This window comes from Phyllostomus discolor, chromosome 4 (assembly GCF_004126475.2).
Source record: "Phyllostomus discolor isolate MPI-MPIP mPhyDis1 chromosome 4, mPhyDis1.pri.v3, whole genome shotgun sequence".
Lineage (NCBI taxonomy): Eukaryota > Metazoa > Chordata > Mammalia > Chiroptera > Phyllostomidae > Phyllostomus > Phyllostomus discolor.
Window position 1 is genome coordinate 91,423,609 of NC_040906.2, and position 72,089 is coordinate 91,495,697.

General features: G+C 40.5%; 1 long non-coding RNA gene and 1 pseudogene across 1 annotated transcript; both read right to left on the minus strand.

Annotated features, from left to right (window-relative positions):
• Positions 1-9,438: 9,438 nt before the first annotated feature.
• LOC114514346 lies at positions 9,439-11,315 on the minus strand (annotated as a pseudogene).
• Positions 11,316-49,206: 37,891 nt separating this feature from the next.
• LOC118500134 lies at positions 49,207-50,459 on the minus strand. The gene is made up of 2 exons (XR_004902665.1): positions 49,695-50,459; positions 49,207-49,381 (listed from the first exon to the last, which is right to left on the minus strand). It is a non-coding gene; the product is annotated as an uncharacterized LOC118500134 (long non-coding RNA).
• Between the last annotated feature and the right edge of the window lie 21,630 nt (positions 50,460-72,089).

Consider the following 72,089-nt stretch of genomic DNA (forward strand, 5'->3'; position numbering starts at 1 on the left):
CAGCCTGTCATGTCCCTGTTGCTGTGACGACCCTGTTTTTATAGAACAAGAAAGAGAAATGGGAATGATTGGCAGACCTTGCTTGCCCCCGTATGTAGCACAAAGGGCGACAAAACGAAGAGGAAGTGAGGCCCTTCTCGAGGTCTGACGCTGCTTAACCCTACAGCACCGTCCACCTGGCCCAAGGCTCCCCAGCCCTGGTGTCCTCCCAGAAGAAGGAGAGTGTCACTGATGCTCAAAGATCACTAATGACTTTTTGTTTAATTACAAGTGACACCATGTTTTTTAAAAAGCCTGGCTCATATCAACTTCTGTAGGAAAAAAAAAAAAAAAGTGAGAGGCCTGAAAGCAAGTGAAGGAGCCGCTGAGGCGTTCCCAGCCCGCGGGCCGGGCTGGCGACGTGGCGGCAGGGCACCGTGGGCCCGGCGTCGCGGGGAGCCGGGAGGGCGGGGGCAGCCGGGGCTGGAGGCGGCCAGGTCGGAGGGATCCGACCATATGGTGCTGGATTCCAACTCGCCGGCCATAAATAACCGCCTCTCTTTTCTGGTTTTCTCTCCCGGCTCCTCCGATTCCCACTAAAGTGGCGGAAAAGTGCAAAGCGCTGTTTGTGCTCCATTTCACCGCGGTCTGCGCGGCAAAAAAGAAACGCGGCCAGTTGGGGGCAGGGCAAGGCCGGGGGGCGCCCCCCCTCCCCCCGCCAGGCGCCGGGCGCCGGGCCGGGCGGCCCCGAGACCCGGCGGACGGAGGCCGTGCCCGCGCCGAGTCGCTGGCACCCTCGGGGGCGAGTGCGCTGCGAAAGTGAAACCGCGGGTCCCAGAGCCGGAGACAGCTGTCGCGGCCCCGGCCCCGTCCCCGTCTAGAGGCTGCGCGGAGGTGCCGGGACCCCCGCGCAGGTCCGGTCGCAGCCCCCGGCCCCGCACGGCCGCCTCCCCTCGGCGGGCACCTCGCCCGGCCGCCGCCTCGCCCGGGAAAGTCGGCGCGGCGCCCAGGCCCCGCGTCCCCCTGATAAGTTACACCGATTAGGAGTTAACTGTGATTTCCGGGGTTGCAGGGGAAAGCTTTGTGCGAATGCTTTTCTCCCCGACTCTGGGGGGAGGGGGGCAAGAGGGAGAAAAGAAAAAGAAAAGAAAGAAAAGTTTCTTTGGGGGGAAGCAGTGAAATAGGAAATGAAGATCCGCTCTGTAGTTTAGCTGAAAGGAAACGCTGTCTAATCCTGACAAGAATCGCATTTAAAATAAAACTCTTTTATCTTCATGCGTGCCGAGCCCCCCAAACATTGTCTGGACTCCTACGGGGGCAAGACGTCAGAAAATGAGAATTTATTTCATTGTGGGCCTCTCTGCGGACAGGAGGCTTTTAAAGGGACGCCGGACTAAGCGGGTGCCCGGAGGGGGAGCTTCCAGGTGAGCTGGGGAAGGGCTGTCGGCGCCTCCGGCCCAGGCGAACGCCCGAGAGAAAGTTGTTTAATAAAACCGACCGTCCTCCTCGTAAACACCCCTCAGCTTCCCTTCCAAGACCCCGTCTCTCTTCCAAATAAATAACTAGCGACTCTCTAACCCAAATAAGCCCCGAAGATTTTAAGAAGAGACGTTGGGGTTTGGGAATCCGGAGAGAGGGATGTGTGTGTGACCCGCCGCCGCCCTGGGTTCAATGTTGTTGGTTCTTTTCCTGCCAGGCGTGATAAAGGAAAATATTTTAACTGCAGCCTACAAGCTTGTTTTTTAATCTTTTTTCTTTTTTTTTTTTCACTTCCTCCCTACCCCTTGCAAGAAACAGATCAGGAAAAACTAATTACAAGGCACGGCCCCAAAGTTAAATGAAAATGTAATCCGGCAATACGGAGAGCAAATTAATTTTTTAAAAGATAGATTATAGTTAGGAAAAAAGTACATCGTTCCCCGTGGTAACATTTGCTAAAACTATGCTCGATTTCGAGCTGAAAAATCAGTACTCAGAACTCTGAGGTCACTTTCTGGGTGCGTTGTCTTTGAAAATTGTAATTTGAAAATGTTCAACCTTTCTTTTGGTTCTTTGTTTTGTTTTCTATATAAAAAGATTTGGGTTTTTTTGTTTTGTTTGCTTTGTTTTGGTTGTATTCAAAATCACTTCTCTGTTTAAACCAAATGATTTCAGATGGAAACAGGGAGGACTTAGGAAAGGATTTTATAAAAGTGGCCCACTTGATATTTTACTGGATGCATAACAATTTTTTTTAATTTTCTCCCATCCAGGTGGATGTCACATCTCTAAACATGCTCTGGACTCCTGGAAAAGCGGGCACCATTAGACACATCTGATAAGTTGATGTAAGTCAGGGCTTGCTTCCAGACTCTCCCCTCATGCCGAATGAAAAAGGTTTTGTTATTTTTGCTGCTGCTGATAGGTTTTTGCTTTCTTTTTTGTTTGTGTTTGTTTTAAAAATTCTTGTTGGGTCTTCTGAGCCTATAATATCTTCCTGGGGGAAGGTGTAATTTTTATTTTCAAAAAGCACAAGCTGCCACACAAAAGGGCAGTCACAATCCTTCATCTTAAAGATATTTTTAAATGTCCAAACATTAAAATACAATAATGACTATTTTTAAAGGGAAAGAAATATATGTCCCATTAATCACCTCTTTGCTGTTTGTTACAATGTCCAACAAGGTAATTTCATTAATATAGTGTTTGTCTGAAGCCATTACAAATCCCATCTTGTTAATTTTGTTATATTGAGATATCAAAAATTATCTTCCTCAAATCTTTATCCCATGTTCGTTTTGTTTTGTTTGTAAGTTTGACCCACATCAACTGAATCTGGCAAGAAACAAGTTGACAGATTTTATACGATATGAAGGGGAGTTATATTTTTTTTATAGATGAAATCTTCACTCTGCTTAAATTATTTTTAAATACGGGAGCGTTCTCCCTCCACCCACCCAGCCCCGAACCTCCCGGTGTTACTGTACTTGCAGAGCTCGGCTCCAGAAAAAGAAAGCCACATCCTTCTTTACTATATCGACGGTGAATTTGCACCACCTTCTGGTAGGTTAGAGAATGACTGGAACACCCCTGCTTCCATGAAATACATCTTTTATGCACCCTGAACCTATGAACATTGTACTATTTGTATGTGAACTCAGAGCTCCAATGAGCTTTTTTAAGAATTCACAGCAGATTTTCTACAGCCTGATTTTATAAAGATTCTTCGAACCAGGACACCTTTTATCACATCCTTGAAAGAGCTCACAAAGTCCCTAACGGACCTGTGTGTGTTAATTTACTAAAATTTTTGGCAGGAGAGCAAAGGATGGCTATAGAATACTCCTATTCTATCTTGGCTGTCCTCTGTAGAGTGCTTGAAAACAAATCGGGTCCTATAACTAGCAGTAGAGAAACAACCGATTCTCTTTCTTGGGTTCATAAGACCCTCATTACCCACAATTAATCATAATGACATGCTGTATTCAGGCTTCTTGCTGGGGTCTGGCGAGGAGCACACAGATGTGGCTTTCTGGAGATTCCAATCCCTTCTGCAGTATGGATTTCAGGGTACAAATCTCGTTAGTACCCATTACCAACTCCCTGGGTCTGCTGATTCTCTCAAAAGTGCTGATCAGCACAAGGGTACCAAGCATTTTCATGGCCTTTAGAGCATTTTTTGTGGCTTTCTTGCCTGGTAATGAGGACCATAACATCCAAAGGTTGATACTTTTCTGTCAAAGCCAAACTAGATATTTCTAAATAGAAATTCTGTGCAATATTATGCAAATATATATGTGAGTATTACATCTGTTTTCTTATGTGAAGGTCTCTTTTCCAAGGAGAAAATTAACTTGGTGATGTGCTATTTAAAGAGTGTGTGGAAAATTAAGACCGTGTTCCAGGAAAGAAGGGCTCAATGTTTTGTCTGCCTAACTGAGCTCATAGAAAGAAAGGTGTGCAATTGAGTAAGATTAGTGAAATAATTAGCCAAATTATTCATCTCATATTAACTGATAAGCATTGACCGAGCCCCTGATATGTGCCAGGTCTGCAAAGCTGAAACAGTTATGCTGGCTGTTGTGGGCCTGTTGCACAGCAGGTCAAATGTCTTCACCTGGATTAGCAGGGCTTTCCAGCAGAACTGTGTTTAAGGCAGCTACCCAGACAAGGCTCCATGGTTATGTGTGTGCTGCTAAGAAAACCCCATTAAAAAAGACAAATAATTACTTGCCATCAGCATAATCTAAGATCTTTATTACAAATTTAGGAAGATTGTGAAAGAAGTATATGGCAAAAACTATAAGCTTTCTTGAGGAACATTTCAAAATACAATAGTTGTTGGAAAAACATGCTATCCATTTGTCAAAAATGTAAGTTAATATACACCTTAACCAAAAATAAATGTCATATTGCTAAAGATATACATGTATAGATTAAAATGTAAAATGAAAATGAGCAGAAGATACAAATAGGCATTTTACAGAAGAGAAAATGCACTAAGCCAATAAATACAAGAAGAAACTAGGGACATGAAAAGTAAGGACATCATAAAATATCATTTTCTGTCCAATTCCCATAATGGTACTATTTTACATATACTATAACACTATTCAATTGGCAAAAATAAATAAATAAAATTCTAGCAACACCAAGCATTGGGGAGGATATGGCCCCACAGGACCTCTTAAACAATGCTTCTGGAAGGAAAAGATTGATAACCAGCAATTTTACTCCTGGATGTACACTGAACAGAAACCTTTTCACCTGTATGTATGAAAAATATGTGTATGTGTATTTAGACCAATGCTAAGCATAATAGTGACCTAAATGTCCATAAATGAGAGCATACAGAAAAGTACAGAGGTATATGGACACAATGAAGTCTATAGAGCAGTCAAAATAAAGTCAATTAGACACAGGCATAATGATTAGGCTGAGCAACAACATAATTTTAAATGGGGGGAAAATAGTGTCAGAAGATTACCTGCAGCATGATACTCTTTTTATGAGTAAGAACAACTTAAATACAATGTATACTTTGGAAGGCATATAGATAAGATGAAATTATACAAATAAAAATGATAAATACTGACTTCTGAATGGTTTTCTCAAGAAGAGGAAGGAGATAGGGTGAGGGCAGATCACATAGAAGAATATAAATTATTTCAAGATCCTGGTTATGGGATACTCATTACATTCTTAAAATCAAAGGAATGAATGCATATAAGAGGACCAAGCTTGAATCAATGAAGAGAGTATCTTGATCAAGCACTTTTTTATACCTAGGATTCAATAAAAATTAAAGAACATAAAATATGAAAAATAAAGGGGATAGTACAATTTTTTTATCAGGAAGGTTTTTACAGACATATCATCAATAGAAAATCCATAAAGAAATTTTGGTGAACATGACTTTCTAAGCTTTTAAAACTTTTTGTATCAAGAAACATAATTTAAAGAGTTAAAAGCCAAACAAGATAATAATATTTTCACCACATATGAGAGAGTTACTGACATTACCATGTAAAAATTCCTTCAAAGCAACAAAGAGATATCCTAATTGAAAAATGGGCAAGGAATATAAACAGACAAGATACAAAAGAATATCTATAAATGGTCAATAAATATATGAAAAGTATGTTTCCACCCATTAATAATCTAAGAAATGCAAATTAAATAATATTGAAACATGGCAAAGATGGAAATAGTTGATAATGACTGGTGTTGGCAAGGATGCGAGGCAATGGGCTTCCCCCTACAAGCTGGTAGAAATCACTGTGTCATTTCTGGACCCAGTCAGAACCATAATCACAAAGGCAACTAACGTTTATCAAGACTTTTTATGTGGCCAGTTGTTGGGAACCACCCTACTTGGTTTCAGAAGCTGTAATCCCCCATAGCTAAGGCTAAGTGAGTAACCTTCCGACCACAAGCCACTAAGGAGACAAAGTTTATCCCCCTGGCAGGAGCACTGCTTCTGCTCCTTTTACTTCACCCTGCCTGGCCCCTAGTGCTTGATCAGTCAGCCACTGACGGGTAAGATTCCTCAAGGGAGGAACAAACTAAGACAGGCATGATCATGGGGATCCCCCAGGGAAGGACTTGAGGAGCTATAGCAAAAGGGGGTGATGGACCCTTGCCCCTTGGCTTTGACATAGCCTGAGTCCTCTTTCTGTCTGCAAGAAGTCTCCTAATTTCTTGGCTGCCTTACTTCCCCTGCCTGACTTCAGCCTGAAACAATGACAGAGGGTGCTGCAGCCCTGTGCTGGAAAGGGCGGGTTCCCCAGGTGATCAGGCCTCAGAAAGAATATATAAAATCCTGTGAAACCTGCTTTGCTAAGAATGCTCTCAATTAAATGATAAGGGTCTGAGCAGGAAAAGAGTTTGTTTCCCAAAGTTTTGTAGCCCTTTAGCTAACAGACCCTGACTCGGAATAAGCCCTCATAGTTCTTTGTATGCTATCTATTGTTTGATCCTTACTGCCTGACAATGATTAATGAGCTTTACCTGTATTCCTCTGCAAATTGAAAGCCAATAGAAGCCTGTCAAGGCAAGGGCCGGGGTGCTCTCCCCTTGAGAGAGTAGCCATGCCATCCCTTTTCCTCCACAGGACTTGGTAGTTCATGTGAATGTCTCATCTCATCCATAACACTGAGGACACTGCGGGCTGGTGTCTGCATCGGCCAGTACTCTTCCAAGTACTTTCTGTGTGTTAAATTCTCACAACATTGCTAGAAGGTAGATTATAGTATCCACATTTTTCAAATGAAAAAATTTTGAAATGTGTTATCAAAAGTCATTAAAATGTGCTTATTGTACTTACTGCATTAGCAATCTCCTATGTCTTAATTGCTCAAAATAAGTACAGAGGGGACTGGCATCTTTTTAAAATTTTCTTTCTGTTCACATCTTAAATGCTCACATAACTTCAATGCCTCTAAATATCGAATCTTCCTATATTTTGGATGTGAAGGAATCCTGAAAGTGTGAGAAAAATATATAACCCTTGAACAGCAATTACATTTCTAGAGATATAGTATAAGAAAATGAGTAAGGATATGTGCCAAAATTTAGTTACAAAAGTATTCATACCAATTCTTTCCAAAATAAGAAAATTGTAATAACCTAAACATAAGACAGTAAAAATTGGCTGAATAAATTGTAATATATTCTTAGTATGCAATAATCTGCAGTCTTTTTAACCTATCAAATTGTATTTTAAATTAAGCATTTTATTTTGAGCTTATTGTAGATTCACAAGCAGTTATAAGAATAATACAGAGAGAGCCCATATATCCTCACCCACTTTCCCACAATGGTGACATCTTGCAAAACTATAGACAAATGTCACAAGACAAAGAAACTTTCCAACACCACAGGGATGTTTCAAGATGCCCTTTTATAGCCACACCTACTACCTCTCTCTCTCAGTTTCTGCCCCTTAACCTTTGGCAGTCACTAATCTCTTTCTGCATTTTTAAATATTTGTCATTTCAAAAATGTTATGTAAATCAAACTATACAGTAGAAAACCTCTTAGGATTGTTTTTTCCCTTAGTTTAATCTCTGGACATCTATCCAGGTTGCTGTATATATGAACAGTTTGTTCCTTTTTATTGCTGAATAGTATTTTATGGCACAGATGTACCACAATTTGTTTAATCATTCACCCAATGAAGAACGGCCAGGTTGCATCCACTTTGGGGCTATTACAAGTAAAACCACTATCATTGTTCCTCTACAGGGTTTTGTGTGAACATGTAGGTCTTAATTTCTCTGGGATAAATGCCCAGAGCTGTCCAATAGCTTCATGTTTAGTTTTTTTAAGAACTGCCAAACTGCTTTCCATTTTACATTCCCACCAGCAATGTATGAAACATCCATTTTCTCCATATAATTGCCAGAACTGGATGTTGTCATTCATCTTTATTTCAACTGTTCTGAGAGGAGTGTAGTGATATGTCATTGTAGTTTTAACTTACATTCTCTAGTGGCTAATCTAAATAGACTTTACTTTTCATGGACAGGGACAATAGTGTGGTGGTTGCTGGGGGGAGGCAAGGGGAGAATATGAGGACTGAATGGTAATGGAAAAATATAATAAAGATTAAATTATAAATGAACACATACATACATACATACACTTTACTTTTAAAATAGTTTTTTTAAAGATTTTATTTATTTTTAGAGAGGGGGGAAGGAGAAAAAGGAGATAAACATTAGTGTGTGGTTGCCTCTCATGTGCCCCTTACTGGGGACCTGTCCTGTAACACAGGCTTGTGCCCTGACTAGGCATCAACCCAGTGACCCTTTGGTTCACAGGCAAGCACACTATCCCCTGAGCCACACCAGCCAGGGACATTTAAAGCAGTTTAAAGTTCACAGAAAATTAAGAAGAAATTGCAGAGAGTTCTCATATACCTCCTGCCCCCACCTCCCTTAATATGCACAGCCTTACCCCTATCAACATCCTGCATCAAAGTGGAACATTTGTTTTAATCTGTGAACATGTATGGACACACCATCACCCCAAGCCCATAATTTAAATTACATAGTTTATACCCAAATCCTATAGTTCACTCTAGACATTGCACATTCTGTGTGTTTTGACAAATATCCACCATTATATTATTATACAGAGTAGTCTCATTGCCTTACAAAGTCTTTGTGCTCCCTGCCTACTCCAATTCCTCCCTCCTTCAGCCCTGGAAACTACTGATCTTTTTTACTGTTTCCAGAGTTTTGCCTTTTCCAGAAGTCATATAGTTGGAATCATAGAGTATGTAGCTCTTTCATATTGGCTCCTTTCACTTAGCAATGTGCCTTTAGAGTTCTTCAATGTCTTTTCATGGCTTAATAACTCTTTTATTTAAACATTGAATAACATTCTGTTGTCTGGATATACCACAGATTATTCATCCATTCACCTACTGAAAGACATATTGGTAGCTTCCAAATTTGGGCAATTATGAATAAAGCTGTTACAAACATATGTGCACACATTTCTTTGTGAAATAAATCTTCAGCTCATTTGGGTAAGTACCAAGGAGCTTGATTGCTGGATCATATGTAAGGCTATATTTAGTTTTATAACAAACTGCCAAATTGTCTTCCAAAGTGGCTGTATCATTTTGTATTCCCACCTGCAATGAATGAGAGTGCCTGTTGCTTCACATCTTCACCAGCATTTGGTGTTGTTAATGTTTTAGATTTGGGCCATTCTGATAGGTATGGAGATGTGAGAAGTCTTTTCAAATCTTGTACCCACTTTCCAATTGGATTGTTTAGGTTTTTATTGCTGAGTTTTATGAGTCCTTCATATATTCTACATACTAGTCATTTGTTAGATATATAGTTTGCAAATATTTTCTTATACTCTGTTGCTTTTTTTTTTCATCCTCATAATAGGATCTTTACACACAAGTTGTTTTTTTTCTTAATTTTAATGAAGTACAATTTATCCATTTTTTTTCTCTTAGGTATTATGCTTTTGGTGTTAACTCTAAGAATCCTTTACTTAGTCTTAGAATCACACAATTCTATCCTGCTTTTTTTCATTTTATTTTTACTTTAATGAGTTAGTCAGTTATCTTTTAAGGAAATATACACACATACAGACAATGTACATACAATTAATGGCTTTTAAATTTTTTTTTTAAATTTACCTAATTAGTTCTTTTTTACAGTACACTTTCTTCCAAATACCAGGGTTCTTCTGATATTATTTCCCTTTAGCCTAAATGACCTTTATTATTATTATCTTTTAAATCTTATTTTATTTTAATTGCTGTTCAAGTACAGTTTTTTAAATAAAAGTTTTATAATTTATGTTTTGCATTTAAGTTCATGATCAATTTTCTGTTAATTTTTGTAGAAGGTATGAGACCTGGTTCATTTTCTGTCAATTGTCCTAGCACTGTTTGTTGAGATGGCTGTCCTTCCTCTGTTGAATTGCTTTTTTACTTTTCTCCAATATCAGTTGAGCATATTTGTCTGGGACTATTTCAGTTCTTTTCTTTTTTTTTTTAATGTTCTTCAATAAGCTCTGAACTTTCTATTGGCCTCCTGCCCTGCCAAGGAGTGCCCCACTTCTGCTGCCTTTAATGCCTCATAACTTTGGTATCATTGACCTCAGACACCACTTTGCCATCCACAAATCTGCAGGTCGTGGTCTTTTGGATGGTTTGTAAGGAGTGGCTTTTGTCCAGGGCATCAACAAGACTGAAGTCCTCCCTTCTTCCAGTAGGCTGCAGGAGGTGGCAATCTCAGTCTCCAGCTTCACCTTGATGTTCAGTTGGGCCTCGTACTCTTGGGCCTAGCATTGCCCCTCTGCCTGGGTCTGGGCCAGCTCTCACTCCAGGTGCAGCAGGATCCCATTGAGTTGTTCTGTATGCATGGCATAGCGCATCTCCACCCCTCAGTCTGTTCTCCAAACCAACCTTTAGATTTCTCATTGAGTCCAGGTCAATCTCCAATGACTGGACCGTACATCTCATTTCTGTGAGTATCGTCTCAGCAGCACCTATCTTAGTGGTCTGAGGGGTGACTATGTGGTGCTCTCTTCAGTCTGATGGTACCCGTACTTGTCTAGCTTCTCTCAGTTCTTCCAAGCGAGCTTATCATACTGCACCTGGATGTCTGTCATGATTTTACCAAGGTCCTGAGATTTGGGGGCATCCAACTCCACAGTCAACCTAGAATTGGCAATCTGGTTTTGTAGACCATTTACTTCCTCCTTGTGGTTCTTCTTCATGAAGAGCATCTCCTCTTTGAGAGCTTCGATCTCTGTCTGCAGCTGCAGCCAAGTGATATTGGTGTTATCAATGACCTTTTGGAGCCCATTGATGTCATTCTCCACAGCCTTGTGCATGGCCAGCTCCATATCATACTTGACTCTGAAGTCATCAGCAGCAAGACAGGCATTGTCCACAGAATTTGCAAAGATCTGAGCCCTCATGTCCTGGATGGTCTTGAAATAATGCCCCCAGTCTCTGACCTGGTGTCCCTTCTCTAAGTGTTCCCAGATTTTGATCTCCAGTCTCTGATTATCAGCCTCCAGGCTTTTCACCCTCTCCAGGTAGGAGGCCAGGTAGTCATTCAGGCATTGCATAGTCTCCTTACCCTGAATACCCCCTATGCCACAATACTCTAGGCCATCTAGGCCCCCAGGCCCCCAGATCCTCAACTGCCCTGCACTCTGGTGGAACAAGACACCAAGATCCAGGATCCTGAGCATCTGGCACCTTCGTAGATGCTAGCCAAGCTGCTGGCCAGCCAAACCCGGTAGCTGGGTGACTGCACAAAGCCCAGGCACCAGTAGCTTGTAGAGAAGCTGAAATCTGTGCAGAAGCTCATGTTGTTCACAGAGGAAGGCAAGAAGTCAAGACTTGATGAAGCTGCAGTCTGGACTATTTCAGTTCTTTATTTTGTTTCATTGATCTGTGTTTATTCATCTACTAGTAGCACACTGTCTGTAGCTATATAATAAATCTTGAAAGTAGGTAGACTAATTTCTTCTTATTCTTTTTTCAAAATTGTCTTTAATTTTCTAGTTCCTATACTTTTCCACATTACTTTTAGAATAATTTTTACTATATCTACAAAAAAACCCTCACTAGGATTTAATAGGAATTGCATCAAAGCTATAAACTGATAATTTGGGGAGAATTGACTCCTTAAATATGTTGAGACTTCCAGCTCATGAATATAGTATGTTTCCCCATTTGTTTAGAATTTCTTTAATTTTTTACTTCCATTGTATAGTTTTCAAAATACAAGTTATGTGCATATTTTATTAGATTTATGCCTAAGTATTTTATTTTTTAGAATGATTGTAAATGGTATATTTTTATGTATTTATTTTTTTTCACATTTTTATTGTTGTTTAAGTATAGTTGTCTCATTTTGCCCCCCACCGTTCCCCACTACCCTAGCCATCCCAACTCCCCACCTTGATCCTACCCCTCTTTGGTTTTGTTCAAGTGTCCTTTATACATGTTCCTGACAACCCTTCCCCCTTTTCCCCCCATTATCCCATCCTACCTCCCCTTTGGTTACTGTCAGTTTGTTCTTAATTTCAATGTCTCTGGTTATATTTTGCTTGCTTCTTTGTTTTGTTGATTAGGTTCCACTTATCGGTGAGATCATATGGTATTTTTAATTTGTTTCCACAACTTTGTTGTTAATATAGAAATGCAAATGATTTTTGTCAGTTTATCTTGTATCCTGTGTCCTTGATGAACTTGTTAATTCTAGGGGATTTTTTGTTTTATACCCCTTGGGATTTTCTGATGCAGACCCGGGCTCATGGGGCCCATCACATTGTGGATGGGGCAGAGACATTCACATGGACTGTTGAGTCCTGTGGAAAAAAAGGGCAGGTGGCATCTCTCTCAAAGGGAGCAAAAGCCACAGCCACTGCCATGACAGGCCTTTATTTCTATTCTGGGCACATTACTTGATGGTCCTCATTTACTATGCACAGATTGGCTTTAGGTGGTTACCTTTTACAGAAAACAAAGGAGCCAATGTTGCTAATCACATCACAGAAGAGGGATATTTGCAAATGAAAAGGCAAAAGTGGTTGAGCCAGTTACACTTGTCCTTGGAAGCTTTAGCATGGGTTTTAGGAAGTTACTTTTCAGTAAATATTTGCTGCAGTCAGGGTGAGGGAGTTTTTTAGCAAAAGCAAGACTCAAAGCGGCCTAGGAACATTGCAGGCCTGATTCCCCATGGGAGAACCTATCCATAGGTGTGGGTCCTGTGCCTCGGTGTTACAGAACAAGGCCGGGTGGGTGGAAGCAATTATTGGCCCACCCAGGGATGCCAAAAACTGTTACTGAACACAAGGGGGCCAAGGGTGATATACTACTATCGAAAGGACCTCCTACTGGGCTCGATTGTCCCTGCCTTATAGGAGAGACATCTCTCAATGCCAGAGATTTGTGAAAAGGAAAGGAAATGTTTATTTAATGCTATAGAGACTTAAAGTACTGACCTAATGTATCATTAAAATATGAAAGTCCTTTAGGATACCCACAGATGCCCACAATGCTTCCTTCTCCCCTTGACCTACTTCGGGGTACCATAACTCCAGAAAAGAAGCAAACACCCGTGTTTCAGGCCACTGGCACCATCAGCTGTGTCACCATCCAGGCAGGATCTCCAATTAATCCAAAGCCATGTGACACCTTCTCATGGCCTACTGGCAAGAGTTCTTTCACCCTTCTATCAGGCAAAGTCTCTCCTGCTTCCCAGGCCCCGTGACCAAAGGGAGCACCCCAAATCCGAGTGGTTCTCTCCCCAATAAATGCCGAGTCTCCATTTTAAATCCCTGCACCAATCTTCCTCTGCAGCTCCATTTCCGATTCCTTCCACAATCAGCTACACTTGCCAGCACTCCCATATCCTTCCAGCTTTACTGGGCTGCCATAGTGAGTCTGGGCAGGTGTGGCCCCATGGTATGGAGCCAAAAATCTCCAAGCCCTCACGCAGGTGCTGTAAATAGGGGGAGTTGCCTCCCAGTTACATCTTGGGGGGAATTTACTTCCATCCCCCTGGCTCAGAGCATGGCCACAGCTATTTAATATATCTATGCAACCAGATAAAGGTTATAGGTACGTTAAATGACCATACCAGAGGTTAGCTGCAAAGCTGTTGCTATGCAAAACAGTTCTCAATGGCCCTGCTCCATTTGCCCCTTCCCCCAACTCACACCTGAAGCAGGGAAGGGGTGAGGACATCTTGTATGTCTTTCTAATATTTCCTGGACATCCTGAGTTCTGGGCCCCATTCCAAATCCCTATTTGAGGTCCCCCTCTTGGCTGCACCCTGTTACATCAGACCTTGCTTTCCACCAGGAGCTGGGCCCACGCCATGTAGAATAGTCTCCTACAATTTTCTGTACAGACAATCATGTCATCTCTTTCTAATTTGTATGCTTTTATTTCCTTTTCTTGCCCCACTGTCCTGCCTAAAACTCCCAGCACTATTTTGAATAAGAATGGTGAGAGCTGACACAATTATCCTATTCTTCATATTAGGGGACAAGTAGAGAGTCTTTCATGACTAAGCATAATGTTAGTTATAGTTTTTTTTTAAATATATGCAGGAGACTATAATGCCAAAATTTTAGTTTAAAAATAAAAATAAAAAGGATATAAGACAAATGTCAGGTAGGAATATTTCAAAATAGCTGCAGTTGTTTTTACTGCGATTTTTTGTCTTCTATATAGTTTATAAATCCATATTTGCATAAACATTCACATAAGAAATATATATGTTCTTAATCATGTTTAGGAAGGCTTTATTTCTCCTTTTCTAAGAGTTTTGTCATGAATGGAGGTTGAATTTTTGTCAAATGCTTTTCTGAGTCAATTAATATGATCATGTGATTTTCTTCTTTGGCTTGTCAATATGGTGAATGACTGATGATTTTAAATATTGAATGAATCTTGAATCCCTGGAACAAAGCCAACTTGACCATGGCATATAAATATTTTAATGTTTTGCTGAATTTTATTTGCCAATACATTGTCAAAGATTATTGCACCTGTATTTATGAGAATGTATTTTTCTTGTTTTGTATTGTATGTATCTGACTTTCATACCGAGGAAATGACAGTCTCATAAAACAAATTGGAAATGTTCCCTCCTCTTCTAGTTTCTGGAAAAGATTATGTAAAGGTGGTACTAATTCTTTTTTAAACATCTGATAGAATTCTCCATTGAAACCATATGGGCCTGGAGATTTTTATGGGAGTTTTAAATTATTAATTCATTTTCCGTAATTGCTACAAGACTATTTAAATGATCTCTTTCATATTGGATAAGTTGTGATGTTTGTATTTTTGAAGCATTGATCCATTTAACCTAAGTTGTCACATTTCTGTGTATAGAGTTATTCATCCTATTCTCTTATTATCCTTTAGATATCTGTAGGGTCTGTAGTGATATCTCCTGTTTCATTCTCTTTTTTTATTGTTTCATTTTTTCTGTTTTTTTTTTTATTTTAATTGTTGTTCAAGTACAGTTTTCTGCCTTTTCCCCCCATCCCAGCCCAGTCCCAGTACTCCCCACCTCCCTCCCATTTCCACCCCCCTACTTTGTTATTGTCCATGTGTCCTTTATACTTGTTCCTGTAAACCCTTCACCCTTTTCCCCTGAAATCCCTTCCCCTTTCCCCTCTGGTCACTGTCAGCCTGTTCTCTATTTCAGTGTCTTTGGTTATATTTTGCTTATTGTTTTGTTTTGTTGTCTAGGTGCCTGTTAAAGGTGAGACCATACGGTATTTGTCTTTCACTGCCTGGCTTATTATGCTTAGCATAATGCTTTCCAGTTCCATCCATGCTGTCACAAAGGGTAGGAGGTCCTCCTTTCTTTCTGCTGCATAGAATTCCATTACGTAAATATACCATAGTTCTTTGATTCATTCATTTACTGATGGGCACCTAGGTTGCTTCCAGCACTTGGCTATTGTGAATTGTGTTGCTATGAATATTAGGGTGCATAGGTTCCTTTGGATTGATGTTTCGGGGTTCTTAGGATATAATCTTAGCAGCGCAATTTCTGGGCCAAAAGGCAGATCCATTTTTAGTTTTCTGAGGAAATTTCATACTGTTTTCCATAGTGGGTGTACCAGTCTGCAATCCCACTAACAGTGTACTAGGGTTCCCTTTCCTCCACAACCTCTCCAACACTTGTTGTTTGTTGCATTGTTTATGATGGTCATTCTGACTGGTGTGAAGTGGTATCTCATTGTGGTTTTAATTTGCATCTCTCTAATAGCTAGTGACACTGAACATCTCTTCATGTGTCTCTGGACCCTCTGTATGTCTTCCTTGAAGAAGAGTCTGTTCAAGTCTTTTGCCCATTTTTTACTTGGGTTGCTTGTCTTCTTAGACTGGAGTCATGTGAGTTCTTTATATATTTTGAGATTAAACCTTTGTCTGAGGTATCATTGGCAAATATGTTTTCCCATACAGTTGGTCCTCTTTTTATTTTAATACTGTTTTCTTTAGCCATGCAGAAGCTTTTTATTTTGATGAGATCCCATTTGTTTATTTTTTTTTATGTCCTTTGCTCCAGGGGACATATTGGTGAAAATATTGCTGAGTGGAATGTCTGAGATTTTCCTGCCAATGTTCTCCTCTAGGACTTTAGTGGTGTCACGGCTTATATTTAAATCTTTTGTCCACCTTGAATTGATTTGTGTGTGTGGTGTAAGTTGGTGCTCAAGTTTTGTTTTGTTTTGTTTTTTATTATAGCTGCCTACCTCTCCCAACACCATTTGTTGAAGAGGGTATTTTTACTCCATTTTATGTTACTTCCCCTTTGTTGAAAACTAATTGACCATAGAGATTTGGGTTTATTTCTGGGCTCTCTGTTCTGTTCCATTGGTCCATGTGCCTGTTTTGATGCCAGTACCAGACTGTGTTGATTACAGTGGCTTTGTAATACAGCTTGGTGTCAGGTATTGTGATTCCTCCTACTTCGCTCTTCTTTCTCAAAATTGCAGCAGCTATCAAGGTTCATTTATGGTTCTATATAAATTTTTGAAGTGTTTGTTCTATGTCGGTGAAATATGCCATTAATACTTTAATAGATATTGCATGAATCTGTAAATTGCCTTGGGTAGTATGGACATTTTGATGATGTGAATTCTTCCAATCCGTGAACACGGTATATGTTTCCATTCATTTGTGTCTTCCTTGATTTCTTTCTTCAGTGTTGTGTAGTTTTCTGAGTACAGGTCTTTTACCTCCTTGGTTAGGTTTATTCCTAGGTATTTTATTTTTCTTTTTGCTATATCAAGTGGGATTTTTTTTCCTGATTTCTGCTTCTGATGTTTCATTGTTGGTATTAAAAAAATGCCTTTGATTTCTGGATATTGACTTTGTATCCTGCTATTTTGCCAAATTCACTTATTAGGTCAAGCAGTTTTTCAGTGGAGTCTATAGGATTTTCAATGTACACTATAATGTCATCTCTAAACAATGACAGTTTTGTTTCCTCCTTTCCAACTGGAGGCCTTTTATTTTTCTTGTCTGATTGCTGTGTCTAAAACTTCCAATATTTTCTTGAATAGAAGTGGTGAAAGTGGACAACCTTGTCTTGTTCCTGATCTTAGTGGAAAACATTTTAGTTTTTTCCCATTGAGTATGATGTTGGCTGTAGGTCTCTCATATAAGGCCTTTATTGTGTTGAGGAATGCTCCCTCTATCCCCATTTTGCTGAGTGTTTTTATCATAAATGGGTGCTGTACCTTATCAAATGCTTTTTCCACATCTATTGATATGATCATGTGATTTTTGTCTTTGCTTTTGTTTAAGTGATGTATTACATTTACTGATTTGTGAATATTGAACCATCCTTGCATCCCTGGGATGAATCCCACTTGGTCATGGTGTATGATCTTTTTAATGTATTGGTGGATGCTTTTGCTAACATTTTATTGAGAATTTTAATGTCTATGTTCATCAGTGATATTGGCCTGTAGTTTTCTTTCTTTGTTGTGTCTTTATGTTGTTTTGGGATTAGGATGAAGCTGGCTTCATACAAAGAGTTTGGGAGTCTTCCATCATTTGGGATTTTTTTGGAATAGTCTGTGAAGGATAGAGGTTAGTGTAGGGGACCAGTTTGTTTCAGTCTGGCAAATGTGACTCAGCTCTGTATAGAAAACCTACATAAGCAAAGTGGTGGGCAGGACCCAGACCTTCAAACTGAGTTTTCCCATGGGAATAAGGCCTAGAAAATACACACTGATTGTTATGGCTTGCTCTTGCTAAAACTTCATCACCCTGGTCTAAAACAACAAATGTGTATTATCTATCTTCGAGGTAATTTCCAAAGCCTGTGAGAATTCACCCAAGGACAGAGTTAATCAGCTCGCTGCTAGTCCCCTCTGCATGTTATTTTCATTTCCTTGATTGTATCTAAAATGTAGACAATATCCTATGTAATAGATAATAAATCTTTCTCTGATGTAAGCCCCCAAGAAAACAATAAAAGCCTGTCTAGGCAAGAGTCAGGGCATTCTCCTTTTGAGAGAATGGCCGAGGCACTCACAGGCTCTCCCTCTCTCCCCTTGAGAGAGTAGCTGTGCCATTCCATTCCCTTTTTCTCCACAGGATTGCTGTCGCCTGTGCATTTATTTTCTCTTTCAGCCACAAGGCGGAACTCTGCTGGCTGGAGTCTGCCACAGGTTAGCTCTTCCTTAAATGCATTGTAGAATTCTCCTGTGAAACCATCTGGTCCAGGGCTTTTGTGTGTCAGGAGCTTTTTGATTACTGCTTCAATTTCATCTGTTGTTATTGGTCTATTCAGGTTTTCTGCTTCTTCTTCATTCAGTTTTGGGAGATTTTATTTTTCTAGAACTTTGTCCATTTCATCTAGGTTTTCAAATTTCATGGCATACAGTTCTTTGTATTAATTTCTTATAATCCTTTGTATTTTTGTGGTATCAGTTGTAATCTCTCCTCTTTCATTTCTGATTGTTTATTTGGATCCTCTCTCTTTTTTTGTTGATGAGCCTGCTTAAAGGCTTGTTGATTTTGTTTTATCTTTTCAAAGAACCAGCTTCTGGATTCATTGATCCTTAGAACTGTGCTTTTAGTCTCTATGTCATTTAATTCTGCTCTGATCTTGGTTATTTCCTTCCTTCTGCTTGCTCTGGGCTGCCTTTGTTGTTGTTCCTTGTGTTCTTGCAGATGTAGGGTTAGGTTGTTTGTTTGAAATGTTTCTATCTCTTTTAGGTGGGCCTGTATCGCTATGAACTTCCCTCTCAGGACTGCCTTCACTGTGTCCCATAAGTTTTGGGTTGTTGTGAGTTCATCTTCATTTGTTTCCAGAAACTTTTTGATTTCTTCCCTGATTTCATTCTTGATCCATTCATTGTTTAATAGTATGCTATTCAATCTCCATGATTTTGAGTGTTTGGGTTTTTTTCCTTGGGGTTGGTTTCTAGTTTCAGTCCCTTGTGGTCAGAGAAAATGCTTGCTATGCTTTCAGTGTTCTTGAATTTGTTGAGGCTTGTTTTGTGTCGTATCATGTGGTCTATCTTTGAAAATGTTCCATGTGCATTTGAAAAGAATGTGTATTTAGCTTCTTTGGGATGAAGGTCTCCATACATATCAGCTAAGTTCATTTCCTCTAGGGCATTGTTCAATGCCACGATATCTTTGTTGATATTTTGTTTGGAAGATCTGTCCATTTTTGACAGTGGGGTGTTAAAGTCCCTCACTATAATTGTGTTGCTTCCAATATCTTTCTTGAAGTCCTCTAAGATTTTCTTTATGTATGTGGGTGCTCCTATGTTGGGTGCATATATATTTACAATGTTTATGTCTTTTTGATGGATTCTTCCCTTGAGTATTATGAAGTGACCCTCTGGGTCCCTCTTTATGGCGCTTTTTTGGAAGTCTATTTTGTCTGATATGAGTAGTACTACCCTGGGTCATTTTTCCTGTTCGTTTGCTTGAAAATTTGTCTCCAGCCCTTCACTTTCAGTCTGTGCAGGTCTTTTATCCTGAGGTGAGGCTCTTGTAGGCAGCATATGTGTAGGCCATACTTTCTTATCCATTCAGCTATTCTATATCTTGTGGTTGGAGCATTTAATCCATTTACGTTTAAGGTTATAGTTGATAGGTACTTATTCATTGCCATTTTTTCATACCTGTGTTTCTCTCTCTCTTTTCCTTCCTTTCCTTAGATCAGTCCCTTTAGCATCTCCTGCAGAGCTGGTTTGGTGGAGGTGTATTCTTTTAGACTTCTTTTGTCTGGGAAGCCCCTCATTTGGCCTTCTATCTTGATTGAGAGCCTTGCTGGGTAAAGTAGCCTTGATTGTAGGCCTCTGGTTCTTATTACTTGGAATATTTCTTGCCATCCTCTTCTGGCTTGGAGCATTTCCATTGAGAAGTCAGCTGCTAACCTTATCATGGCTCCCTTGTACATTACTTCCTGTTTCTCCCTTGCTGCCTTTAAGATCTCTCATTGTCTTGGAATTTTGCCATTTTAATTATGATGTATCTTGAAGTGGGTTTCTTTGGGTTCTTCTTGATTGGGACTCTCTGTGATTCCTGGATTTGTGTGGCTTTTTCTCTCATCAAATTAGGGAAGTTTTCCATCATTACTTTTTCAAGTAGGTTTTCTATCCCTTGCTCTTCTTCTTCTCCTTCTGGCACCCCTATTATATGGATATTATTGTATTTCATGTTGTCCTGCATTTCCCTTAACCCCTCTTCATTCTTTCTGAGCCTCTTTTCCTTTTCTTGCTCTTTCTGGGTGTTTTTTCTACCTTGTCCTCCAGCTTGCTGATTCAATCCTCTGCTTCATCGAACCTGCTTTTAATTCCTTCTAATGTGTTCTTCAGTTCAGAAATTGTATTCTTCATTTCCTCTTGGCCTTGTTGATAGTTTCTATTTTCTTTTTCATGTTGATATAGTTTGCAGTAAGTTCATTGTAGTTTCCCTGTAGTTTCTGGTAATTCACTGTGAGCTCATTGAGCTTCCTGATAACCATTACTTTGAGCTCAATATCTGATAGGTGAGTTGCCTCTATTTCATTTAGCATTCTTTCTGAGGCTTCTTCCTTTCTTTTCATTTGGAGATTGTTTCTTTGTCTTCTCATTGTTTGTGAGACTCTTATTGTTAGCCTATGCTTCTTAAATTAATCTGTTCTGACTTCCTGGGTTTATCATGTGAACTTCTGAGGTAGAATACCTATGAGATTCAGTGTTGCAGTTTCCTTAATCTCCTGGGCTCGCTGGTCTTGGGCTGTCATTTATGTTAATTCTCTGTATGTCTTTGGGTTTTGATTGTTGTTAGGTTTTTCTTTTGTGGGTCCTTCCCACCAGCTGTTTAACTGAGGGTCACTCCATCCACCTCATATTGTTTTCTGTTATGTAGGTGTGGACAGGTTGTGTTGAAGCTGATTCTTCTCTGTGTACAAGGTTTTGAGGCTTCTCTCTTGCTCTTGTTCATTTGTTTTTTGTGGTTAATTTCACCACCTTTTTGTTGTATTTCCAAATCGGTTTGGATTGAAGTTAGTGTGACTCCCACCCCCTCCTTCAACTTCTTTCATTCTTATCTGTTGGTGGTTCCTTTTTTGGTGGGTTTCCTCTTCCAGCAGGTGTACTGGTGTTCACCATTCCCACCTTGTAAGTTCTCTGTAGTAGCAAAGTGAAATTTGTCTGTCTCTGTTGTTGGGATGACCCTCGTTTGGGTCTAACTCTGGTCTTTTCTCCGCATCAGGTATTATTGTTTCACCTGTGGGAAATGAGAAAAAAGAGAAGGAAGGATGGGAGAAAGAATAAAAAGGAAAGGAAGGGAAGGGAAGGGAAGGGAAGGGAAGGAAGGAAGGAAGGAAGGAAGGGAGGAAAGGAAAAAGGAAAGGGAAAAGGAAGGAAAAGGAGAAAAGAAAAAAGAGAGGGAAAGGAAGAAGGAATTTTTAAAAGGGGAGGAAGAAGGAATACAAAAGATAGAAGGAAAGAAAATAAAAGGGAATTTTTTAAAAATAATAAAATTAAAAAAAAGAGTAAGGAAGAAGGAATAAAGAGAAAGGACTTAAAGGAAGAAGGAATTAGGGAAAAAAAGCTTTCTGCTGCCTTAAACTAGTCAGGCCAGTTCTGTTTGTCTTCCTGGCTATGTCAGGTTGAGGAGGGTTGGTTTTGCTTTTCTCCCTTCCTGAGCTGCACTCTTCACTGTTCAGCCTGTAGCCCAGTTCCTCAGTGCCCTTCTGTGGCCAGCCTAGGCCTTTAGACTACCAGTTGAGCTGTCCCTGAAGTGCACCAATTAGGGACAACTCACACACCACCTTCTTGCTCTTTGCTGTCCTAGATGCTAGGGACTTTCAGTGCCCCTTCAGGGTAGTTCAACCCCACACTGAGTCACATCTTTCCAGGGACTGCAGCTCCGCCCTACAGGGCTTTTCTGCCTTCCTCCTAGAGAACCAGTTGGCCCTCCAGGGCTCTGGATGCAGGGGCCAGGTGGGAGGAGTTCCATCCCTGGTGTCTCTGGTATGAGCATGGACAGGCAACTGCAGACCTTGGCCTGGGTGCATACCTTCCCCAGTGCTTCTGGAGTGAGCTCCGGCAGGCCACCCTCAGCTGAGGATGGGGTGCACACCAACCTGGACCAGTGGGAGTAGGGGTGCAGGAGGCTGGAGGCTGCTGAGGAGAATTCCCCAAACAGCTGCAGAGTGTTTCTTTTTTCTTTTTTCTTTTGGAAAAATTCCTCCTATTCAAACCGCTCCCCTCATCCAAACAAGCACCAAGCCTCTCACACAGTCCAACGTGGCTCTCTCCCAAGAATTTTGCAGCAGACCTGGTGGATGCTGGACCTGGGGCTGCAGCCACCCTGGTCCATGTGCTGGTCCCAGGGACCTTATTGTCTTTAAGCACTCTCCTTACCATCTGATTTTTCAATGTCTTCTATAATTTTTGGTCTCCAATCATTATATATATGCTGGGATACCATTGGCTGTTCACTCTGTTTCTCAGATGTTTCTCAGGTGTTTCACCTGTGCACTGGGGGAAGTGGACTCTGCTTCTGCTTCCACCTACCTCACCGCCATTGTCATCCTGTTTCATTCTTGATACTGGTCATTTGTGCCTTCTTTCTCTCTTTCTTTTTTCTTGCTACAGGTTTATCAATTTTATTGATGTTTTCAAAGAACCAATATTTTGTTTCCTTGATGTTCTCTATTTTTCATTTTCTTTTTCATTGATCTCTGATCTCATGATTATTATTGGCCTCTTTCTGTTTGCTCCTCTTGCGAGATAGGAATTTATATATTGATTTAAGACATTTCCTCATTTCTAATGCATACATTTAGTGATGTAAGTTTCCCCCAGCACTGATTTATCTGTATGCTTCAACTTTTATGTGAACTTTTTTCAGTTTTATATAGTTTTTTAATCACTCAAGACTTTCTTTGATTTACAGTTTATTTAGAATTGCTTTGTTTAGTTTCCAAGTACCTGGATATTTTCCTGTTATCTTTATGTTATTGATATCTAGCTTAATTCCATTGTGATCAGAGAACACAATTTTTAAGATTTCAATTGTTTAAAATTTGTTTTACATCCCAGAGTATGATCTATATTGGCATATTTTCCATGGGCACTTGAAAAGAATGTGTATGCTGATGTTGTTGAGTGGAGTGCTTTATAAATGCTGACTTGATCCCATTGGTTGATGGTGTTGCCTAATATTGTATATCCTAGCTAATTTTCTGTCTAGTTATTCCATCAATTCTTGATATAGGCATGTTGAAGTCTCCACCTGCTATCATAGATTTGTGTATTTCTCCTTTCATTTTTATCAGTTTTAGCTTTGGATTTTTCAGCTCTGTTTGTTACATACACATTTAGAATTATTATATCTTATTGCTAGAATAACCCGTTCATCATTAGATAATGCCCCTCTCTGTCTGGCAATTTTCTGCATTCTGAAGTCTACCTTTTCTAATATTAATATTGGCACTTCTGCTTTCTTTTTATTAATGTTTACATTATATGTCTTCTTCCACCTTTTTACTTTCAACCTGCCTATATCACTAGATTTGAAGTGAGCTTCTTTTAGGCAATAGTTAGAACATACTTTTTAAACTACTTTTAATTTCTGCCTTTTAAATGATGTTTTTAGACTATTTACATTGTATTTATGTATTCATATGCTAGTGCTTAAATCTACCATTTTAATTTTTGTTTTCCATTTGTACTTTTCTTCATTTCTCAGTTTTCTTTTTTCTGCCTCTCTCTGTTTTACTTAGACATTTTCTAAGAATTACATTTTGACTTAGCTGTATGTTTTTATTTTTTATGACTTTATGTTTTAATGTTATTCAGTTACAGTTGTTCCCATCCCGCCACCCCACTCTCCTGTTGTTCTTTTTGTATAGCTTTTGAGTGGTTGCTTTAGATATTACATTTATGTATATATAACATGTATATAATGTTTTAACTCATCTTTAGGTCCTGTGTGGAATCTATTATCCATTTAGCAAGCAATTAATACTTGTTAAATTTAACCAAGTTAATTGTAAAGTAATATAAGTTATTTCTAATTTTATATCAATTAAATACCTCAAATGATCATTTCACAAGAAAGGAAGTCATTCCAGAGCTAGTTATGAATGTAGAACAACAGAAGGAACTTATTTGAAAATGTTACGTTCTTGGAACAAAATAAAGTATTTTTAAAGGAGAAAAAGAAGGAAAGAAACAGAGAGCAGTCAAGCTGTCCATTGCACTAGACTATTTCATTTTCAGAATTGATTATTTGATTAGTCAGAGAGTAGCTTTAGACAGGAAAGTTCTCAAACTGGTGGCCTGTAAACCTAATCCAGCCATATAGTTTCACAGTAAAATTGGTATTTTCAGGCTTATTTTGTAAAACAGAATGATCTAGAAATACTAAATCCTTATTCACAAATGTCCACATTGGCTGGAGCTGAGTAGTGCTGCCATTAGATCAATAAGCATACCCTGTGCCCCAGAACCCAATGCTCCCTGCAGTCTTTCTCCACCCTCTTTGCTGAGGTTCATTTGCCACACTTACTGGCTGTTATGGATATTTAACTAGTATTTCCTAATACATAAAGCCCCAACATTTGGTTACTGTAAAAAATAAAACATGAAAATTTCAACCAAAGCCTACATTCAAGTACTTCTTGTATGCTGGGTATCAGGTCCTCAGATTAGAGAAACAGAGGTAAGTCTAATGTGGAACCTCCAATTTAGAAGGAAAAAAAGACAAGTGCTGAATCAATCTCCATAAATATTCAAAATGATCAGGGTTGCATGAGCTGCACAAAGGAAGAATCACACCCTCAAGGGGGTGATTGGTACTGCTGGTCATGGGGGTGTAGCCCAAACATTTTAATCTCTCTTGGTGACACATCAATGGGTACCCAGATATCTGTTTAAAACCCATTGCACTTGGTAAGGAGGTTCCCTTTCCCATACAGACATTTGTCAGAAGATACACTGAGCCTTCATCTCCCTTGCCAATTGATGGGCCTAAGAATAAGAATCACAAAGGAAAACAAAGACAGTTCCCCATATCCAGAATGTTATGTGGGACTATTCCCACTTTCATTACACCCCTTTGAATATTGTAAAACCAATTATTAAGCTACTTTATACATGAGTGATTAGGATAAAGTTATGAAATGCATTATTCTAAAACAGTCATAGAGGAACACACATATATACATACCCATATGCCTGTCTGTACACATGTGTGTGTATTTATATAGATGTACATATGTATGGATAATGAATCTTATTTCTCTATTCATCTATCTATCTACAGAAATTGACTAAGCCATATTGGTTTTTTAAAAGTAGATTAGAATACTTGGGTACATTCAGAGACACCATTAGAGAGGACTAGCACCTCACAGAGGTGCCTAGCTGTACCTAGCCATAGGTACATTGGGTGGTGTGTCTCATGGGACTGACAAAAATCATATCTTCCCTGGTGCTTTTTCCTAAGTTAGTTCTTGTATTTCTTTTCTGACACTGGTTCAATTTAGAAGAAAATGATTAAACCTTCTAATCCCTCTCTATGCAGAACTGAAGGGATTTGGGTCCTCTGAACATAAGGACTGTAACCTTTTTTGGATTTATTGAACTGCATGATTACAACCAAGAAAAAAAAATGTGTGGAATACTTGGGATATGAGTAGTTTGAATAGAAAGTAATACATGAATAATTAATAGGATTAGAAGAGAGGAACACCTGCATTTATTTTAAGGTGCCCCAGCAGTTCACAGGGGCTTTAAAAATTCTCAAGATTTGAAGTATACACCATCTCTGTGGAAAGTAATACAAGCTTTTCATGTATTAGTTCAACTTCATAAGCCCTGAAGACATGTTTGGCAACTGACAACATGTCTGGCTTTTAGGGTGAAAAATACAAGTACTGAATCTTTGTCTGGCATTTTAGATATCACTGCTGAGGAAACATGGCAAGAAATATGTCAGAGCCACAGGACAACTCAGAGGAGCAGCTGCTGTAGAAGTCTTAGAGGCTGAAAAGGAATCCTGGCCTTGCTCCTAAACAACGACCATGGTCAAGTCACTTTCATATGTCTATATGTTTTCACTTTCATATGTCTATAGTAAGAAGATTGGACCAGAAGAACTTCTGGTTTCTCTTAGCTCTAACGCTCCTTCTGATTCTGTTCAGCCATAGTATGGTAGACTGAAGACTGATTACCAGAGATACTCTTGTCCTAATCTAAAACCTGGGGATGTCACCTTAAATGGAAAAAATGACTTTAAAGTTATGATTAAGGATATTAAGATGGGGAGATTATCCTGTATATTTTGAGTGTTCCATAGTTGTAATCACAAGGATCTTTATAAAGAGAACTCTAAGGGACATTTGACACTGAAAAAGAGAAGTCAGTGTGACTACAGAGCCAGAGATTAGAGTGATGTGGCCACAAGCCAAGGAATACCAGTAGCTGCCAGAATCTGGAGAAGGAAAAGAACAATTCCATCCCTGTGACTACCTTGCTTGCAGTCCTGAAGACTCAGTTAGACATCTGGCCTCCATGACCATAAGAGAATAAATTTCTGTTCTTTTAAGTCATTATGTTTGTGGTGATTTGTTACAGCAGCAACAGTAAAGACACAGACATTGGCCTTTCAAGGTGTTTCATGGATGTGCCCCCCTTTTGCTTCCTGCATGACCTGCTTCATGCAATAATGTTACCTGCCTAATCCCTGAGGACCAGAGCCAGCAACCCTGGAATTCCTCACTCAGCAGGACTCTGATATTATACAGTCACTGTATATTTATTCACTCAGTTATTCAGCCAAGGTTCACTAAGATCCTGTGCATCAGGCACTTGGCAAGTACTGAGGATATAAAAATAGACAAAATTCATCCCTTCCTTCCTCATAGTCTCAGGCAACAGAGACAATAGCGTTGGTATAGTGGATGATGTAACACAGATGTGGAGAAGTAGAGTGGAAGGCCCTTTCAATTGTTGGTCATCAAAGGGGGCTCTTGGGACAGCAGGGGGAAACTGGGTGACAGACAGAATGGGAAGTGGAGATATGTCAGGGCATCCTCCCATATCACTGCTCATGGCCATGTTAGGACAACACATCTGACTCCGGGTAAAGATACCTCCTCACTGACCCCAGCCTCCACCAATTCCTACCATACCTATCTAAAAATGAACTCATGTTTGTCCACTGGCCAGTGCTTCTTCTGAGTCCTGTCTCTTGGTAGTTTCAATTAGTGTTTTTCATACTGAAGGCCATGACCCATTAGTGTGTTGTGAATCAATTTAATAGGTCACAACTAGCATTTTTAAAGCAGGAGCTGTACCTTATCAGTGGAGGTGCTGTTTTGGAAAAGCTTAGTTTCAGAGAGAAAAAAAGTATGTATATATACATACAAGATCGTGATGCAAAATATATTTGTTACTGTGGGTCTTGAATGAAAGAGTTTGAGAGCCACTAATTTAACTACTTCAAAATGAGATATGCTACTTTAACTCTTTCTGGAAAAAGGTAGGCAAGAGGTGGTAAATAAATACTTAAATGAACGAATGAGTATAAATGAACTTACATGAGCAATTGCCAACCCAGTAAGCACACACTGTGCATATTATTGTGTAGACAGCACTGTTCTTGGCATCCTGAAGGCACAATGACAAGCGAGGCCTGGAACACATCACTTCCAGCTCTCATACAAGATGAGATAGCACACTTACTACTGATTCTGGGTAAAATACAATTCAAGTACTGAACAAGTGCTTCAAAGCCTTGTGGGCCCAGAAATTATATTCTCATGGAGAAGATGGCACTTGAAGTGGCCCTTAAACTTCGGTTAGTGTTTAATCAAGTAAGGTGTGAAAAAGGCACTCAGGAGAAGGGTACAGCATGGGTAAAGGCATAGGGGCAGGATAGTACAGAGTCTCTCCAATAAGCAGGGAGTGATCTTTTTTAACTGAGTATGTTATGAGTTAACATACATAGGGTTCCTGCAAAGATAGATAGGACTTCCAGCAGGCCACTGACCCTGTTTGACCCAGTGAAGTTAATAGTACCTACTTTACTCACCTCTCTGGCAGAGAATATAAAGAGAGAAGATTAGGATGAAGCATTGAAGAATATTGCCCAATTCACCCATTCCTTCTTGCTGGGTGACCAGGATTGGTCTGGCATATGTTGGTGAATGAGCAGTGCCCAGCCCTGTGATGCATGCAGTAACTCAGAGAACAGATTATGCCTTCTGCCTAAGAAAGTGAGAAGGTGTCACCAAGGGTAGAATACTTGGGATGAGTGTGGAGGGATAAGTTGGAATTTGCAAAGAGGGAGACAGGAATCCCAGAAGGAAGGAACAGAAAATGTCAAGGTTATAGAGTTGCAAAAGGGGATAGTATGTCCAGAGGGTCCATAGGCTGTGACTCAGAAGGTATAGACAAGGCTCCCTTGCTCTGATATGCCCTGCTGAAGGCACCAAGGAAATAGAAATTCAGTCATTTGCCTTGGTTTTTCCAGTTTGCACAGAGGCACCATCTGCTGACCACACTTTTTACCTAATGGGGCATGTCACCCCAGATGAAATATCTTATATAATTTACACCAAGGCTCTATAATGTTTGCAAAAGGGAAGACTTATAGGAAAGGTAGATGAGATCCTGGAATGGGGGATGGGGGAGTCAGGACAAAATAAATTCACTTGGACAGCAAAGTGAATGTAAATAGGTTCATCACCAGTTCTCAGCATGGACTTCTCTGCATCCCAAAACTTGGTTTCCTACTGAGACTGTCAACTCTAACTCCAATACTTAATATTCTTCCTTCTTAGACCACTTGACCATTCTCTTCCTCCAGCTATTGTCTGCCCCTCTACCACCTCTTCCAGTCAGTCTTCCCAGATGCCTCTGCCAGGTCCAATCACTGCCTTTCATTCAGTCCTCCTCCTGCTCCCCACAGGTCTGTATTTATGCACATCTCCTGTGTGTAAGTGGCATGTGCATCCTTGTTTCAATCATGTGTGTCTTGTATCTGCTCAGCCCATCAATCTCACGGACACACCTTCAGCTCACAGGCCCCATCTCACATACCTCATCTCAGAAACATCCACAGGGAAAAAGCCTTCTGGGCCCTAATCAGAGAGCAGACTGAGAAAGTGGAATCTCATGGCTTATAGTTGCATTAAGGGTAAAGAACTGATAGTGTCTTCATTGTCAAGAGAGGCTTAGATACAGGGCAGGGAACATGAAGACATGAAGTACCCAAGAGGAAAAAAGGGTACCATTGACAGGTAAAGGGGTTTTCAAAAAAGAGCATAGAGTCGTAGAATCTATGCACATTATATAGGAGGTAGAATTGGAATGGTAGCCACTGTCCCTCCAGCATGGAGTTCCATGATCCTCTTCTTCTGGATACCAGCTACTCCTGCCAGTTAACCGTCTGCACTATGCACAGGCAACTTCAGACACTGGCTGGGGGAGAAAGCAGTTCTAGGAAAACATGAAATGGGAACTAGCTGGGTCCAGGGTTGAGAAAGGAGCCCAGAGCAGAGGCCCATGTGACAAGGGGTCAACTTGCTAGGCCAGGAGCAGAGGTGGGGTGCCATAGAAAGAACAAAGTCTTGCAGGGCAGTTGCCATGGACTGCATGTGTATGTCTCCCAACAAGTCATAGGTTGAAGTTCTCCTCCCCAGTGTGATAGTATTTGGAGGTGAGGCCTTTGGGGGTGATTAGGTGATGAAAGTAGAGCCTTCTAGGATAGGATTAATGCCCTTATAAGAACAGTCACACCAGAGATCATCTCTTCATCATGTGAGGATGCAGCAAGAAGGCAGCCATCTGCAACAGAGCTTTCACCAGGAACCCATTGTCTGACACCTTGGTCTTGGACTTCCAGTCTCCAGTACTATGAGAAATACATTTTTGTTGTTTAAGTCACCCACACTATGGTAATTTGTTATAGTAACACAAGCTGACTAAGATAGCAGACAGAGCTGGAATCTCTCTACCATGTGTTGCTGTCCCTCCTGAGAGAATGTCTGCATAGAAATACATGTTCACATGCATGCACACACACACCAGCATGGAGCACTGGTCAGCATCACACAAAATCTGAGGAAGCCTGGCACAGTTGTAGACACAGGGGCTACAAAAATGAATGCAAATAGATCTGTATTTGAGAACAGATTAAATAATCTTGCCTTAAATATTTTGCCTGGGAGGTTGTTAGCATTCACAACCACCACAGTGCAGATTATAAATTACATAATAAAGCTATTAATAGTGTAATGTGGGAAGATAGAGAAGAGCTGGATTAATATGTGCCAGATTATATAGAAGCTGAATGACATGACAAGGCCTGCAGTATGAGCAGGGACATAATGAAATCAATCTGTATTGACTGATCTACCACTTTAGCTACATTGGAGGGCAGGGATTAGAGCTAGAGGACCAGTTAGAAAGAAATTACAATGAAAAATAATAGCTCCTAACCCTAAGCATTCCCTTTATGCCAACCTTATTCTAAGTGTTTTATGTATATAACACATTTGAACATGCAACTGTGTGTGTCCAGTGTCATGGGTTGAACTGTGTCCCTCATAAAGTCATATGCTGAAGTCCTAACTTCCAGAATGCCAAATGTAATCTTACTTGGACATAAGGTCTCTGCAGGTAAATTACTTAAGTTAAAGTCATACTGAAGTAAATGGAGCCTTTAATTCAATGTGACTGACATCTTTATAAAAAGGGGAAATTTGACACAGACAACCATGTGAAGATGAAGGCAGAGATAGAAGTGATGCATGTACAAGCCAGACACCAAAGATCACCAGCAAGCCACCAGCAAGATCACCAGTAAGCCACCAGAAGCTAGGGGAAAGAGGAGAGGAAAGGAAAAGATAAGAAGAGCCGTTAGAAACCCAGGTTAGAGGGGACTCAGCTGATTGTGGCAGAGGTTGAATTTCATCCCTGACCAGACTCAAACCCAAGGCTCCTTTTTCCACTTGTTCATTTAACCTCACAGTAGTCACCCTCAGGCACTAGTGAGCATCTCGTGTGCTGTACTATTTTATGAAGATGCACTACTGTGAAAGAGCACTAGCTTGGAGCTGAAGGCTGGGCTCCTGTCCCAGCACAACTATTCACCTGCAGAGTGACCTTGAGCCTCCACCTCTTGCCTGCTCTCCAGGGGCACAACGAAGACCTTGGGCCAAAGGCTGCTGTTATCCTCTCCTCAAATCTATAGGATTCCACTGTGATTGTCCTCCTTCTAGTATGACTGTCACAGGTGGGCACAGGTAACCAGGTTCTTAGTGATCGGGACAAAGAATTGAACCGAACACCCAGAGTTTATAGAAGAGAACATGGGAGCAGGCCAACTCCAAGCAGAGATTGACCTCATGGGCTGGAGGGACTCTATTCTTAGAGGGAGGATCCTTCCTGGCTAGTTTTGGTGGGCTTTTACTGAGTATATACAAGTAGTTGCATTACTTTAAAGCTACTGCGCATGTGGTTTCCCATGATCCTCCCTGATTGGCCACCAGGGAAGAGGGTCCCACAATGCTATGGAATTAATCCCCGTTTCCCCTGGGGTCCCCCTGTACTAGGTTCACCTTTCCCTAAGCCAGAGAATTATACCTCTCCATGCTAGAGATTGGTGAAAAAGAAGAGAACTTATTTATTCAAGTTACACAGACTAAAAGTAATGACCTAATGACTTCGCCAAAATCCCAAAGTCCCTTGAAACACCCACAAACACACACACCCCCTTTGCCCAGTCTGGGGTACTGTATCTCAGGAAAAGAAATAGAAGTCCATGGCTTAGGCAGCTCTCTGTTTTCCCTAGTGATTTGTGCTCAGCTGGCAGGCCTTCCTTAGTTCCCAGCACCTTTGGTTGTGTTGCCAGGATCTCCAGCTAAAGCCGCGAGGTGACTCTTCCCATGGCTGCGGTGGGGGCGGGGGGGCAGGGGTAATCTCCCTTTCTGGGAGAGTGATGGCAGCGGCAGCAGCAGCAGCACCCAGAGGGCTAGTGTGGAGCTCACTGTGTCCTGGCCAGAGCAGGTGGCTGCAAGGTTGGCTGAGCCCGAGCGGTGAGAGCGCAGGCACAGCGTGCGGAGGCCTGGCGGTGGCTGCGGAGGCCGGGCAGTGACCCAGTGCTCCCGAGTCACTTACTAGTGGCCACTTCTCGTGGCCATGGCTTCAGAGCCGGCTGGGGCTCGGAGCCAGGCGGTAGAGGAGCCGTAGGCGGCTGCATCTCAGATAGTGTCTGCATGGCTGTGGGAGTCCCCACTCTGCTAAAGCCGCATGGTTCTCTCTCCTCAGTGGCTGCTGTCCTTCTTGCACTGCCATAGCTGCATGGTTCTCTTCTCAATGGCCGCCAAGTCTGGGTTTTAAATCCCTGTGGCCAATCTTCCTCTGCAGCCCCATTTCTGACTCCTCCCACACTCGGCTTCACATGCCAGAGCTCATATCCTTCCAGCTTTACTGGGCTTCCATCATGAGTCTGGGTAGGCGTGGCCCCATGTCATGGAGCCAATCTTCTCTGAGCTCCCACTGCAGGCGCTGTAACTCGGGGGACCTGCCCCCCAGTAATATCTTGGTGGGGAAATTACTTCCATTCCCCTGGCTCAGAGCTGGTCACAGCTATTTAACATATCTATGCAACCAGTTAAAGGTTATAGATATGCTAAATGACCACACCAGAGGGTAGCTGCAAGGCTGTTGCTATGCGAAACAGCTCTCAATGGCCCTGCTCCATTTGTCCCTTCTCCTGGGGTGGAGGGTGAGGACATTCTATATATTTTTCTAATGTTTCCCGGACACCTTGAGTTCTGAACTCCATTATAAATCCTTCTTTTGGGGACCCTTTGTCTGCAGCCTCCTACATGACTGTAGGACACTTCTGCCCCCTCAGTCACCTTCCTGCCTTAACAACATCTCTCCTGAGAAGCCTTTCCTGGGTATCCCAGCCCATGGAGAACACCTTCCAAAAGAGTTGAGGGCCCTCAACTCTGATGGCTCATATTTGGCCTCTGCTGTTGGTGGACCATCTCCCTTGGGTACATATTCTTTCTCCAACTAGCTAGGAAACTTCTTGACCGTGGAGAATGTATTTTGTATCTTCTGTAAGAATAAGAGCAACCCTGGCTGGTATGGCTCAGTGGATTGAGTGCCAGCCTGCAAACCAAAGGGTTGCTGGTTTGATTCCCAGTCAGGGCACATGACTGGGTTGTAGACCAGGTCCCCAGTGTGGGTTCATGAGAGGCAACCACACATTGATGTATCTCTCCCTCTCTTCTTCCCTTGCATCCCCTCTCTCTAAAAGTAAATAAAGTCTTTAAAAAAAGAATAAAAACAAAGTTAAGGATAATATAACAACAACAATTATAACAACAATGATGATGATGATGGCCATTTCAGACATATATGCTCTTTTCTTTGTGATAAGCACCCTAAGAAGTGTTATCTTTCTTATTTTGCAATGTGAAAGCTGAGGCATAAAGAGGTTATATTGCCCAAGGTTCCCCAGGAGGAAAAGTTTGGAGTCTGGGTGATTCTGGAGCAGAACCCCTGTGTTTATGAACTATCTGCTACTGCCTGCCAAAGTTTAGCAGCATGATGAGCACTCTGCCTTTGCTGCACACATCACATCCATCCATGCACATGGGTGTTCAAATGCCTTCAGTTTGTGACACATTTATTCTATTTGGTTTACCTCTGTATAACCTAGAGTGCCTGGAATAATGTTCACTATATGAATGTCTGAATGAACGGAGATGTTCTAAAAGAAAGGTCATCCCCCTAAAAGTTTGCCAGCCATTCATTGATCCTATATTGTTTATCTATTCATGGCCCCAGTACTCCACCCATCCCCCAAGCACATTATATACCAATAAGGCTATTAGAGGGAGCTAAGAAAGACACCACTCACTTTAAATTATCTATCCAAATAGTACTTACCTAGCCCTGCATAGGTAATTTATTTTTCACATTCTCTTTTAATAAACTCTGGACTTCTTAATAAACTCTGGGCAGCTAACTAATTTACACATCTGATGGCACAAAATGCACATTTACACAAGATCTTCTAGAGAGAACTTGCCAAAAAATTCTTCAATCACTTCCTGCTAAGTCATTCCACTTTTCAGTGAACAAGAGACTTAAACAGAAATCAGATTCTTTCACTTCTGTCCTCAAAGCCAATGCCCACATTAGTTCAGTCCCAAACTTTCAAGAGTCTTTCAGTGCAGTGTGGATACAAATCACTGGAGGACCTTGTTAAAATACTGATTCTTGCCCTGGCTGGTGTGGCTCAGTAGATTGAATGCATGCCTGTGAATCAAAGGGTCACCAGCTCAATTCCCAGTCAGAGCACATGCCTGGATTGTGGGCCAGGTCCCAGTAGGGGGTGCATGAGAGGCAACCACACATTGATGTTTCTCTCCCTGTTTTTCTCCCTTCCTTCCCCTCTATCTGAAAATAAATAAGTAAAGTCTTTTTAAAAATACTGATTCTTGTTCAGTTGGTCTAAAGTGGAGATAGAATCTATATTCCAGTAAGCTGTCAGGTGATGCAGATGCAATGGCTCCTGGACCACATTTTGAGAAATGATTCTCTTTCTCCCTGCTTCAGCAGAAGCCCTCTCCCCACCCTTAAGCCTGTCTCCCATCCTCCCAGTAATCTAATATGCAAACCAATCACTTGCAACTCTTGGGATCTTACCCTTGCTTCTTGGCCTGACTCTGGTCATGGTGATCATCTTGGAGTTCAGTCTGTCTCTCTACTTCCCTCCCGTTTCACTTGCCCCATCATACTATTTATTCTTTCCCAATGTTGACCAGTGTTTCTCCCTCTTCTAGTGAAATTGCTCATGCAATTATCTCTGTTATTCCACAAAGTTTTCCCTGACCTAGCTTTTTCAACTCTACCATTCCTTCAGTCTAGTACAGCCCCTTCCCTCTGCCTTCAGTATACCTTCTGCATATGCCACTAGAGCACAGGTGTACTGATCCAGGTCCATCTCCCCACCAGACTAAGATATCTTTTAGGACATGGACCAACCATGTCTAGCTCATCTCCATATTCACTGTGACTCAAGTATTTATTGAATAAACAAATGAGAAGCTCTTTGAAATATTCTTTGAGATTTAATATAAATTTTAGAAAGAATAATATCTACTGTGTTTTTAAGGACGCAGCTCAGTATTGCTAGCTATCAGAGATATGCAAATTAAAACCACAATGAGATACCACCTCACACCAGTCAGAATGGTCATCATAAACAAAGCAACAAACAACAAGTGTTGGAGAGGTTGTGGAGAAAAGGGAACCCTAGTGCACTGTTGGTGGGATTGCAGACTGGTACAACCACTATGGAAAACAGCATGGAATTTTCTCAGAAAACTAAAAATGGATCTGCCTTTGACCCAGTAATTCCACTGCTAGGGTTATATCCTAAGAACCCTAAAACACCAATCCAAAAGAACTTATGCACCCTAACATTCATAGCAGCACAATTCACAATGGCCAAGTGCTGGAAGCAACCTAGGTGCCCATCAGTAAATGAATGGATCAAAGAACTATGGTACACTTACACAATGGAATTCTATGCAGCAGAAAGAAAGGAGGAGCTCCTATCCTTTGCAACAGCATGGATGGAACTGGAAAGCATTATGCTACGCATAATAAGCCAGGCAGTGAAAGACAAATACCATATGATCTCACCTTTAACTGGAACCTAATCAGTAAAACAAATAAGTAAACAAAATATAACCAGAAACATTGAAATGAATAACAATCTGACAGTAACCAGAGGGGAGGTGGGAAGTAATTTCAAGGGAAAAGGGTTTTACAGGAACAAGTATAAAGGACACATGGACAATAACAAGGTGGGGGGTGGAAATGGGAGGGAGGTGGGGAACCCTGGGGGTGGGGCGTGGGCTGGGATGGGGGGAAAAGACAGAAAACTGTACTTGAACAACAATTAAAAGAAAAAAATCATTAAAAAAAAAGAATACAAATCATTTCTATGTACATAAACTAGTTTTAAAGGCTAATTAGATGTTTGCTTGTATTAATATATTTCACTATGTCTATTGCTTTGTAACATGCAGGTAAAAATAATGTTGACTGGCATTAAACAGTTTCTTTTAAGGGTATAGTGAGCAATTTAAATGCATTTAGCTCATAAACTTCACAAGGGATAATGCTTCCTGAAGTAGCCACAGCACAATCTTTATTCAGCATTAGAGCCATTGTTTATAAAGAATGGTTTCTTTTTAACATTTTATTAACTTACTGATGACATTTGTTAATAAGATTATGTAAGTTTCAAGTACAAAATATATCATCTATATATTGCATTATGTGCTCACCACCAAATGTCAAGTCCCCTTCTGTCACCATTTATTTGAGCCCCTTTACTCTCTTCCCATCCCTCCTCCCCTCTGGCAAGCACTAAATTGTTGTCTGTGTAAGAATGGTTTCTTAAGAGATTATAATGGAAGCACTAGATATATTTGACACAGATAGATGGGTACCTTTCACACATTAAGAATAAAAATAACAACCACAAATAATAATATCTATTGTTTACTACACATCTATTCTATACCACACATAAAGCTAACTCTTTACATCTACAGTTTCATGTAATCCTCAAACTAACCTTGGGAGATACTCTCCATTATTACTGTTGTACCAATAGGACTACTGAGGCTCAGAAGGACTGAGTAACCCATTGATAAGTACACACTTAGTGTCAGAGGCTTCTTTCATGGCTGTTAACCACTAAGCAAACCTGCTTCTGTCAAGAGTTTACATTGGTCATATGTGGTTCAAAGACAAGTGTGCCAAGTGGCCATATGGCATGAGATACATAGAAAGTGGAACAAAGCCTCCACCTTCAGTGAGCTGCTATCTTAGAGACTGATACAACACCCAAGATGCCCATATTAGTGGGAGACACACAAAGCACACTCATTCTTGATGGAACCCCACTTGTAATGGGGAGTATAAGAAAAAATAATTTAAATGAAAATTTAATAATTCAGGATAGAACCCATAACAGCTACATGGAACTAATCAGACAACAGTTACATAAGAGCAGCCTATAGTGGTAACCAAGGTGGCTGAAATGACTGGGAAAGAAAGTGATAAACATCTAGGGAGAGCCCTGTATGGGCCAGACCTTATCCTATGCCTTCATACTTGTAATCTCATTCATTCCTCAGGTTGTCCCTGTGCACACTTATAATTTTACAGATGCTAAAACTGAACCTCAGGATCGCTGCACATACAGTTGGTCAGACTTTAAACTGTCTTGTGTTTCCTGTGCAGATTTGTGGAGTGTGCATACCTCCTTCTACCCTCAGCCCCTACAATGCTGCCATTTCTTATGGATTTTTTTAAGTTATCTAGAAAGTCACTTGCTAGTAACTCAGCCTGACATTGTGGCAAACACCAGCCATCAGCAAAGGAGAGTTGAAATTTCAGGGAATCATAGAAAAATTAGAAACGTGAAAGCATTGAGATCTATGGAAAAAGGCAGGAGATTAAGAAAAAAATATTTTTTATTTAAAACTTGACAAGATGAAAATATTACCTTTTCCTGCCTCTCCTGCTTCTAAAAAGTGATAAAAGTGTTTCATGTTCCCACAAACTATATTGGCAGAAGTGCCTCCAAATATGTGCTGCTTCCTGGGAGCTCAAAGTTTCAATCTCCCTTTTTCTCTTGTTCTTTGGCAAGAAGAAGGAAGTTGCATCTCCAGGAGGGGTGTGTCCAGGTGGTTTTGACATGGGCTGGGCTCTGGGCCAAATAAAACTGTAACCCAGCAAATTCTTCAAACCATATTTGCCCCAACTTAGAGATGCCCTTTCCCATGGAACTGCAAGATCCTTCCAAGCACCTGGCAGATACTAAGGAGAACTCTCAGGCCAGAGAGCCCAGGGTTTAGGTGTCACCCTGGGAAAAGGAGATCTCAGAATGCCAGAAAGTATCTCCCACCAGCTCTTCTCTGAGCCTTAATTTCCATGTCTGTGAAATGGGGAGACTTTTGCCTACTCCATGAAGATTTGTGGGGAGCAAAAAACATTGCACAGTGTTTTAGTATTACCTAATATTAACTAGGCACTTAATAACAGAAACTATGCATATAATTGTCATTCTCTACAATAATATTAAAGCAAAAAGGTCATCCAATGAGGACAGATGTCAGGGTATGTGAGGGGAGAAAGCACTCTTTCCTTCCACTGCCATGAAGGTGAATGCCTCTGTCAAATAAAAGCATGTCTATGGGGCGTAGGCAACTGTGTCACACTTGGAAGGAACTACCATGGCTCAGTGAGGTTCTTCAAGGGAGAGCCATATGACCATGGAGCAAACCAGTGGCAGGGATTTCTTTAACAGGGTAAGCCTGGGCCACTTGAACAGCAATGTGAGTCAGATGAGTGTCCAGGCAGCCTCCCCTGCATCTTTGGCTCCTTTTACAGCATAACTCACATGCTGTGCAGTGTGCCCTGCAAGAGCATCGAGGAGACAAATGAGGTCTGAAGCCCAGACCAGTTGGTCACCCCATCCCCTGGGTAGAGAAGGGAAGCACTTCATTTGAATTTGCACAATGGTGTGTAGGTGCTACTGGTGGCCATGTGCACCTTCTGAAGTTCATAAGACTGACCTTGGGTCATAAAAAACCTTCCTTTCTTCCTTTCACCAACCCTTCTCAAGTGTCCTCTATTTGCTAGCTCACTAATCCACAGTCCTTACAGCAAGGGGTCCAGAGTCTGATGGGGTGACAGACATGGAGGTGAATGACTGACTACTCAGCAGGACAATATGGCTAGCAAAGGTGCTTATGAGGAGAGAGAAGAAGCACCTGCCCAAAGAGGTAAGAAACTGGCCCCAGTAAGAAAACTTCATGAAAAGAATATGGACATGTAGTCCAATGAAGAGGGGACATTCAAAAGAATGAGCAAGGGGAAGGGAGATGCAGGAAGAGGAGGAAGAAAATTAAAGGAATATTAGGAAAGGGTGAGGTGAAAGTAGAAAAATGAGGAGGAGCCTACCTGGGCTAAAGAAGCTTGTGACTGTGTGTGTGTGTGTACGTGTGTCTATGGTAGTGTATGCTTACATCAGAGAGAGACACATGAATGTTGGGTACACTCCGTGCAAGACATTGAGATAGTCACTTTACAGACATTGCCTCTTTGAATTTTATGGCGATCTTATAAGGTGGTCTTTTTTATTCCCATTCCACAGATAAGAACTTTGAACTCAGGGAATGAAATCTAAGGAGACTCAAATGATATATAGTGGAGCCTACTCTGTCTGCAGTGAACTATAAGAGAAGCAAAACTGTACTTTAGTGCTGGGGACCAGTCTCCAATGCTCCCTGTTCTTCTTCCCCGAGGCAGGCTATTGGGTTAAACCAGCAGCTTGGGGGTGGGGGAAGGGTAGAAACCTTGGCCTCACCAACACAGTAAGAGTTTCAAGTGCTACAAGTGGGTGAAGTTCAAGTCACTGGCATGAGACCAAAGTTGCCACTAGCACGGTGTCCAGAAAGCATTTGCAGAGCTGCCTACCCCTCTCAGCCCAGGCACTTGAGACCTTCCATTTATTAAACAAATCTAATCATGGAAATGAGCCAACCCAGGTGATGAGCACAACACTCAGCCTCAAGTGCCTGGTAATTGTTGGAAAATCCAGTTACAATAGAGCTGAGCCTACTATGTATGTTTCAGAAAGATAATTGGGGCAAGGGTAGGGGTATAGGAGAAACTAACTAAGAAAATCATATTTTAAAATCTATTAAGTAAATCTCCCTCTTAAGCAATGCCTCATCGTTTTGTGCCACTGAGGGTCCAGGAGGAGGCTAGAAGAGAGTTCACTGAAAATTGGTCATCAGCCTATTTTCCCTTTTACCATTTTCCTGGTTAGGAGACAGGCACTGGAGACAGGGACAGGCAGGCCTATGTGTCATCTAGAGAGTGCTAGGTTAGAAGTACAGAGGCCCAGGATAAAGTTTCATTTGGGCTCCACCACCAGTAAGCCATTTGATCTTTGGCATGGTACTCACAAAGCCTTAATAAAATGGAATATTAGAACTGGAACAAAGCCACCTCAGAAGGTAGCTTCAGAGACACAGGGACATAATGGAATATATACAGGAATTTGAGACAGTAAAACCTACCAAGCTTATCACAATGAGCTTGTGTTTTGAATATGAGACAGCAAACAAAATATTGGTGAGGTTGCTCAAGAGGACAGGGAGAAGATTTATTTTTTTCTTTCATGCATCCATTCAAAATGTATGTAGCATCTGTAATGGTCCAGGTTACAGAAATAAATATAACATGGTCCCTGACCATGTGTTTGTTTTTCTTCCCATTATATCTCCAATACTTAACAATAGGTAAATACTTAACAGAGTAGATACTCAATAAGCATCTGTCGATTAAATGAATTAACTACCAATTTTGCAGGCGTTCAAGACAAGTAAACACATTTTGAATAAACCATGATAAAGCTATGAGAGAGATAAAAGAGTTCTAGAAATGAGGGGCACCTCACCAGGCTCAGGGGGACGTAGGAGGGTGCAATAGAAGAGTGTGCTAGGAGTGAGATGCTGTCTCTGGATAAAAGGTGGGAAAAACGGCCCAAAGCAGGTCTAGCTGGCCAGAGACACAACGGGGTGCCACCGCCCTCCGTGAGGATGGAGGACCCAAGGATGTGGAAGTCAGACGTAGCCTTGCAAAGATTCCCTGCGGGTGTCCAGTTCTGTGCGAGGGAAGGCGAGGGAAGGGAAGTGGGAAGCATGTGAGATTTGATTTAACAAAATCAAAAGAACAGGCTGTGCTAGGAACCAGAAACGAAAGTGGGAGCTTGAGAAGGCAAGGCTGCAGAGGCTAGGAACTTGAAAATGCTGGGTGGGTGTGACTTTCTGGGACTGTGGCAGAGGGGTAGTTGAGCGCATGCGCGGGCACCCAGCCGCGAGATAAAAACCCAGCTGACGAAACTGACAAAGACGTGGGCGCCAGGCAGCCCCCAGAGGCTACGGAGCTAGCCAGGACAGTCGATGGTACCCGTGGGGAGTGGGAGGGACAACGGACAGAGCCATACACGAGCAAAAACAAAGCCATCTCTTTGAAACAAAAATGAAGCAGACGTGACCAGGGAAAGCCAAATATTTGTGAGATGATGTGAACAAAAGGGAAAAGTCATCTAGGCAAGTCTGAATTTGTGCAAGAACCTTCAGAGGCTCTGACCCCTGAATACTTTATTAGAACGTCCTTTGCCCCTGCTTTCTCTCTCCCCATAGGAAAAATAAATCCTTGACCAAATGAGAATTGACGGCAGAAAAGAGGAACGGCTCCTGCAGGGCCCGGCCAGAGGTGCCGTGCTGGTAGCTCTTCGGCAGGCAGTTCCATACTGTCACCCCGGAAACGCCCACCACCTCTGGTGGTGCTGCGGAACTTGGCCTCCACAGAGATGGGACAGGCCCAGCGCCCAAGAACCTTTGTTTTCCTCTCTAGCCCTTCCTGCCAATGCCTCGGTATTTCTGCAGGGTATAACTCCTTGGTATTTCTGCCTTATAACACTGCTCCTTGTTCCCTACCCCTGATTCTCAATACTGCAGCTTCTCAGCCCCACCCCCACCGCCCACTGCGAGTCACCTCCCCCTCCCTTCTCTCAAGACAGCATCACACAGCAAGGCCCTATTGCAGTTGCCCATAAATGCAAGGAGCCACCAATACCTGTTTGAGGAGATGGCATTTAATTAGAACGCTCCAGATGCCATTAACCCCACTCCCCTCCCACCTCTTCTCCCCCTCCCTCTCAGTGCCCTCTCCCAACTGCCCTGCTCACCCCCATCTATGTAAAAAAACCATAAAGCCTTTCTCCAATCGCATTCTCTGAGTTTATGCAACCCCCAGAACATAGGTTGATTGGAAAGGTCTCTGTCCCGGATAACAACAATTCAATGTGCCTTGACATTTTAATAGCCTACCATTCTGGTGAACACAATCGAGCAAGGCAGTGAAGCAAAAATCATTAGGTAAGCAAGATAATCTAAGCAGGATCTGCTGCCTGCACTCACATATGGGGGCAGGTTGCACAGCTGGGGCAGTCTACAAAGCTGGACTCATTCTGCCTCAAACCTTTGTATGAGTGCACCAATACAAGCACTTGTTAAGCAAGAGACACACAGCCCTGCAAACAGGTTTTGGGAGATAAACACACTCAGGCAAATACAGTCTCATTGAAACCCCAATACAATACAGCTTGAAAGCATATGAATTTACAGTGAATCAAAACATCTGCCACATACCAAACCACCAAATTAAACATACTGCTCTCAGGCCTGCTGTATCACTGAGAGGTCAATATGTATTTCCATATATAAAGATTTTGAATATAATGCCATAGCTAAGTACATAACTTAAATGTATCGCATAAAACTTTTATGTTTAATGTATCCGAGGCACTATTATAACTGCTTACATTAATGAAATCATTTAATTCTCAAAACATATGTACTATCATCCTCATTTTACAGATGAGGTAACTGATGAACAGAGTTGTAGCAACTTGTCCACAGTCATCCCCTAGAAAGTGGCAGAGCCAGTATTTAGATCCAAGCAATCTGGCTCTGAAGTCCAGGCTACCATCCATTGTGATATGGTGTCCCGTGAATGGTAAGTCTCACAGACAAATATGAAATATGAAATGTCTTTATGAGGTCAGTTCATTTCTTTATGAGTGTGTATATTTATATACACACACAACACAACACACACATTCATGTGGATACTGAAAAGGTACAAAGCAGTATAAACTTCTTTTCAACACAAGCACCTGCATTTATGTATTCAGCCATATTCACATATTGAGCATCTTGTGAGTCCCAAGATCACGTGTTAGTACTAAAGATAAAACAATTAATTAGACACAACTGCCACCCTCAAGTAGCTCAAAGTCTGTGCTGAAGTCAAACCAGCAAACAGATACTTGACCTCGTGGGTGTTAGGTTAGTGACATGAAGCTGCAGAGGCTGAGAAGACATTGCACCCCACCCATCTCCTGACTCACACTTGCCCCTTCCGTTAAGTGGGAAGGCATACACTTCCTCCCATGAGGTTGCCATCACTCAATACACCTGAAGAGGGAGCTCCCTTTGGGAATCACCTTCAAGACCAATTTATAAGCTGCCCAAGAAAATGAGCCTTCTTACTTAATAATTACATAACACACAAACTCATACCCCTTTCTTAGGAGTGACATCACAGAACCCAGGCCAACAGATGTCAGAAATATTCTCCTGTTGGATTCCAAACCTCCCCAGTGGTCCATGCTCTTCCCTCCGCCTACACGGAAGTCCCCACATAGATCCGTTTCCCCAGGTGCTGACTTGGCAAGCTTTTCACTTTATGAATATGACCCTCAGTGGGGAGAGCCCCTCTCAGCAGCCCCCGAACTATGTTATCACCATTATTAAGGAGCTTAAAGAGGAGCTGGGACTACGAGACACCACTGGAATTGCAGCGTGATTGTGATTGATGTGTTCCTATTAGTGCCTCAGTGTTATCTCTCTGGATGGCAAGAACAGCCAGTGGCTTGTAACACAACAGATTACCTGAGTTCTCAGCCTTAGAAGGATGTTTAAATAAAATATAGTCTCTCTTAGCAAGAGGCTCATTTTCTCCACGAGGCTCCAAGACTATTTCATGTCAGTTCTGATTCGCCGAGACTCTCCTCAGTAAACATGTCTTATCATTAATAATTCTTTACAAGCACAATCTCCAAGAGCTAGTGTGCTCTCCTTCTCCATCTCTCTCTCTCCCTCTCCCTCTCTCTCTCTCTCTCTCTCTGTCTCTCTCTCTCTCTCTCTCTCTCTCTCTCTCTCTCTCTCTCCCTCTCCTCTCTCTGGCTTGATTCAGACACATCACGCTCCAGCTTAGGTTCCAAGGTGCTTCTCTCTGGATTTTCACCTGCCTTGCCAAAAATGATTGATTACGCCAGGCCGACTGGGTGTCCGGCAATACCCAACAAATGACTTTGGCCCCTAACAGCAGGCCTTGGCCAGATAGAAATCAATATTTCACCATTAAAATCTATCAAAGAAGAGTTAAGGCACCATCTGTCCCTGCCGCCTCTCTATGGTGTGTGAACATTAAATCCGACACTTGTACTACATGGGTGATCAATATATAGTGGTTCACAGATCATTTGTGGTTCCCTTTTAGCAGTGATGGATGTCTGGAATCGTTGTGATTCATTTTGTCAGACCATTAAACAGGATTCTGTCCAGTTCCTTCCTGATTTCATTTAGAGGATCATTCTTCACAGTTCATAAGAGGGAAACGGTTTTACCAATCTGCTTCTATTTCAATAAGTCACTTTATAGAGATTTTGTGTCCTCCAGACTGTAAAAATTCCGGAGAGATAGTACAAACAGACCTCTAAAACTATTCACTGCATGACATATGCATAAAGTGTGAAGAAAGGAATGTAAATATGTTTACCTCTTTATCTGCAAATGTTGGTTTTAACCCCATTCTGGCTGGAGTGCTGGAGTTCAGACACTGCAGGAACAGTGTGCTTGCCACAGCACTGAAGCTGGTGACTGGGGCTAATTTATGCAGGCAGGGGGGGAAATCCCCTGAACCCTCTGTGGCATGGCTAAAAGCAAATAGGAATGGCTTTTCCAGAGGTCACATTTCAGAGACTGATTTCTATGGTCAAGATGAATTGCCTCTTACCCAAACAATTGGCAAATTGTGCTCCAGGGCAGCATGCAACCCCAGAGAAGAAACACTGACCATGCCCTTGAGGGCAACAGTGAATGAACATAAAAACCTGCATGACATCAGCTATCATTGGTGAATCCCAACCTGTGCCAGACACTGGATGCACACAAGTCTCATCCAAAACAATCTTAACAGATAGGTACTATTCTCCCCACTTCCCAGTAAGAAAACTGAGGCTCAGAGAAGTTAAATACTTTGCCTAAGATTACTCTAGCCAGGAACTATGTGAGTCAGGACCCAGACTCAGGTCTGTCACAAGAACCCACATAACTGTGGTCAGCTCTTATCTGGTGTCCATTACTTTGTGGATGATTTTGTTTTAATCCAAGTGAATGTCCTTCAGTCCTCCCGAGAGTGCACCAATCATCAGGGCACTATTAGAGAATAAAATTTTATCTTATTATTATTTTAAGTAAACCTATAGGAGGATCACTAAATAATGCACTCCAGAGTCAAACAATTGATATTAAAGAATTTTCTGTTTGGGGATTATTGGACAATATTACTGTAGCAGATATTAGTGTAGATCAGCAGATGTTTATTTAAATATCAATAGAAGCATATATACATATGTATATATACATATATACATACACATATATTCTTATCTAACTATTATGTTATATAATAAATATATAATTTGAAATACTTTAGAGATAATTAGCTTTTCCTTCCTTCCTTTACTTTTAAAATTAAGTAACTGAGTCTCAGAAAGAAGAAAAGCTGGCCCTGGGGTAAGGATCTTGTTTCTTGACTTCCAACTCAGAAAACTGTAAGTAATAAAGTGTTATTCAATTACAGTATTTTTGGTGATATATTTGTTGAGGATCAGAAGAGAACCTATTTTGCAACTGAGCAGAGGGGAAATCTACAATTGCTTAATTGCAGTGAAATTCCAATTCACTAACCACTATACACCCCTGCCCAGAGGTGAGCATTCCTTACAATAACAGCAGAAAGCAGGTCACACCACTTCAGACCCAAGGCCAGCTGGCCAGAGCCATGCTGGAGAGCAAGCATCCCATGGAATTTTCAGACAAAGACACTTTTCAGAAGGGTATGGCAGGGCAGGGAGAGCTTGCTTGGATTTAGGCTTCAGAAAGACTAGGCAAAAATCCATCTGTGCTGCTAATTAACTGTATCACTTCAGATAAGTCACTTAACCTCTCTGACCACCGGTGTCCTTATCTGTAAGAGTGAAGCTAATCACATCTACTTCCCAGGGTAATTGTGAGAATTAAATGAGATAATATAAACTTCAGCACAGGTCCTATCTAGCATAATACATGTTAGCTAGCATTCTTTTATTCCTTTCTTCTTCCCTTGTGTTCTCTTTGATGTTACTCCATAAATTTGTACTATACTATATTTCAACCTCCAATAAGAACTTGTAATGGGATCTGCTACATGAGAATTTATCTAAGTCCTTCTTGATTCTAGAAACATAAAACCAAGGAATTAGAGAACTGAGAGGTCTTTGATCCAACCATAGACCCAGTGTAGGAGTCACTTTCCCTACCTGCCTCACAAGTCATTTTCAATGTCCAGGAGCTCAAGATGTCACAAGAAGTCTGCCTCATTGCTGGAAAGTCCTTTAATGATAAATTTCCTGATAGACTTGCCTCCAGGTAAATTCCATCCATTAGTCCCAGTAATAATTCCAATCCATAATCACCTCATGTTCCATATATATACATAGAACAGAAAGAAATGCTGCTTTCAATTTGTGATGAAACTGCCTCTTGAAGCACTTGGATCATTGGACTAAAATTCAAGAGCCTGGTGACTGTGCCCAAGTTGGCTTTATGCATGTCTTTTGATTTTAGCTCTAGGCACATCCCAGCTTATACTGAGTGTACTGAAGAGTTATGAGGTTTTTTTCCTTTTTCTTTTATAAATCCTATTTGGTGCTTGTCATCCGTGTCACTTTCTGTGTTTTCTGTGTCTCTGCATTTTCATTCTTGATCATGAAAGCCAGAACTGCACAGAGCACTCTGATCCAATTTTATACTTCAGGTTTCATCCACCTGTTTGTTTCTTCCTTCCTTCTTTGTCCTTCCCATTTACTTTTCCTTCATCTACTTGTCCTTCTATCCACCCATCCTTCCATCTCAAATATTGTGGTCAAAACAAGAATGTTAGAAACACCCCTTAATAATGGAATGCGATAAACTCCAGCCCTAAGAGCAATGGCAACCTCAGCAGCTGTTGAAGCATCTGTTGTCCACCTTCACCAATGATCCAGACATTAGCATAAGCCTGAGTCTGGCAGGCTCATATCCATGCCAGGGCCTCAGGTTCTGTCATTATCTCTCAGCTGTTCCCAGCATTCACACACTCCAAAAACCACAGAATTAAAGTCAACGATTCTATATTGAGCATCCTTACAAAAGCCACTCTTATCTCGCATGGCCATTTCAGCCAGACCAGCCATTGGCCGTCACAAAGGCCACCAATACTTTTCTCTGCTAGGTTGCCCAGTTCTATGACTGCTCTTGTCACACTGAGGTTAATCTTTTGGGTCCCACTCCTCCAGATAGGTCCCACTGTATGCTAATGTGTCATGTCTCAAATGTTAATATCTCAGAATGCCCATTTTTGCTGCCAGATTCTTTGCCTGTGTGCAGACCTCTGAATCCAGCATCTTCTGACAACCTTGAGCATATATAAGTTCCTTCTGTTAAATGTGGCCTTATTAGGAAGATAGGCCTCAGCATTTGTTCTTTTAAAAAGTCAGGTCTGTGCATGTCCACTTGGGTCAAACTGCATGAGTACGTCCTTGACCAGGGGGGTGGGGAGCCACATACAAATTAGACACCAGCCAAGATCCAAGCACACCTTCCTGGCATCTGCCTGAGCTATAATATGTGCAGTGGCAGGTGAGGACACAGCCATCATATAAAGTCTGAGGTAACCTTACCTCTCTCACTCTGTTGGATTAAGCCAGCTATTTTCAACCTTTTTCATCTCATGGCACACATAAACTAATTACTAAAATTCAACAGCACACCAAAAAGTATATTTTTTGATGATCTGACAAAAAAATAGGTATAATTTTGATTCATTCACACCAAATGGCTATTGTTGGGTTGCTGTTGTCATTTTTTTTATTTAATAATCTAAGGGAAATGAGGTCAAGTACCCTTAAATAAAGAGTCAAGTATTCCATATTTTAAAAATTCTTGTGCCATACTGGTTGAAAATCACTAGGTTAAGCCACTAAAGAACTATTTCTAATGAAATAGATCATGTATTCCTAAAGATTTCCTGGAATTCCAGACATTCTCTTACTCTTTAAGGTAAAACAATACATACATTCAAGATATTTTTGCACAGCTCACTTTGGCCCATTTTACTCTAATCTAAATCCATTCTAATCTAAATCCATTCTGTGGGCTTAATATTTTTGTCTTTTCAGAAGCTATTCCCCTTCCTAATAATAACACCATTAATTGTAAACCTACCATGTGCCAAGCATTATATTGGTTGCTTTGTGACATTATTTTATTCTCACAATAACTCTCCATAAAATAGGTTTTATTTTCTCCATTTTCAGATGAGAAAGTGAGGCTGCAAAAGGCTTAGTAATTCACATAATATCACAGTGCTGATAAATGACAGAAATCAGATTCAAACCCAAGTAAGACTCACAGCCAGAGATACCAAATATGCTCCCCTATGTCCATCAGAAAATATATAATTTAAAATATATTCACCTTACAATCATAGTGGGATTTACAAAAACTTCTGAAAGTAGAATCTAGGCCCAATTAGATACTCATAGTTATTAAACACATCTGCTTGACTTACTCCCCAAAATCATATCCTACTGTCTAAACACCAACAATGTTTTTTTTCTCTAATTTCACCTTCTAATCCTGATCAGAGTGATCAGCCAGCCTATAAGACCCCCCACACAGAAGGTCTGAAACAAGACTCAAATCATCCCTTTCAACTCAGAGCTGCACACGGACAGAGTATTGAGGAGAGGGCATTTCACCTCTTTCCCACTGCAAAGTTCCTTGGCCAGTGTGTGATGGGGAGGGGTTTGGGAACCAGGCTAATGTCTGCCACCTGCGCTGAGGAAGGAAGGTGGGTGGCTAGGCCAGGCCTCTGCCTCAGATAATCTCAAACCACTGGAGGCAGTTTACAGAAAGGCAGCCTGATTCATAGTGCCCCCACACTCTGGAGAAAGGGCTAGAGAGCCAATGAGAATATTACAACTAAGGAACTCAGCCACGGGTCCTCAACTGGAGTGGGGAGTATATCGTCTCCCTGGGGGCACTCAGAAATGTGACAGGGAGTTGTTACAGTGACTGAGGATGCTGTGGGTAATTAGTGAACAAGGCAGGTTATGTTAAATGTGCTCTAATGTGTGAGACAGTCCCAAGAATGACAAATTGCCCATTCAAAATACCAGTGTTATTCCACTGACTAAGTCTAACTCTCTCATTTTACAGACGAAGAAGGATTTTAATGATTTCCCCCAAAGAGACCCAGAGAGAATTTTTGTTTCTGCCCATTGATTTTAGGGTGTATTCAGCTCCCCCAGGAAAAAAAATTCATGAAACTTGTTGCTTCTCCTCCAACTCTTCAGTAGGGGCCACAATCCCTAGAAATGAAAAAGGAAATCATATTCAATGAATGTGCCAAATCCTGCATTAAGTGCAATACTTAACACCCATGATCTCATTTCCTCTCTGAAAAACAACCAACCAACCCCTGGGAATCAAGTAGTATTAGAGGAAAGAGGTCTGAGTATCAGAGAGAGTAAGTAAGCTGACCAAGGTTACAAAACTCATTTGTGACAGAGGCAAGGTTCCAGCAGCAAAATGGTCCCTCAGAACCACATGAAAGCAGCAAGCTGGGCCCACTCCACCCCCTGACACCAAATCATATATGTCTGTGGACATGGCAAATCACACCTTAGCTCTTCTAGAGACTCCACCAACTTGGAGAGGCCAACTTCATCTAGAAGTCTTCTCCTCATGTGGTTCCTTCAACCAGAGCCCTTCATGACCAGAGTTAGCCCAGACAAGCTGGCAGTAGGTTGTGGTTGCCAGGAATTTTTGCTTTTTATTAGAATACCTATGCTATGCGAAAAACATAAAGATAAAAGAAAAGAAGTTCTCATTGTATAATACAAATGGTGAGGGCAATTAATTCTAAGGAGAAGTAAAACATCTTTCTAGAACTGCTATTGCCATGTCACATCTTTGCCCTCCATAAACCAGCCTTTAGGACCTGTTGAAGAGATACACAGGCTTTTGCCTGGTGCTTCTGACTAACTTTGAGAGATTCCCTTTCTTTTGAACTGACCTTAACCCATTTAGTACAGGGAGAAGGGAAAATAATAGTGAAAACAAAAACAGAGAAAGTAGGGGAGATGGCACTTCAGTTCAGGTGCTAAGACCTGCAAAAGAACAGGAAAATGGAAAGGACCAACAGTGCTAATAACATAATGACCCTTCTTGGCAATTTTTGAAGTCCTTATGTATCGACTCAGAAAGTGGCCAGACTGGGATCCCCATTTCAGCACTAACCCTGTGATCTGTGTAAATGCCTTAACTTGGCTGAACTTCAGATTCGTCATTTGTATAAACAGGGTGTCATTTCCACCTTACAGTAAGAATGAACACAGCCCTCAGTAAATGAAAGCAACTAAGACTGATTCACTCAAAAATGAGGATGTGGGACGGGTTTGGGTAGGTGAGTGCAAAAGTGTCCATCACCTCCAAAGCTCTGACTCTGCTATTGTCAATCTCTTTTTTTACTCCTAAAGAGTGTGTAGGGGTGGGGGACCAAGGAGGGGAGTTTTCAGGGTAACAAGATTAATCAGAATTTCACCATCAAAGCAAATATATCCAATTAACAGCTATTAGAGAAGCATTTTCTGGCACTGTGCACAATGAAGGCCATTCTATCTAGTGGAAATTAATCTTAATTATTGGTACCTGCATACATACATGCAAAGGGAAGCAACTCACATTAATCTACATTAAACTTAATAGCAGTCCGTGTATTATCTATTCTGAGTCAAAATTGACTGCTGGCCCCTGCACAGATATCCGCAGTGCTAACTCAAGTAATTACAGTACAGTGACTCTCAAAGACACAGTTTGTTCCCTATATAATAAATCAGCTGCTGGAGCTTTTTATAATTAAAAACCAAAAGGAAAAAATAGAACTGTATAGGCAAATGTCATTTTTTTTCTAAGGGAAATTAGGAAAAAAGGAAATGCATCTTCCTGTTGCTTAGTCTGAAAGGAGAATGAAACGCCCATCTCTGATGGAATCCCAAATAGAGAGATAAATACAGTGTTAGGTTTTCAGAATTATGGAAAAGAATGTTTTTATAACCTCTAATTTAATGTTTCTAAGAGGCCTCATTTCCCAGGAGACTGGTAAGGCTATGTGAGAGATGTTTTAACTGGGTCAGGATGAAAGGCCAAGTTGATTTTATTAAATTCTACTTAAGAAGGACCCCTTTTCTCATTAACCATGAGAAAAAGGGAAATGATGTCTATGTTTTCATTCTCTCTGCTGCCCACAGCCTTCCATATCAGGGCATCATGTACTTGTTTAATAAGACAATTTTTAGAAGTTGCCCTACCCTTCCATAGACCTCTTTCACTTTTGTCATCTCTGTCTCTCTCCACCTCTAATACACCAGTTAGTAAGTGTTTTTCTTAGTTGCCTAGAACGATTTACCTACTGGTGTTCCAGGATTTCTGAGGCCATCTAGTCCAACCTCCATTGCAGCCACAGTTCCCTAAAGTGGAGCGTACCTGCCACAGCTGGAACCAGGAAGATGAAATGGTGCTCAGATAACATAGTGACTTCCTTTGCCAGGTGCTGACTGGCAGGCACACGTTCCAGGTCAGTATGGCCCATACAGCCTCTGCCATTGGGAGACAAGCTCAACCAAGCCAGATTTTCCCAGATCTGCGCCCTGCATCATCTAGACCCAGGTTACCCCAACACAACACCCTTCCTAAGTCCATGCCTTCTAACTGCCCATTCTCAACTTTTACTTCTAGAGCCCCTAAGCCTTTGCTCAGCCCTCCTAGGCCTCTCCTGAGTTCCAACCAAGGGTGCCACATCTAGCTGTTGAGGTTGTATGTATAATTGCAAACTGAAAGGTACCTACTATGGCCAGGCAACTCAGTAGGCCTGAAAACCACTCGCTCTCAACTCTCTGCCCTATATAACTCCTCCAACCTCCCCATTCCTTTTCCACAGGTGCTATCCTGATCTCAGCCTCCAAGACTCTTTCTCCAGTCAAAGCCATTCCCTCCTCTTAAACCCCTCGTGACAGAATATCAAAGTCAGTCTCTGATTCCACTCTTGGATTCTTCCTTCATTCCCTGGTCCAAACTTTCTCAGTCACACTAAAACTCTCACCCAGATCACAAACCTCCTCATGGCCATAGTTTTTCCATCTCTACTCTTTAAGTCTCTGTGTAGCTCTTGCTGCTCCTTGTGCTTTATGCTTCATTATCAAATAGTGTCATTTAATACAATTTTTAAATCTAAAGCCATGTGTAGATTTCCCAGAGAAATTTTAGAAAATATAGAAAAATAAAGAAAGGCAGCCTCTTGGTGTTTACTACTTGCTTTCTTTCTGTAGATATATAGCATACATTCTAATATACAAAATGGAAACATAATTGATACTGATTTCTAAAATTACTATTTTTATTGTTTTTAATAGGTAATATATGCTCTGGTCTGTCAGCACCTTGCTCCAGAGGCAATCAGTATTACCAACTTATTTTATACTTTCAACAATAATTTATGTATGATATATATAAATGCATGATATGTATAATATATGATATATAAATGTATCTTTTTACACAAATGATGGGATACATCACATTCTTTTACATCTTGCTAATTTGCTTAATAAATGTTAGAGATAATTTATATTATAAACATAGATCTGCATTAGCTTCCTTTTTAAATGTTTCTTTAATTAAAACAGTAACTAAATAATAGCACAGTTGGAGTTTGAGATATAGAAAAAATCATGAAAGAGGTATTTGAGCAACTAAAGTTCAGAACACACAGTTTTTCCCTGTAAATTAATTTTGCAAACTCCCCTGACCACCCAACCTTACCCATAAGTGGCCCTTTTGACCTTCTCAAATACCTCCAGTGATGGGGAACTCACTTCCTCAGGAGGTAGGCTTAGGTAGTGAGGTTCTCATCCTGAGCCTTCTCCTCTTCTTATTAAACTGAAATCTCTCCACCAGTTTCCCAGATCCCTTAATACAAATGATCTTACCTTATAGGAATTCTTTAGCATTTAAAATATATTTCATTCACTTAGACACTTAATAGCCACTGTTTGACAGTGTTTCTTAACCATATCATAAGAGGCAGCCATGCCCTTTAAGTTTTCAAAAGACAGAATAAGGCTTGGGTTTCTCTTGTGTCCCCTTCCACTGCCTCCTATAAGTGCTTCCCACAGTGCACCTGGAAAACATCTGCTTATCTCCCAGATCTTGGCTAGGTCATTACTTCCCTCAGAGAGCCTTTCCCAGCACTTCAGCTCCAGAATTTTTCTAGTAATTGTAATTGTTTCTGGTCTGTATTCCCAGAGGATCAAGCAAAGCCTGACATTGATTTTCAAATATATATATATATATATATATATATATATATATAGTGAATAAATAAATGAACAAATGAATACAAACAGCGTAATCAACCGTAGCTGGTTTTTTTGAAAGACAACAGATAATGTAGTATTAAATTCCTCAAGGGGATTTTGTGGAATTCAAATGCTAGGGACATTACCTTCTAGGACCCCAGGGACACTGATGGGACTACCACTTGCCATGTTTAACAGTCCCAGGACTCCATTTACAAAACACTCAATTGTAACAGAAAGTTCAGAAACACAAAATAGGAAACTAACTTTCTAAGCCATGCAAGCTTCAGGAAACAAGTTCCCTTGGAAAGTTCTTAGAAAAATTTCATAAAAGTTTTTCAGGGCCAGAGAGAAGAGAATTAACGTTTATCATGCCCCCATTTTGTGTCAGAAATGGAGTTTGAGGTTAGAGACAACCTTTTTATTCTTTCAGGGAATGAAGGGTAGAGTCCTGGAATCAGCCCTAAAGAGCAATTCTCTTTCCTGCCATCCACAAAGAAACTCTACCCAGCTATAAGATGGAATTTTTAGTCAACCTACCAACAAGCATTTCCTGAAAACTTCTAGTTAAAGCAAGAGAGAAGAAGAAAAAGAAGAAGAAGAAGAAGAGAAGGAGGAGGAGAAGGAGAAAGAAGAAGAAAGCAGCAGCCCCATTTCACATCTCAACACTCTAGTTAGCAATATACAGAAAATTCAAATGAAGAGCTAAACAATCCTGTAAACAAAATGTGTCTATAATATATTCATGCAAGCTCACTGTGGTGGAAGGAGCCCAGGGCTAAAAGGATAAAACATTTGAATCCTGGCTTTGCCACTGTTGAACAATGTGACTTCCAGAAGTTTGCTTCAGCTTTCTGAACTTTAACTTGTAAAGTTATAATGTAAGTTATAATGTCACCTCACAATTCTCCCAAGAATTAAATGAAACTTGATAAGATTACATTTAAGAGGAAATGCACGTGGGCTTTAGAAGGCAATGGATCAAAAGTGGGGCACAAGGAGAAATGTACAAAAAAAAGAAGGGTGTGCATTGATGGAAGGAGAGGTCATCTGTGTGGTGTGATGAAGGACCTATGACAAGTCCATAACTGCTAGTTCATCCTGTTAGTCCTGTCATCCTCAAATATTTGATGAGCATCTGCAGATGGTGAACAAGTCAAACACAAGATCTACCCTCATGGAGCCTACAAATGAAGAAAGATACAGACACATAAATAAATGACTTGAATTCAATGGATTCAATCCAAGGTGGGAGACATAGGTGTGAAGTGGGAGTGGCTTTTAATCCAGGCAGGTGAGTGAGAAGAGACTCATTGGAGGCACATGACATCTCCGCTTTCAGAGTCAAGTAGAGTCATCCAGGCTGGGGTGGGATGAGGCAAAAGTAGTGGGAATAGAAAGTTCTAGGGAGAATGGAGGCTGAGATCTGCACTGCCTTAGAAGGGTATAAGAGAAGTGATGACAAGACAGAGCCTCATAAATCATGGTAATGAGTTTGAACCATATCATAAGAGCCAGTATAGAGGTTTAAGCAAGAGAGTGACACACCTGATCAGGACAGCATTTTAAAAAGCCGAATGGGTTTGAGCAGGGCAGAATAGAGATAGGGAGACAAGTTAGGAAAGAGTTGCAGGAAATCAATCAAGGGAGAGATTATAGGTGACCAGGGGAACCAGAGAGATATTCAAAGAATGTAATTCACAGCATTCATGAGAAATTGGAGTGAAGAGGAAAGGAAGACGTCAACAGTGATTCCTAGGTATCTGCTTAGGCAGCTAGGTAAAATGCAGTATTATTGACTAATATGAGATTTTCAGGTAGATGTTAAAATTAATTTTGGGATAATTCTCTCCAAACCTGTAGAGAATCTTTTTTTAATCTTCACCCGAGCAAATTTTTTTAATTGATTTTAGAGAGGAGAAGGGATTGAGAGGGAGAATAGAAACACCGATGTGAGAGAGAAACATCAACTGGGTATTTTTCCCCAACCAGGGGTCAAACCCACAACCTAGGAATATGCCCTGACCAGGAATTGAACCCAAAACTGTTGGGTTCCTTAAACAATTGTATGGGACAACCCTCCAAACAACTGAGCCATATGACCAGGACTGTAGAAAAAAAATTATGAGTTTATTTAAGCCAAACTGATGACATACACTGAGGAAAAAGCTCTCAAATGCTCTGGAGAATAACAGTTTTACAATTTTTTATGCATTTGAAATTAAGGAGAGAGCATAAGAAAGATTACATGGAGGTGGGAAAAAGCAAGGGTAGGACTGGATTACAGGATAGTTAAGAATATTACATGCTTTCTTGAGGGTGGTTACAGTTTATTTAAAAAATGTGTTAACCTAGATGACAGAAACAATGAACATGGTTTGTTTAAAACAAAGATAAACCTTTTCCTAAAAAGTCATATGCCTGGGGCATGTGACTACCCATCTTGACCTGCCCAGTTAGGAATTTATGATAAGATCACTACCTGAGGTTACTTTCCTCTTTTTGTCCACATATATGTCAAGATTCAGGTTCTTGGGAATAGCCAAGTGAAATTGTGTAAGAACAGATGAATATATGGATCTCAAATAAGTGAAGCTCTGTACTATAGACAGAATTTGGGAGCATGTGGGTAACAAATGGCTGCTGGGTTGTCGATGAGGTGTCTTAGAGTAGGAGCAAAGAGGAAGAGAGGAGAGCTGGCAGAGGATCCTCTTAAAAGAAAGGAAATCAATACAAGAGACTGACAGTCAACTGAAGAAGTGGAAGAAAGCTCCACAGAGAGTGCAGTGTTACATTACAGAAGGCAAGAGAGGAGAGGGCAGTGCCACAATAACATTGGAGAAGAATTTTGGGGGTAGGGAAAAGTGGAAGTCTTGGTGACCTGCACAAGTTCCAGGGGAATCCACATTGCCAATGTTGAGAGGCAGGTGGGAGATGGGGAGGAGGAGACAACCAGTACAGGCAAAACTTACCAGGAACTTCCTATGATAGTTAAGATGAAAGACAGGGCAGTACTTGAAAGGGGATTAGTCAATAGATGGTTTTGGATAATGTTTTTTTAAGGTGGGAGAGTTTTGAGTATGTCTCAAGACTCATAAGAAAAAAAAATGATAGGAAGGAAAGGTTAAAAATATATGACTAGGGGAAGGAAGCATTGATGGAGCAGAATCCAAAGGGAAACGGATGGCAATAGGATCTAGGAGATATTTCAGTGGAACAAGAATGAAGAAGATGAAGTATTTGTTAGAAATTATTCCACGTTCAAATAAAAGTAAATCTCCTAGGATCACAATCCTCTAGGATTGTGACTCAAATTCAAATTTTAGAAGTCAGGACATAGCTTTATGCTACTGTTAGTGGTGGAAAAATGGCACCAGGTGTTAACCTTGCTTCAACAACCTCAGTTCCTGAGTTCTGGCTAGGAGAAAAATTCAGAGCCAAGAATTTTATAAGAGAAGGTTTATTTAGAAAGTCACAGAGGTAAAAGAAGTGAACTGTAGGGGAAAAAATGAGCTCAGAAAACATGTTACAGCTCAAGAAAAAGAAAGCTAGAGATAGAGCCTTGAGAAATGAAAGACAAAGGAAAGGTTCCAATGTGCTCTTGTATGGGGGTTAAGGGGAGAGTGCACCCTTGGGGAAAGAAGGGCATAGAAAAAGCTAGGGAAAGGCACAGATCATGCTCCATAGAAAGTGCACTGGTACCGAGGGCTTTTATCTGAGGTCTCAGGGGAGGATATCAATAGAACATTCATCAGCTTCTCTGGTGTGTCTCCTCAAGGTCCCAGTCTCCACTGACAGGTCAGTGCCAGGGAAGGAGATCATTAGTCATTACAACTGGCCCTCATGTCAACCATGGTGTTGCCCCACTGACTTTTGCTGCTTTTCTGGGCCTGGAGCTGAAACACAGTGGAGGCCTAGATGTCATCTCCAGGAGTTAATGCTTAAGGGAGTGGTTGTGCAAGGACTTGTAGTTCTGCCCATTGCTAGGCCCCTGGGGCTCTCTGCCCTCATGACCCTCTGCACTTGGCCCATTTTTCATGTTTTGTTCATGCCTGTCTAACTGCCTACTGCACTATCATTAAGTAAGCAATGCAATGTTAACAGAGCTCAGAATAACCCTTGTGATTTGCTTTACTTTTGTCTCATGCTTGCAAGATGGCTGCAGCAGCTCTGAGCATCACATCTTTTTTAATATATTTTATTAATTATGCTATTACAGTTGTCCCATTTCCCCCCTTCATTCCCCTCCACCCTGCACACCCTCTCCCACCCACATTCCCCCCTTTAGTTCATGTCCATGTGTCAATAAGTTCTTTAGTTTCTACATTTCCCATACTATTCTTGCCCTCCCCCTGTCTATTTTCTACCTACCATCTATGCTACTTCTTTTCCATACCTTTTCCCCCTCTCTCCTCCTCCCACTCCCCTGTTGCTAACCCTCCATGTGACCTCCATTTCTATAGTTCTGTTCCTGTTCTAGTTGTTTACTAAGTTTCTTTTTGTTTGCTTTTGTTTCAGGTGTGGTTGTTAATAATTGTAGGTTTACTGTCATTTTACTATACATGTTTTTTGTCTTCTTTTTCTTAGATAAGTCCCTTTAACATTTCATAAAATAAGGGCTTAGTGATGATGAACTCTCCTAACTTGACCTTATCTGAAAAGCACTTTATCTGCCCTTCCATTCTAAATGAGAGCTTTGCTGGATAGAACAATCTTGGATGTAGGTCCTTGCCTTTCATGACTTGGAATACTTCTTTCCAGCCCCTTCTTGGCTGCAAGATTTCTTTTGAGAAATCAGCTGACAGTCTGATGGGAACTCCTTTGTAGGTTACTATCTCTTTGTCTCTTGCTGCTTCTAGGATTCTCTCCTTCATTTTTACCTTGGCTAATGTAATTATCATGTGCCTTGGTGTATTCCTTCTTGGGTCCAACTTCTTTGGGACTCTCCGAGCTTCCTGGACTTCCTGGACGTCTATTTCCTTTGCCAGATTGGAGAAGTTCTCCTTTATTATTTGTTCAAATAACTTTTCCACTGGTTGCTCTTCCTCTTCCCCTTCTGGTACCCCTATAATTCGGATGTTGGAACATTTAAAGATGTCCTGGAGGTTCCTAAGCCTCTCCTCATTTTTTTGAATTCTTATTTCTTCATTCTTTTCTGGTTGTTTGTTTTTTTCTTCCTTCTGGTCCACACCATTGATTTGAGTCCCAGTTTTCTTCCCATCACTATTGGTTCCCTGTGCATTTTCCTTCATTTTTCTTATTGTAGCCTGCATTTGTTCATCTTATTTGCGACCAAAATCAATCAATTCTGTGAGCATCCTGATCACCAGTGCTTTGAACTATGCATCTGATAGTTTGGCTATCTCTCAGTCACTTAAAAAAACTGGCTCTGGGGCTTTTAATTCTGTTTGAGCCATCTTTTTTATTTTTTTTTTTCCTTTGGTCTGGTTGTGCCTATTATGTATGAGGGGTGGAGCCTTAGGTGTTCACCAGGGCGGGGTACTCCAGTTGCTGGGCTGTGACGTTGTAGGTGGGTGCGGGGTCCAAGAGGGAACAATGGTGCCTGCTTTGCTCTCTGTGGGACCTCAGTCCCTTCTGCTGCTTCCCCCGAGCAAACTGGGCCCCTCTGGTGTCAATTCCCGTGTAGGTGGGCTTGAGCACACTGTGGGACCCTCCAAGAACCTCTCCTGAGAAGCTGGAAGTCCCTCCCTGCTCCTCAATCCCCACAGGTGTCCTCAATCAGTGCCCTAAGGCTCTATTTCCCAGCACTGTGATCCTGGGTTGCACACAGTGCCTTGCTTCACAATTGCTGCCTTGCTGGGTCTGCTGTTTGCCACCCCTTGGGAGGGGTCTGCCAGCTGCTGCTTGCGTGCTCAGGGTCCACCCACTGCAGTCTCGCACTTGGAAGCCTTACTCACCCAGTCCCAATGCTCTCCACTCCCTGTGCCACAACCTGTGCCTGGCTGCCTGACTTCGCCCCTCCTACCGGTCTGGATGAACATATCTATTTTTCTGGTTGTCCAACTTCCGTTCAGATCAATTTTCTGTCAGATCTGGTTGTTATCTTGTTTCTAAATTGTTGCTGACCTTATTTTGGTTGTGTGATGAGGCACAGTGTGTCTACCTATGCCTCCGTCTTGGCCAGAAGTCCAGCATCACATCTTTATGTGACCAATTCATAGTCAGGAAATGTGGATTGGCACAATGCAGAGAGTTTCTCCTCATATACCCCTGTTAAATTAAGGAGTTTTTCCAGAAGCCTTCTAGAAGACTTCTTAATATATTGCATTACCTAAAACTGGCTCTTAGAGTCATTCCTAGAGCAAAGCTGGGCCCACTTCTCTGAGATAAGGACATCTCCACCCAGCAACCAAAGAGAATCAGGATGCCACTGGCAAACAAGTGGTGACTTTAGATTGGAAACACCAGTGTCTGCCTCAGAGGCACAGATGTGGTAGATCAGTGTGTTCGGGGGCAGAAAGTTGAATGAATTCTCATCAAATATCTATTTTGTTCTGTAAGTTTGTCATCTGCAAAGAGTGAAAGGAGAGAGTTATTGGGATGTGAGGTCTGACATGACCTCTAAAATAACCACTGTAGAGAAGGGAAGAGTGAACTCACTGAAAAAAACATCTACAATTCTAGGAGTTCCTCAGCAGGAAGAATGCTTAGGGGAAAAAATATAGACCAAGGAAAGAGGAGAGGGATGGAAGACTGGCTAAGTGACAGCTCTGCCCCAACAGTTTCCCAACCTCCGCACTAATAACATTCTGGGCCTATTAATCTTTGTTGTGGGGGCTGTTCTGTGCATTGTAAGATGTTTATAAGCACTGCTCACTAGATGCCAGTAACACACACTGTTTCCCTACCCCAATCTGTGTCATCCAAGAACATCTCCAAACGTTGCTGAATGTCCCCTGGTTGAGAAGGGGGAATGCTCTCAGTTGAGAACCACTGTTGTATACTATTTTATTTAATCCTGTAGAGCAGGGATTGTGGATCTGCTTTCAGGGAGGAGATTAAATGCCCAAGAACATAAAACTAAGGAGATGGAGCTGAAATTCAAACAAATGCTACTTAGAGACATTCTTCCCTCTGAATGGCCCTGAACTCCCTAGCCTGCAATGCTCCACTAGCACCACGAGTATATGGAACTTCTGACCCTTGGTCCTGGCCTCAGCCTTCCCACTGGAGCTTTGTGCTCATAGAGTGACTTTGAGTAGTGATCATTTTTTCCGGAAAGAATTAGAGAACTCATAAAAGTTAAATCTTTACAGGAGCTCTGTATGCTCTTTTCCAGCATGCCAATCATTCAAGTAAAAAAAAAAAAAAATGTGGTAATATTTTCCCAAGGATTTGGAGTAGGAAACCACCATCTAGAAAGGAAAAATCTTTCAAGCTGGAATGTGCTCTAGGCTGTTTCTTCAAGTGAAAAAAAAAAAACATTATATGCTTGGGAAACATTATATCTGCCAAAGCAACATGAGTGTCTCACTGTAATAATGATAGCATCAACTCCATTTGGACTTTCATCCTCAAGACTCCAAGAAGTGCCTTAAAAATGAAATTTTATACAATTGCACAAAACACACACACTATTGGAAAAAGTCACACATATATCACTTGGTCCACCTCTCTAATGAAGGTGGAATGCAGTGGCAGATGTTTCACAGCTGCCCAATCTCCCCCTCCAGCAGTTCAAGGACAGGAAGCCGAGGACACTTGATCCAATAGGAATTGCAGGGTGAGTCCAGGGAGGTAAAATCCAATCCTACAAACTGGGATTCAGCCAAATACACAGAGTAACCCCCACATCATTGCCTCATCCCTTATGCCAAGAGACTGAATGAAGAAAAATGACAGACATCTATCTACACCAGAAAGGCCATGCTATCCTGATGAAGAGAGTTGGAACTAGGAAAGATCCCTAACACTTGTGGTATACATACTGTACATATAGTCTGAAGCCTAGCCCAACATAGTCAAAGTCATAGGTTTGGTCCCAGTTCAGTTAGATATCATTACTCTGTTGAGCAGGCATTGACTGCATTTCTGTTGCATAGATAGCTGCCAGCTCCATTGCAGGATAAATCTTTTTATAAAGAGTAATACATGTAGGAGGTAGGAAAGAGAAGGTGGGGTAGTGTTTCATCTAACTAGGTCAGGCAGTACAAAGAGAGGTGAAAAAAAAACTAGTATCTGTGGAGCATCTAGTCAGGTCAGGCCCTGAGCCTCTGTTATCTCATTAATCCTTACTAGGTCTTATTATCTGAATCTTACAAATGAAGAAACAGAGTTTGAAAAGGTTAAGAAATTCAGGCTATACCACTCCCCAATAAGTTAGGATTCAACGCAGGTCTACCAACCCCAAAGTGAACATATCTGAATTACTACCATATCAGGACATAGAATATTGCTGGCACCCCAGAAATCTCCATTATGCCTTCTGCAAATTATTACCCCTCTCTTCTCTGGGAACCCCTGTTCTTCCTTCTATTACTATAGATTGAACTTTGCCTGTTTTTTGAACTATATGTAAATGAAAACATGTAGTTTGCTTTCTCTGATTCTGACTTCCTTTACTCAGAGATTCACCCATCTCTGTGCATAACAATAACTTCTTTATGCCCATTGCTATATAGAATTCTACTGTATGAATACATATATACTTTTTTATTAACAGAATAAAATCCTTTTATTTTTTATTTTTAAGTATATTTTATTGATGATGTTATTACAGTTGCCTCATATTTTTTCTCCCCTTTACCCCACTCTGCCCAGTACCCCCATTCCCACCAGTATCCCTCCATACACACTGAGTTCATGTCCATGGGTTTTAAATAAAAGATTTTTGGCTTCTACCTTTCCTATACTATTCTTAACTTCCCCTGTCTATTTTCTACCTGCCATTTATGCTCCTTATTCATGACTTTGAATACTTCTTTCGAGCCCCTTCTTGCCTATAAGGTTTCTTTTAAGAAATCAGCTGATAGTCTGATGGGAACTCCTTTGTAGGCAACTGTCTCCTTTTCTCTTGCTGCTTTTAAGATTCTCTCCTTCTCTTTCATTTTGGGTAATGTAATTATGATGTGCCTTGGTGTATGCTTCCTTGGATCCAACTTCTTTGGGACTCTCTGAGCTTCCTGCACTTCCCAGAAGTCTATTTCCTTTGCCAGACTGGAGACATTCTCCTTCATTATGTTTTGAAATAAGTTTTCAGTTTCTTGCTCTTCCTCTTCTCCTTCTGGCACCCCAATGATTCAGATGTTGGAACGCTTAAAACTGTCCTGGAGGTCCTAAGCCTCTCCTTATTTTTTTGAGTTCTTGATTCTTCATTCTGTTCCAGTTGAATGTTTATTTCTTCCTTTTGTTCCAAATCATTAATTTGAATCCTGGTTTCCCTCCCTTCTCTGTTGGTTCCCTGTATATTTTTCTTTATTTCACTTTGTATAGACTTCACTTTTTCCTTTATTTTGTGGCCATACTCAATCATTTCTCTGAGCAACCTGATTACCAGTGTTTTGAACTGTGCATCAGATAGGTTGGCTATCTCCTCGTTTCTTTGTTTTTCTGGAGTTTTGATGTGTCCTTTCATCTGGGCCATATTTCTTTGTCTCAGCACACCTGTTACATTGTAAGAAGTGGAGTCTTAGGTGTTCACCAGGGCTGGAAAACCCACTTCATTGAGTTGTGGCACTGTATGTAGGGGAGAGATCAGAGAGGGAACAATACTGTTTGCTCAGTTCTCGCCCCACTTTCAGTCACTTCTCCCACTTCCCACAAGTTAATTGTGCTCTTTCAGGTGCTGCCCTGGTGCTGATTCCTGGGTGGGTTGGCTTGTGTACATTCTAGGACCCTGTGGGCCCCTCCAACAGAATCTCCTATGAGACTAGGAGCTTCTCCCAGGGCCACAACCCCCACAGATTTTTAAAGCCAGAGGGTTTGAGGCTTTGTTTTCCCACACTGGAACCCTGGGTTGCATGGGAAAAATAAACTCCCTATCATTCCTCCCATTTTATCTGCACATGAATTTGGGACTGCCCAGTCCACCAGCCACTGCCTTGCTGTGTGTCCTCTCTCTGCCCTAGCTGCCTACCTCCACTCCTGCTACTGGTCTGGATAAATATTTATTCTTTGACTTATTGGTTATCAGACTTCTGTGCACTTTGATTTTCAGGCAGTTCTGGTTGTTTTTGTTCTTAAATTGGTTGTTATCCTTCTTTTGGTTGTGCAAGGAAGTGAAGCGTAGCTACCTATGCCTCCATCTTGGCCAGAAGCCACTGAATATATTATTATTTGTTTATCCATTTTATTATTCACTGACATTTAGGTTGCTCCATTGAAAGATACTATGTATGAATAATGTTGCTACAAATTTTATTTACATTTCTTTTGATGCCCACATTTCCATATGTGCACCCAGGAATAAAATTGCTGAATAATAGGATATGTATTTTAGTAGATAATGTCAAATAGTTTTCCAAAGTGTTGTACAAATTAACATTCTCACCAACAGCATGTGACCCTTTTGTTCCACAATCTCCAAAATTGGTATTTTGAGTTTTTTGTTAAATTGTAACCATACTGATGATGTTAGTTATCAGTGGTTATACTTTCCTTGAAAACCCCAACCTGAGGACATTTCCATATATTTATCAGCCATTTGGACCACTCTTCTATGAAGTAGTCATCTGCTTTTACATATTCATTTGTAGGAAATCTTCATATATCTGTACAGAAGTTCTTTGTTGGGTATATGAATTGCAAATATCTTTTCTCATACTATGGCTTCTCTGTTCATGCTCTTTGGGGTTTTAGTTCTTAATTTTATTTTAATAAAGTCCAATTTATCAATCTTTTTGTTATGATTTTGTATTTAAAATGTTTTTGCCACCCAAGGTGATACAAATAATTTCTTGTGGCTTCAGAAAATAAGTTCTGAATTGTTCTCTTTTTATCCTAATCTCTAGAAGACTCTGTGACTGATTGATCTTATCTTGTCTTTAAATAGTAGAAAGTATTCACTAGTGAAATTATATGGGCTTGGTGTTTCCTTTACGAAAAGGGTTTCATTTCCCTGGAGGAAAAACAAGAAAAAGAAAAGGCAATAGAAGCAGAGTTATAAGCAATCCAGACTCTGAAGTTATTTGACACAGCCTTTAACTGCAATTAATCTGTACCCATTAGAACATGTGGGAGTATTTAGAATTTGTTTAATTTTTCCCTTTTTTATAAAGTCAGTATTGGCAAGTTGTATTTTTCAAGAAATTTATCTCCTTAAATTTCCAAGTTTATTATCATAATATTCTTCATTACATCATATTACTTTTTAGTGTCTCTATAATCTATAGTTACTTACTCTTCATTTCTTCACATTAATATCATCTTTATTTTGGTACTGTGTGTTCTCTATGATCATTCTTATTGGAGGTTTATCAATTCTCTTAGTCAATTAAAAGACAATTTCTAGCATTATTGATTTTTTTGTAATATGCTTTTTTCACTAATTTTATTTTATTATTGCCTTCTTTCTACTTTTCTGTGTTAAATTTGCCATTACTTTTCTAACATCTAAAGATGGATATTAAAAGAATGGATTTTAACCCTTTCTTATGTTTAATACATAGACTTTTTAAGGATATAAATTTCTCTCTAAGTGTAACATTAGCTGTATTCCACAAGTTTTTATATAATTTATCTACATTATCATTCACTTCAAAATATTTTCTAATTTTTATTTTGATTTCTTGTATCATGGATTTAATTTACGTATAGTTAAACTTCACTATTGTCAGAGAATCTGTACCATATAATGTCAGTCCTTTGAAATTTGTTGAAACTTGATTTATTGCTCAGTTTATGTATGGCCTATTCTCATAATTATTTTATGAGTGCTTGAATAGAATATATATTCTGCAGTTATGGAATGCAGTGTTCTGTAGATGTCAGTTAGGAGGTTTGTTTATTGTGTTGTTCAAATTTTTTGTAATTTTACTGACATTTTTTCTTTATTGGTTACTGAGAAATCTATGTTAAAATCTCATATATTGTTAGTAGAATTTTTCATTTTTTCTTTATTTCCATCTTTTTGTTTTATTTATTTTAAGGCTATTTAAAATATTATTTCCTGTATCTTCTTCATAGGTCTTTATTTCACCTTTTGAAACATCCCTATTTATCTCTAGAATACCTCCTTTTCCAAAAGTCTAATTTGATGTTAGTATAACTACAAAAGTTATTTAGGTTAATGTTTCCTTGTATATCTTTTTTCATCATTTTACTTTGAGTCACTCTGTATCTTTATATTTTAAGATGTGTCAATTATAAGTAGCATGTAGTTAAAATTTGCATTTTTTAAACGTTTTGACAATCTTCACCTTTTAATTAAATTTTATAGTGCATTTACATTTAAGATAATTAGATACATTTAGTTTTAAAATTCTCCACTTTATAATTTGTTTTCTAGTTGTCCAATTTCTTCATTCATTCATTATTTTCCCTTTATCACCTCCTTTTGCATAAACCAAATACTCTGATTATGACATTCTCCCCCTATGTTAGTATTAGACTGATTGTTACAAATTCTATTATCATTCTTTTAGTGGGCACTCTGAAGCAGTGTTTCTCAAACTTTAGAATGCATCAGAAATACCTGAAAGGCTTTTGAAAATACAGGTTTCTGTGCTTCCCCTCAGTTTTCTGCTTCAGAAAATGGGTAGGACCCAGGATATTATGCTTATAACAAGTTTCCAGGTAATGCCAGTGCTGTTGGTCCAGGAATCACACTTTGAAAAACACTGCCATAGAGGTTACATTGTACATCCTTGATTTACTAGAGTCTACTATAGATTGATACTTTTATTATTTCCCAGATATTAAAACAACCTTAGAATTATTTAACTCCATACTCTAACTTCTATTTTTATGGTTTAATTTTTATAAATTTTAATTCTATCTGCTTTTAAACCCCAAGAGCATGATTTCATGGTTGTTGTTATACAAAATAAATATTCATTTAATTTACACATGCATTTTCATTTTACATCAATCTTCATTTCTTCTTGTAGTTTTGTACTTTCATCCAAGATCATTTTTCATTTGCCTAAATAACTCTTTTTAGTATTTCTTTTAGTGTGCTACTTGGTAGCAACTTCTCTTAAATTTGGCTCCCTAAAAAGTCCTCACTTATTTTAATTTTTAAAGAATAAGTTTAGATGGACATAGAATTTCAGAGTGAGAGATATTTTCTGTCAGAATAATAAATACAGAGATCAAAAATGGCAGAGGGGTAAGTGAAAGCCACACTAAACTCCTCCTAGGACCAATCTGGAATTACAACTAAATTGTAGAGAAACCATAGTGAATAACCAACTGAACACTAGCTGGAGAGAAGTCTTATAACCAGGGACAGATAAAAGAAAATACATCACCACAATCAGACTGGTATGGATTGCAGAGGTTGAAGGGGCTGGCTGGATTCCCATGGGTGGCAACTGAAGTTATGGAGGGATATTACAGAGTCTTGGGATTCTCCCTGAGAAGTGTGGGATCTAAATCCCAAGCTAGGCTCCCTAGCTCACAGTACCAGAACTGAGATAGGAACCCAGATAACATCCAGCTGTGGAAAGCAGCAGGGTTTCTGTCTGCCAGGGAGAGACTGCAGGAGACAAAGAGAGCCTCTTAAAGGGCCAACACACAAAGTTTCATTTGCAGCAACTTACCTTGGACTCCAGCAGAGGGAGGACAGAGTGGACTGGAGATGTGTGAGGAGAGTCTGGGGCCGGTGGCTCTGAGGAGAAGACTGAAAAAATAGTTGCCAGGATACCTGTGCTGAGTCTTCCCCATACTGCAGAAGCCCTCTTTCTCAGACAGAGGGCTTCTCCCCTCCAAGTGGCATCAGCCTGAAGAGAAGCAATAGCCTTGCACACATTAATTGCTCTGACCTGCCCTGTGGAGCTTAAGCTGGGCTTCTGAGTACAGCTTGAGGTTATATGGCTGATTATATTTAACAGCTAAGGTGGATCTCTGGGAGCTGTGAAACTTTAGCTGAACATCCTGCAGGCCCAGTGACGGTAAAAGCAGGCCTTGGTACAAAGTCTCCTTTCTTCACACAAACATACCCAGCAGAGTGAACCACATGCTGTGGATCACTAATGATTCTAAACAGGTTGCCCAGGGCTAGTCACAATCAGTGTCTAATAAAGGTCTGAACCAGAGACCTAATACATAGAAACAAATATACAAAGAGGCAGCCAAGAATGGGAAGACTAAGATACTGACCCTAAATGAAAGACAAGAGAATCCTCCAGTAGAAGAGCTAGATGAAATGAAGGCAAGCAATTTTTCACATAGAGAGTTTAGATAATGACTATGAGGATACTCAACATCAGGACTTCTGGCTAGGATGGAGGTGTAGGTAGATATGCTTTGCCTCTTTGCACAACCAAAAGAAGGACAACAACAAATTTAAAAACAAAAAATAACCAGAACTGCCAGAAAATTGAACTGTATAGAAGTCCGACAACCAAGGAGTTAAAGAAGAAACATTCATCTAGACCAGTAGGAGGGGCAGAGATGGGTTGAGGCTGGTGAAGAGGACTTGCAGCAAGTCAGCAGCTGGAGGACAGGGGTGGGCAAGGAGGCAGCTGGTGGAGCAAGCGGTCTCACATTGCATGTGGATAAACTGGGAGGAACAATTAGGGAACAAGACAGACCACACAACCCAGGGTTCCGGCTTGAGGAAAGAAAGCCTCAAAACATCTGACTGAAAAACCTGTGGGGATTCAGGCAGCAAGAGAAATACCCAGCCTCACAGATGAGTTCATTGGAGAGACACACTTCTAGAATGTACACAAAACCCAACTGGAAATCAGCACCAGAAGGGCCCACTTTGCTTCTGGGTAGCAGATGAAGTGACTGAAAGTTGGCCAAAAGCTAAGCAAGCATCATTGTTCCCTCTCAGAACCCTCCCCCACACACAGTGCCACAACTCAGAGATGTGGGTTGCCACACCCTGGCAAATACTTAAGGCTCCACCCCTTATTACATAAAAGGTGTGCCAAGACAAAAATATATGGCTCAAATGAAAGAACAGATCAAAGCTCCAGAAAAAAATACAACTAAGTGATAAAGAGACAGCCAACCTATCACATACACAGTTCAAAATGTTGGCAATCTGGATGCTCACAGAAATGGTTGAGTATGGTTGCAAAATAGAGGAAAAAGTGAAGGCTATAAAAAGTGAAATAAAGAAAAATGTACAAGGAACCAACAGTGATGGGAAGGAAACTGGGACTCAAATCAACGGTTTGGGCAAGAAAGGAGAAATACACATTCAACCACAACAAATGAAGAAACAAGAATTCAGAAAAATGAGGAGAGGCTTAGGAACCTCCAGGACAACTTTAAGTGTTCCAACATCTGAATCATAGGGGTGCCAGAAGGAGAAGAGGAAGAGCAAGAAACTGAAAACTTATTTCAAAACATAATGAAGGAGAATGTCTCCAGTCTGGCAAAGGAAATAGACTTCTGGGAAGTCCAAGAAGCTCAGAGAGTCCCAAAGAAGTTGGACCCAAGGAAGCATACACCAAGGCACATCATAATTACATTTCTCAAAATGAAAGAGAAGGAAAGGATCTTAAAAGCAGCAAGAGAAAAGGAAACCATTACCTACAAAGTTAGATAAGTTACCTACCTACAAAGGTAACCTACCTACAAAGGTAGGTAACTTAAGACTATCAGCTGATTCCTCAAAAGAAACTTTTCAGGCAAGAAAGGGTTGGAAAGAAGTATTCAAAGTCACGAAAAGCAAGGACCTACATTACATCCAAGATTACTCTATCCAGCAAAGCTATCATTTAGAATGGAAGGGCAGATAAAGTGCCTCCCAGATAAGGTAAAGTTAAAGAATTCACCAAGTGAATTTACCATTCATCATCACCAAGTCCTTATTATATGACGTGTTAAAGGGATTTACCTAAGAAAAAGAAGAAGATCAAAATTATGAACAGTTAAGATGGCAAGAAACTCACAATTATCAACAACCAAACCTAAAAAAAAAAAAAAAACAACTAAGCAAACAACTAGAACAGGATCAGAACCACAGAAATGGAGATCACATGGAGGGTTATCAGTGGAGAGGGGGAGGGGGAAATAGGGGAAAAGGTACAGGGAATAAGAAGCATAAATGATAGCTACAAAATAGACAGGGGCAGGTTAAGAATAGTATAAGAAATGTAAAAGCCAAGGAACTTATATGTACAACACATGAACTAAGGGAGGGAAATGTGGGTGGGAGGGGGATACAGGGCTGAGGGGAATAAAGGGGGAAAATGGAAAAATTGTAACAGCATAATTAGTAAAATATATTCACCACTTTCCTTTTTTCTTTCTTATTTTTAAAGAGAGGGGAAGGAAGGGAGAAAGCGAAGGAGAGTAACATCAATGTGTGGTTGCCTCTTCTGCACCCCCAGCCAGGGACCCAGCCGACAACCCAGGCATGTGCCCCAACTGGGAATCAAACCAGTGACTCTTTGGTTCAAAGGTCAGCACTCAATCCACTAAGCCACACCAGCCATAGCTCAATAAAATATATTTTCTTAAAAAAAGAAAATCAACAAGGAGATGGTGGCCTTCAATGACACACTAGATCAAATTCATTTAATTGATATTTTCAGAGCATTTCACCTCAAAGCAAAAGAATATACATACTTTTCAAATGCAGATGGAACATTTTCTAGGGTAGACCATATGTTAGGACACAAAACAAGTCTCAATAAATTTAAAAATTTAAATTATATCAAGCCTCTTTTCTGTCCACAATGCTACAAAACTAGAAATAAATTATAAGAACACTGAAAAACACACAATGACATGGAAGCTAAATACATATTATTAAACAATGAATAGGTCAATGAAAAGATCAGGAAGAAATCAAAAGATACCTTGAAACAAATGAAAATGAGGACACACGATCCAAAATCTATTGGACACTAGGAAAGCAATCCTAAGAGGGAAATTCATAGCATTACAAGTCTATCTTAAAAAAACAAGAAAAATCTCAGAAGCATAAATACACCATTTCATTGTTCTTTTGCTTCCAGCGTTTCTGTTGAGAAGTCAACTATAAGTCTTATTGCTGCATCCTTGAAGTTAAGGTATCTTTTTTAAATGGTCTATTTTAAGATTTTTATCTTGTCTCATTGTTTTTGATCTCAAACTGTTTTACTACAATGTGACAAGATGCAATTTTATTTGTATGTATGTGGTGTTCCTAGTGTTTATTACATTTGTAACTAGATGATTTTCATGTTTTGGAAAGTTCTCAGATAGCATCTTTTCAAATATTGCTTTTGTCCCATTCCCTCTTTTTTTTTTTTCTGAATTTACACATACATGTTGTTAGAACTTTTCACCATCCCACATGTCTCTTCTGTTCTTCTATATGTGTGTTTTCCAACATTTTTCTTTTTGTGATTTATTCCAATATTTTCAGTTACATTTAACTTTTCTAATCATTGCTCTTGATATTTCTTTTGATTGTGCTATTGAGTCTATTTATTGAGTGATTTCAGTTATTGTAGTTTTCAGTTCCAGAAATTTATTTTAATTCCTATTTACAGATTCCAGCTCTCTGGTGAAATTCTCTATCTTATTGTATACTTTTATAACATATTAATCACAGCTATAAACTATTGTAAGTAACTCGATTACCTATGGGTCTGTTTCTATTATCTGTTATTCTCCTCCACAGGCATTTTAATTTTATTGTGGCTAGCAGTTAAAGTAGAAAAAAATCACCTTGCCCAAATAATAGTTGAAATAACTCAAGGCTTCATTTTGGTTTCCATAAAGGCTAATATATTTTAGATTTGCCCTTAATCTTAGGGTAAAGACTTTATAGGTATCATGTAAAGGCCTCAGTATTTATGAGGCCTTCTTCATAGTTTTCTGAAATCCAATGATAATCCCTTCATCAATGTGAGACTGCAGAAATTTCTGAATTGCTTTAGTGTCATTAACTTAGATTAAGTTAGACTAACTTAGACTAAGTTGGCCTCTGTAACTTAGAAACTGGAAAATTCCTCAAGGTAAAATCATGACAATATTTGGTGCACTTCTGTGAGGTTCTTTCTCTTCTGAAATCTTGGGTTTCCAAGTGCCATCTGCATTAGTAGCCCTAAACTCCAATTTTTGCCTTGCTAGCCCCATTAAACTGCCAAAAACTCTGATTCATTGTTTTCTTCTCAGTCCCTAAGTCTCTTATAAAGTGTTTGCTGCTTATAAATCAGCAAGCATATTAAGAGTAAAAGCATCATTGGCACAAAATATTAACAGTGATGAAAAGCAAGGACCTAAAACCAACACTACTCTACTTAGCAAGGCTAACACTTAGAATTGAAGGACAGGTAAAGAGTTTCTCAGATGAGAAAAATCTAAAGGAGTCTATCACCACCAAACCAGTATTACAAAATATGTAAAAGAGAATTCTTTAAACAAAGAAAGGGGGAAAAGAACATAAATATAAATAATATAATGGCAATAACTACATACCTATAAATACAACTTTAAATGTAAATGGATTAAATGCTCAAATCAAAAGTTGTAGGATGACTGAATAGATAAACTATACATATATATACACACACATATATATACACAC